This window comes from Dendropsophus ebraccatus, chromosome 8, assembly GCF_027789765.1.
Source record: "Dendropsophus ebraccatus isolate aDenEbr1 chromosome 8, aDenEbr1.pat, whole genome shotgun sequence".
Taxonomy (NCBI): Eukaryota; Metazoa; Chordata; class Amphibia; order Anura; family Hylidae; genus Dendropsophus; species Dendropsophus ebraccatus.
The window spans coordinates 20,076,324-20,144,806 of NC_091461.1; the positions used below are offsets into that span (position 1 = coordinate 20,076,324).

General features: G+C 43.7%; 1 protein-coding gene across 2 annotated transcripts; it reads left to right on the forward strand.

Moving 5' to 3' along the window:
* The first annotated feature begins 3,393 nt into the window (after nucleotides 1-3,393).
* Nucleotides 3,394-49,741, forward strand: UBTD1 (ubiquitin domain containing 1). 2 transcript variants are annotated; one of them, XM_069978896.1, is made up of 3 exons: nucleotides 3,394-3,895; nucleotides 43,355-43,582; nucleotides 47,742-49,741. In XM_069978896.1, the coding sequence occupies exons 1-3, from the start codon at nucleotides 3,814-3,816 to the stop codon at nucleotides 48,125-48,127; spliced, it is 696 nt and encodes a 231-aa protein (XP_069834997.1). In that variant the 5' UTR covers nucleotides 3,394-3,813; the 3' UTR covers nucleotides 48,128-49,741. The 2 variants fall into 2 exon arrangements, with proteins under 2 accessions (XP_069834997.1, XP_069834998.1); XM_069978897.1 differs by lacking the exon at nucleotides 3,394-3,895 and adding an exon at nucleotides 30,701-30,785.
* Nucleotides 49,742-68,483: the final 18,742 nt, after the last annotated feature.

Sequence of the window (68,483 nt, forward strand, 5' to 3'; positions counted from 1 at the left end):
TAAGAATCTGCTGCCTGAGGCGGAATCCTCATTCTGCCTCATAGCAGAAGCGGCCCTGTACATAACTACATACAAAGGTATAAAGGTAACATTTCTATGACACAACTAAAGTGCTGGGGGATACAAGCTGTGAAGCTTTTAGAAATGTAAATGCAGCTCCGCAGTTTATTTTTGGTTGTTAATCAGGATCAATGCCAGGATATGCCCTAGTACTTTTTGGCAATCAGGGAACAGAGCCATAGATTGTTTGTTTCCACTATCGGTGCCCACAGGCCTCCTCTAAAGGCTGCCCAAGTCAATTGCAATGGAGACTTTTACAAATATCGCAGTCATATGACCACCCATGCTATAGAGTAGTAGTCATTGATGTTCTTGGTCAGTCACATGACCACAATGCAAACAGAGGTGCATATACGCAAATTATATCATAGTCATTTATACTACCTTTTGACCTGTGCTTTACCTATGGCCGCTGTCAATGTGCGGCCTTATCGAACAGCGGCCGTTGTTCCCATAGAAAAACGCAGTGCATTATTTTAAAGGTAACAACGGCTGTTCTTGTCTTAAAAAAATACACCGTGTATTTTTTAAGTCAAGAACGTTCGTTGTTGGAGATTAAAAGAACGGACATTCCTGCCCTAAAATAATGCACTGCATTGGACTCTATGGGGACAATGGCCATTGTTCACAAAATGAATTGAACAGCGGTGGTACAAATAATTGACTTGGCAGTTATTTGCGCCCGCTAATGCAGGAACAGCGGCCGTTGTTTCCTCTGTTAACACAATGTACAGCCGTTCTGATTGCATAAATTTCATAATCCTGCGGCCATTGTTTATACATAATGGTCCAAGGCTTGTCGTATACCCTTGGGTTTCCATTCATGCTCTGGGTAGCACCAACCATGTCCTTATAGATGTCTGTTCTGGGGTCTGTATTTCTTTTTATTGCTATAGAGGCCCTGGGCCATGGATGTGTCGGCAGCAGGAGAAGACTGAGCTGGGTGGAGAAGAAAAGGAAGAAGACGTCACCCATGAGTCACTATTAATGGAGGATCTGTCACCTTTCCGGATATGTTTGTTATAGCAAATCCTTGTATTAGCCATGAGGTGACAATGCTGGAGCATTTCCTCTGTAAATGTATGAATAAAGCCGTCATGGAGGAAAAGTTTTTCAAGGCCACTAGCCATTGATCTACAGCCGCAATAGAAAGTCATGCAATGTGTAGTAGTTCCATACAGTTCCATACAATGACCGCAGCTGTCAATCAATTGTTGAATCAATCAGTAGTGTTACAGAAAGGCTTGCCCAGCCGCAGCCACTGATTGGCCGGGCGGGAGAGCAGTGCGCCGGGACCCTGTGCAGCGAGGACAGGTAATGTATACAGAGCGGGAGCCAGGCGGCAGCAGAATTGGTTAAGGGGGCGGCAGAATTACATACACGCAGCGGTCGTTCAGACCGCTGCGAGTATGTAGTGACGTGTGAACTGAACCTTAATGCGAATGTACCATTAGGTACATTCGCTTTAACACAACCAACGGATAGATCGGCGCCATTCTGTCTACAGGTACTGGGCCAGGGCTGAAGCATTGGAGGTGAGCCGGCCCGCCCCCAGGAGCCGCCTCCAGTGCTTCAGTATCGGGCCAGTACCCGAGGATAGAACGGCGCCATACACAGGAATCGGGCCGCGATTCAAAAAATAGACCACGGCACCGGCGCCAATCTATCCGTGGGTCGTGTTAAAGTGAATGTACCTAATGGTACATTCGCTTTAAGGATATGCTAGACAGACAAGTTGGGGACAATGAATACAGACAATTCAATATGAAACTATCGTTAGGGCCGTATTAGATGGCCCGATGCCTCCTGTAAGCGAGCGCCGATCTGCTACATCAGCACTCGCTTACCGAGCCTATTACACAGCTCGACAATCGTTTAGCAAGGGGTGCATATATATCATTAGTGATGTCTGTGCATCCCTTAAACTGTATACATACCTCTCCACGTTCAGCACGATCAGCCGATGATTGTTGTCTCTATTACATCGGCCTGATTCAGCAGATTATCGGTCTGTGTAATAGGGCCCGGATGGTGCCTTTATCTGACAGATTTTTGAAGCCAACGCCAGGAACAGATTATAAACAGGTTTTAAAGGAAACACTAAATTTTAAGCCATTCCTGGCTTTGGCTTCAAAAATCTGTCAGAAAAATCTTTCTGTGTAAACGCACCATTACGGTAACTTCACACGTACCATATCGCAGTGGATCCGCAGCAGATTTGATCTAAATACGTAAATACTCTATGTGTGGGCTACACACGACAGCAAATCCCATTTAATTTGATCAAAAGACTTGAGCAATTTCACTACAATTTACTATCACGCAACTTTATTACTCTTGGGATTTGAAAAGATAAAAAAAAAATAGTCCAACCCCAGACATATCACAATCAGGTTGCCGTCCCATGCGACTTGCGGCTTTGAGCTCAATGCAGTCGTATTGTGTCGTGTTTTTTTTTATTATTACAAATAATAACTAATACAAATAATTTAAACCGTGTGAATCTCTGTACAGCGCTGCGTCATATGTTAGCGCTATATATATATAGGAATTATTATATGCTTGGGGAAATCTACAGAGTTTCGCTTGAGATGATAAAAATGTTTTTTTTTTTTTTTTCAGGAGCGGCAGGTCTAACTAAAAATACCTCCTGGGTAAAGGCGGCGGTGGCGGCATTGGGTGAGGCCAGTTACACCACAAAACCAATATAAAACGACCTCACGCTCCATGGGCACGCACTGATAACAACCCAATGAAACCTTCATAGTCAGCGGCAGGCTACCTCTGCAGATGCTTATCCTGAAAATAACTTTTTTTTTTTTTAGTTAACAGTCAGCCCCGTCCAAGATTACAATCTGCTAAAACCACAATACAAAGTCGCCCTGTGTTCTCGCCCAGGGAGGATACATGAGCTTTCTTTTTAATCTTATTAAAACACAAGACTTCCCCAGCAGGACCCTGTGCCCCTTTTGCCCCCCTCCCTGGTATTATGTGTCTAAGGGGGGGGATCACTGACCCCAGATTACTGAAGAAGATTCCTTAGCCAGAGGATTAGATGAATAGAAGTAAAGCACAGCAGGAGGAAAAGAGGAAGAAGGGAGGGGGGGGGGGGAGGAGGTTGCTGCAGGGAGATATCATAAAAATTCCCAGAGCACAGCAGGGAGATGGGATCAGGCAGCAGCAGGAGGTCAGGGCTGCAAGGGTTAAAGCTGAATGCATGGGAGGAGAGAGCAGGAAAAGCTGAGTGGCTGTGTCACATGCTCACCTGAATGGGGAGGAGTGAGAGGTGGATCTTTCTCTCTTCTTCTGTTTTTTTTTTTTTTTTGCAAGGGAAAAAATATTTCCCAACAAACAAATAACACAAGCTCTTTATTTGCAAACAAGCAGTAGGCTGTGTTATGCAGGAAGGGACTGGCCTGTGCTGAGCTGGACTGGCTGGTCAGCCCTCCCTTATGACTAGTGGAGCCAGGAAGCTGCAAGCCACTTTTTCCAGGACATGTTTGCAAGCTTATAAGAGGACTTTTACTCAATGCCCAGTGCTGCTGCCAGGCTCTGCCCAAGGTGCTGCACTTCCTGCATGCTGGCAGAGGGGAAAGCAGGACATTGCATGCAGCCCAAGTGACATGAAGAAGGGAAAAGTTTGGATACATTGTGTGTGCTGGAAGTAGGAGCTGTCTTGTCTGGAGCCACTGAGCAGGATATAAAGAGATTGGATTAAGCTGTGCATGGGGATCTGCTGAGCACACTCCGGCTATGGGAGGCTGCATGGGAAGACCTAGGACTGAGAACCAGAGAGCACAGTCCAGGGCCTCTGCAAATACTCGCAAGAGAGCAGGTAGGTACAACCATGTGCCTGCAACTCATAGCAACAACCACTGGGTGGCGACGTGATAGGGAGAGGTTGCATTTGCCCCTTGTTTGTTACTTTGTATCAGGAACTTCTGGTTTATGAAACAATGGACAGGAATTGCAACATTGGTTTCAGCTGAACTTCTTCTTATGCCTGTTATATTACAGTTCCTCTTATTTTCTAGCAGTAGTTATAATGTATATAGTTATAACTCTGTGTACTGTGCAGGGGATAGGAGCTATTTGTCTCTGTTATCAGCCACTTTGCTTTGAACATCTCCTGTATTCTCTACTTACTAACATTTGTAAAGCTACATACACACAGTGCTAAGGTTTTGCAATATACTTAGATGTGCTCTTCAAGACCATAAGGCCATTAACCTCATTGTAAAAATGCTATTTTTTTCCTTAATGTGAACATGCCCTATGTGACCGATAGCAGAAACTTCCTGGAAACTTTGTACTTTCGGTTAATTGTCCCTTTAAGGTGTATCGGTTATATACCATGTAGGCAATGGAAGTTACAGGAGCCAGATTTCCAATAATCGGTATATGTATATGACATGCTGTATAGATTGAGGAAGAACCTGCATTTAGGGTACAGCCTCCCTTGAGCTGGGTTCACACTTATGTCGGAGATCAGGGCCTCTATGGCAAGTTCTGCTCTGGAGGGGGGAAAAAAAATGGAGCCAAACTGTCTGCTGCATGATGGACACCAATGGTTCTCAAGAGACTCCATTCACCTTAATGGGGGTCCATTGGGTTTTTGTCTAGTGTCCGATATTTTACAGAAGCCAAATGTGACAAATAAAAACTGCTTGCAAATTTTTTTTTCCATCCCATTATCTAAATGGAACCTGCGACAGAGCTCCAGCCTAAGTGTAAACTCAGAATTGGGACCCTATAACACAGGGTTGCTATTGGCCAAGGTAATGTAAGTAAGGACAAGGTAACGGCATGTGACAGTCAAAACTTGTAAGCCCTACTCATTGCAGCTGGGACCTGGGAAACATTGTGTAATAGGGGATGTGTGGTCGATTGCAGCAAAAAGCTGAACAATTACCGAGCCGTGTAATAGGTGCAGTAAACGAGATCAGCAATGGTTTACTCGTCAGCTCTGGCTGTGTGACACAGCCCATAAGATTAATAGGGTCTCCCATGTGTTTAGATGAAGCCACTGAATTCCACCAAGCCGACCAAACGAGACCTGTGGACTACTCTGCGGCTGATTCAGTGACAGCTGCCGCCACCACATCGCGTACGCCTCAGTATATCGCCTTGGATTGCAGCTGTCGCTCAATAGTTAAAACCATGTAGTAGAAGTTGTATAACATGCCTCAGTGTAGCCCAGGCCTAAGGCTTTGTTCCCATTTTATCCATTAGATGGCCATCAAATGGACAAAAAAAGACAGTGCGGAAACATAAGTTTAAAGGAGAAGTCCGGATACATTTTTTATTAAAGTATTGTATTGCCCCCCAACAGTTGCCCCCCCATATTACCAATATACACTTATTATGGAAAATGTTCATAAAATGCTTTTTCCCTGCACTTACTACTGCATCAAGGCTTCACTTCCTGGATAACATGGTGATGTCACGACCCGACTCCCAGAGCTGTGCGGGCTGTGGCTGCTGGAAAGGATGATGGCAGAGGGGACACTGAGCATCCCTATGCCATCATCCTCTCCAGCAGCTACAGCCCGCACAGCTCTGAACCTGCAAGGTTTACACAGACATAGACTATCTGCCAAAGATTTGAAGCCAAAGCCAGGAATGGATTTGACAAGAGGAGAAATCTCAGTCTTTCCTTTATGACCTGATCTCTGTTAATAGTCTGTTCCTGGCTTTGGTTTCAAACCTGTGGCAGATAATCTTTCTGTGTAGATGGAACCTTAGGGCAACCTTGGTGCTTTTATATAGGATAGATGTAGTTATATAGGGATCCTGGGATGAGGTTACCTAAGAGCTTTTATATACTTTTATCTGGCCTTGCATTTAAATCACAGTGGACCCCACATCCCCCGCATTGAGAGATGTGCAGACCATTTATGATGACCGCAGTCGGACAATAACTTGTCTATGTTAATGGCCTTTTAGTGTCTGTTGGCCTCCTTGTATATATTGACTATCCCTAGAATGTGATGTAAATTTGCCTGTAGACTCCTATGGAGTCCTGGCCCAACTGCAGGTCTGATGGCCTGAAGGGATATCATCATGAGGTGTACGGCGGCTATTGTGTATGTACAACGTGAAGTGTAAATATGAGATGTATGGCAGCTCTTTTGCGTGTGTTATAAAAAATATATATACTGTGTGTGTGTGTGTGTGTGTGTATGTATATGTATATGTGTATATATAATATTTATGAGGTGTATGGTTGCTCGTGTGTATGTTCACCATGACATGTGAGGTGTATGGCTGGGTGTGTGTATACATATACTCTTGTGTATGTCAGCTCTTGTGTGTGTGTGTGTATAATAAATATATATATTTATTTATTATATGTGTATGGGTCCTTTAACAAACAGATTTATCTGACAGATTTTTGAAGCCAAATCCAGGAACAGGTTATAAACAGAGATCGGGTAATAAAGGAAAGACTGAGATTTCTCCTCTTTTCAAATCCATTCCTGGCTTTGGATTCAAAAATCTGTCAGATAATCTCGTTGTAGAAGGACCCTATAGCGGCTCTTGTGTAATATGACATCCACGTGTTGACTTACAGCTCTGACAGCAGTATCGGTCTGGATTAGCGTACTATATCACCTACGTGTGCAGGACTGTTTACATACCATTCCTCAAAGACCTTTCAACCAGAATGTAACACTAGATTGTGTGCTCAAGGTGACGATACGTTCCTATGCTACTATTATATAACTGCTTCACAATATGACCTCCGGCCAGCGTATTGTCAGTTTACTTTCTAGAGAGCCTTTCTTGTTCACGTCATGTGATTCCACTTTTTTTCTGATACTTCTCCCCCCATTTATTCCATACCTGCTGTCACTACCTCTGGCGTTGTGGACCGGGTCACTTAGCAACCAGTTGCCGGCTTCGTTGTGTCAGACAAATCTCAATGGGAGAGATTTATCAAACATGGTGTAAAGTGAAACTGGCTCAGTTGCCCATAGCAACCAATCAGATTCAACCTTTAATTTTCTAAAGAGTCTGTGAGGAATGAAAAGTAGATTTGTCTTAGTTGCCCCTAGCAACCAATAAGATTCCACCTTTCATTCCTCACAGATTCTTTGAAAAATAAAAGGTGGAATCTGATTGGTTGCTAGGGGCAACTAAGACAACTCTACTTTGCACCAGTTTGATAAATCTTCCACTATATAGTTTCTTTCTTTTGAAACGGTGCCACCCCTGTCCTCAGCTTGTATGTGGTATTACAACTGAGCTCCATTTGCTACAACAGAACGGAGCTGCAATACCACGCCCAAACTGAGGACAGGAGAGGCACTGTTTCTGGAAAAGAAAAGTAGCCATGTTTTTCTAAGCCTGTATAACCAGGGTTGTCTTGTATTGCAGCTCGGCTTTATTGAAGTGAATAGGGGTTGTGCTGCATTACCACACACAGCACAGTTGCTTCTTTATGGGAAGCTGCAACCACCGCAAAATCCAGCTAAACCATTTAGTTTATTAGATTTGTGCTAATGCTTAGTATGCATCTGGCCTCCAGGCCTAGTCACGGTCCTGTCATAGTATTGGGATTTTCTGAACGTTCGATTACTAAAAGCAAGCAATTGGCATATATTATTGTACAATGCAAACTATAGAAATGATATGCCCACCGCCATACCGTGAGTCTTCGTCTGTCAGGACATGATGGGAGTTGTAGTTTTGCAATGGCTGTAAAGTTTTGGATAAACTGTATTAGATGGTTGGTTGAACCCGCAGAAAATGGCTTGTTCGGCCATCTATAATGTAATCTATAACAGGCATACACATTCTATAGCGGTCAGCTACTTTATCCAGCTTCCCATAAACGTACCGCTCAATGGGGAAAATAAAATACTTCACTGCTAGTTGTATGGCCCATAGGCAGTAGGACACGGCGTGTTGACATCCTGCGTGGACGGTACTGCCAGGTTTGATCTGCATTGTGGCACTCTTAAAGGGGTTATCCAGCTCTACAAAAACTGGCCACTTTTCCCCCTACTGTTGTCTCCAGATTGGGTGGGATTTTGAAACTCTGTTCCATTGAAGTAAATGGAGCTTAATTGCAAACCACACCTGAACTGGAGACAACAGTAGGGGGAAAGTGGCCATGGTTTTTGTAGCGCTGGATAACTCCTTTAAGGCCCTTAAAATGATTATCGGCTGTATTTTGTCGATTATCAGCCATTATGACCAGTAATCGCTTCATGTATTAAAAGGCAACGATCAGCCGACATGAACATGTTGAAAGACAACGATGGCAACGATCTGCTACTGTCGCTCCGTGCAATAGGAGTGGCAGCAGATCGCCGCTATCTCCTATGGGCTTCCCAGGCAATCGGGTAGCCCCCCTGCACTTGCCCACTTGTTGTCGGCACGTGTAATAGCACCGGCAGCGAGAAGGAACGAGAAGTAAGCGAGCGTCGACTTATCAGGTCAGAGCTCGCTTGCTCCTCGTTTCCCCCTATTACACGCACCAACAGCTGGCGGGTAAGGGTCCTATTACAGTGAGCGATTTTTAACGACTAACGATAAACGATGTTTAGCGTTAACCTAAAAACGTTCACCATATTACACAGAACGATAATCGTTAGTTACTATTGTTACTACGATCGTTTATTCCTTCTGATCCCATTAAAACAATGAACAATGTGCAATTACACTAAACGATTAGTGAAAAAAAATGCGGAACTTGAGCAAACGTGGAATTACAGCGAACGATTAACGATAATTTTAGGTTCAGATATCAACAATCAACGACATAAAAAAGATTTTTCGATCATTGCTTACAATTACACAGAACAACTATAGTTTAAATTTGAATGATTTAATGATTTTTCGCACGATAATCGTCTTGTGTAATAGGGCCCTAAGTGCAGGGGGTGGCTGCCCAGGCAATAGTGAGATCATCCCGCCAGCTCATTGGTGATAGGAACGGCGGCAGCAGACCGCTGCTATTACACAGAGTGACAGCAGCAGATTGTTGCTAGGCTAATCGTTTGTGTTTCAGCCTGTTGAAAGACAATGATAAGCCGACATCGTGCACAAATCGATTATCGCCGCAACAGCCAATATCAGCCCAATACGGACGATAGTCGCTTCGTGTAATAGGGCCTATAGAATGAGGTAACACACAGCAAATTTGATGCAGATAATTTTAATGTTTGGCAGACTTGGACAACTGCAAACATTTCTTCAAAAAATAAAAATAAAAACCTGCTGAGTGTGAATTCACCCTTCGCATTTTCAGAAGCCATGGCTACTTGAGCCTTGTGGGTTTTTCTAACCCTTATCTAAGACCTGTATCTTATTCTCCTGGGGAAGGTTGATCAGCATTAGATCTTTTTTACTAAGTATATGAAATACACTTTTCATCTATAATGAATGTACATTTGGTGGTATGACCGGTCTTGGGGTTTTTCCACTAGGCAGGAATATTTCTGGTTGAGTCATTAGGTTTAATGTGTTATGTAAAAGAAGCCGTCATAGAGATAGGACTATCTGCTGATCTGGGGATGGAACAAAGATTGCAGCAAATTCCTACATAAATTCCTGTCCATAGACAGCACCACTCTTGTTTCCAGTTTGGGTGTTCGTTTTGTAACTCAGTTCCATTGAATTGAATGCAGCTTAATTGCAAACCTCACCTGAACTGGAGACTAGAGTGGTGCTGTCCTCTGGGAGAAAGTGACCGTGTTTTTGTAGCGCTGGATAATCCATTTAAAGCGAATTTACTACCAGGTACATTGCATTTTTTAATTTTTTTTTTACGTTAACAGACAGGCGCTGGGATGCCATTGCTGTGTTTTTTTTGTTTTTTAATTATCTCCCGGTTCCTGAGCACAGCGCCAGTCTATTCCTGAGCACCAGCATGGAGCTGAGTGGTTGTTCAAAAATGACCGCGACATTGGCGTCCCAGTGCTGGTCTGTTGTAAAAAATAAATAAATAAAGTGATTTACCTGGTGGTACATTCATTTTAAGTAGGCAGTAGAGCTAGAAATTAAGACAGCCCAGAAATAATACTCTTATTTCGCAGGTCATATGACCAACACCTGTAACCAGCGCTCCTATACGTTCCTTTACATCTTGGCTCTTGGATCAAATATGCATAGGTGGCTATGTTTCACAGCTGTGAACAGAGCTGAATGGTCTGCTGCACAAGAGACGTCAACAGATGCCATTAACCTTAATGGAATTCTTTGGGTTTCTGGTTTAGATGGAGGCCTCCAACGCAGACTAAAGGCCCTATTCCACCAACAGATCTGACGGCAGATTATCTGCCAAATATTTGAAGCCAAACCCAGGAACAGACTATAAACAGAGAACAGGTCATGAAGGAAAGACTGGTTTCTCCTTTTACAAGTCCACTCCTGGGTTTGGCTTCAAATTTTGGCAAATAATCTGTCGTCAGATCTGTTGGTGGAATAGGACCTTAAGCTGAGGACCGTAGGAGCAGGTTGATGCCAGCTGTATCCCAACCAGCTATCATGCCATTTAAACCTATGTGATTGATGGAGGCCGCTGAGTATGGTCTCTGGTCCCATAGACACTGAAGGGAGCCGCAGCAATGGTCTGTTATGGGGGCCCTTCATTTCTAGAGATGGGGGAACCATATTGGATAAGTGTTATAATTTGTGGATGTGCCCTTTATCGTGCTATACTGCTCGGCATCAGTGTTCATAGAAACTGCTGAGTAAGCGATCTCCAAGCTACCAGATATCAATCTAACGGGATTTTATGGTGCCTGTTTGTCGGAAAACATTTTATGTCGGAACTGCAAATAACATCAGTGATGCCAGAAAACACACGTAACAATGTCAGCCATAGCAAGTACCTGCAGCATCACAAGCAGCCTGGTCTGTACAGTTTCTCTGAGAGGAAGGGAGTATGTGCATGCTTATGCCCCTATTCCACAGGTCGTTTAGAGGAGCAAACGAGCGCTCTCAGCGCTCGTTTGCTCCTCGTTCCCCACTCGCTGCCGTCTCTATTCAACGCGGCTGCAGCGAGCGGGTGAGTGCGGGAGGGGGCGGCGGCGAGCTGCGGGGGGGCTGCCCGGGGGATCGCTGATCGTCCGGGCAGCCCATAGGATACAGCAGCGTCTGCTGCCGATGCTCCTATTCAACGGAGCGACGGCAGCAGATCGCTGCTATATCAGTCGCTTGTTTTTCAACATGTTCCTATTCCACCGGACGATTACCGTCCGTAGCGGCCGATATCGAACGATAATCGTTCCGTGGAATAGGGCCTTTAGGGTGGAATTTACCAAGCCCCATTTTTCCGAGCCCTTGTTCAGTGTGAGATTCTGATCCTAATAAATTCCTCATCATATCCTATGTATACCTAGCTGAGTTTGCATGTGTTCTAAACACTGAAGTGGAGAAAAACTCTGTCAGACTCTGGACAGTGATTTGTCTCCTCGAGAACGAAAGGGACGGCACTTGAAATCTAATATTCCTGATCCTTCTCTCTTTCTCTACCTTGCTGAAATTTTTTGTTTATTTTTTGGAGGGGGGCATATTCCACTACAGGCCTTCCATGTCTGTGTCATCCGCAAAATGCGGAACGTGTGAATAAGGCCTTACCCAGTCTTTTCCCAGGTGCCCACTTCCATCCTCGGGGTGGGCATCGATCATGGTCATCTAATGCAGGAAAAACCACGCCCACAAGCAACGTTCAGTAGCTGCATGATCTTGCAGTGACATCAGATGGAGGTGTTTCTCCTGCACGTTATCATTGTGACATACACCCGCCCCCTTTCAACCTGGAAGGTGTAGATCAAGGAGAAGAACAGGTAAGACAACCATCAAAACCCTTAGGGTTCTTTTATACACACAGACTTATCTAACAGATATTTGAAGAAAAAAACAGGAATGGATTTGAAAAGAGGAGAAATGTCATTTTTTCCTTTACGACCTGTTCTCTGTGTATGTGTGTGTGTGTATGTATATATATATATATATATATATATATATATATATATATATATATATATAATATATATATATATCTCTCTCTCATTAGCGATGGCTTTTAGTGTAAAAATTTCATACATACCTGACCATGCTCCCCGATACCTTCCTGGCTTCTGCCTTCTCCTGCAGCTGCCGCCACGAGAGTTGCGGGGCCGGCCTCTGAAGTAACCAGCCGATTGGCCGTGATTTTAGGTCGGGACCAAAAGACATGATCATTGTCATCGCCTGATCGTTGTCCTTTTTACAGAGAGCGATAATCTGCCGAATCAGCCTGATTCGGCAGATTATCTCTCCGTGTATTTGGGGCCTTACTGTAGGAATAGATATAACTTCCGGCCTACAACTTACAACTTCTTTGTTATGATATCTGTATTATTGTATCTGCAAGGCTGGGTCCAAATTGTGTTAACGCAGCGTATCCCAGCTGTACGCTGGATCCTGGCAAAACATGAATGCAGACGTACACTGTGAGGAATTTCAGTAGGCCCCATTTACTGCAATGGCCCAAATGTAAGTGGCTGGACTCTATGTAGTGGGACGCTGTGCTATGGAGTCTAGACCTGCTGTAATGCGCCAAAGTATAACACGGAACCGCGTTCCTTCCACCGTGTCTCGCAGTATACTTCTACAACTGCGACACACTTCATCAGCCTTATGTGTTTGATATCATCAATGTACGCCTGGCACCTTGTACAGGTCTATTATGGCACGTTGGCTTCCGAAGCCCTAGGGAAGGGCAGTCTTTTAGTGATGATTCCCTATAGATCTCCTCCATAGGGCATATGGCCTCTCCTGTGTGTTGTATGATGACTGTTCTTGAGTCAGGTGTTTGCCCTGTTTAGCCTCTCATATAGCTTGAGCCTGAACATCATCCATAGTTACACATCTATGTTCACTGCCCCTCACCTTTAATAATGGAGATGCCCCCTTTCCTTCTAGGCCCTAAAGCATCTGCTTCTTCACTGATGGCTTCATCTGGACAGGCCTGTTCCCTTCTGTTTCTGGCAGATGATGGATGACACAAATCACGCTCTTCTCCCCTGTTAATCCTTTTCTAAAGGATCAGCAGAGCAGTAAGTCGGTGCAGCCGTGTAGCCTGTTGTCATCCTGTATAGATTCTACATACAATGTACACACTCATCAATAGTTCATGGAGCACAAGCAACATAAATGTGCTCCCAATCGATAGTGCACCGAGCAGAAAGATCATAAAGTGATTTATTCATAGCTAGGTATCTGTACTATGTGGCTTCCAGAGATTAGTCGTAAAGAAGAAGGATAATAGAAATGCTACTTGTATCTAGAGGATAATGCCCAAAAACCATCAAGTAAGCCATTGTTGTACCCTACAAACCTCTCATGTAGCCTGGACTGGGTATTGTGCACCTAATCCTTCTGACATATCATAATAGGATTGGCGGTGGTCCGGGTCATGGGACCCCCACTGATTGCTAGAGGCAGAAGCGCTCTGCCTATTTATTTCCACTTGGCTCTTCCCGGTTGTAGTCAGTGGAAGTCTGAGACTTTGCGAACAGAACCAAAGGGGCACAGTGATAAGCCAATTGCTTCTGCCTCTTCCTTCTACCGATCAGTGGGGGTTCCAGTGCCCATTGCAGCCACAAAGATGCAAACCCAATCTGGCCACCCATGCCATCACCACCATATGTGTAAAAGAAAATCCCGGCACTTCACCAATTCAAGTATTGCTAATTTATTCTGTGCAAAACACCATACAGTACAGAAGGACGCGTTTCGGCGTATAGCCTTCATCAGCTCATGGCTATATGCCGAAACGCCTCCTCCTGTACTGTATGATGTTTTGCACAGAATAAATTAGCAATACTTGAATCGGTGAAGTGCCGGGATTTTCCTCTACACTACGTCTGGGATGCTATCCCACCACGAGCACCACCACCGCAGCAGTGCCGTCTCCACCACTAGTACAGAATCTCCACCATATGGACTTTTATCCAATATCTCAGAGAATCATCAGCCAGCGGTAGCCATATTGTGGAGGTTATATGAATGACTAAGAAAAAAAAAGTGCTTCCTTAAGGCCCTCCTTAATAGGGATGAGCGGATCGCGAGCATGCTGGAGTCCGATCGTTCGGCCTTTGAGTAGGGGTGGCTTATAAAGTTACATGCAGCCCTAGGGAGTCCAAGAAAACATGAATACGGACTATAGCCTATGGCTGTATCCATGTTTTCCTAGACTCCCTAGGGCTGCATCTGAATTCTTCAGCCACCAGTATTCAAATGCTGAATGATCAGACTCAAGCATGCTTGCGTTACGCTCATCTCTGCTCCTTAGGGTCCTATTGAAGCCCAAGTCAGAAACAAGAATATACATGTGCTACAAAAGGTAAGAGCATATTGAGTAAAATTAATTAGCAGGAAAGCGATTATAGGCAATGTACTGTTACAGCATGGCATGAAAGAATGCCGCTGGTGTTGTAATCCCTAAATCATCTGGTGCCAACCTCACCAGGGACCAGGCCTGCAGGAAATTCCGGGAGACCAGGAACAGAATATAACACCTTCCTGACATTATGGGTAACGCACTGTTATTCAGGGAGTGCAGACCAACCTATACAAAGGGTGCGGTCAAACTTGTGTGGCGGTGGTGAAGTAGGGTTGTAGGTGTATCACTTATTGTGTGAGTACTCAGATATAAGGCACTTTACTACATGACAGGCGGAGGGTACAACATCTTATGGCTCTATAATTTACCCACGGTATAGACATCCAAAGCTCGGCTCTCATTCATTCCATTGGGAGCTAAGCTGCAGTAACCTAGCTTCACCACTATACAATGTACGGAGCTGTTTGCTTTGTTTCACTGGGCATCCCTGTGCCATATATCAGACACGGCTGATCGGCAGTTGGCTGGTGCTGGTTGTTGGCAATGCACAGGCCTGATACTGCTGACTTATCTTGAGGGTGTGTTTCATCTACTGAATCGGGGTGGAATTTCAAGCGGAGTCCACTTTTTTTTTACATTTTTACCATGTCAATTCTTGGGCAGCTGGTCGAGTCCACGTGAGACATCCCATTGAATCAATGTGACAGGCGGAACTTCAAGCGGAGTCCTCCTGAAATTCTGTGCTCATTCCGTAGTCTGAACATACTCTGAGGATAGATCTCTTTAGAAAAGTTCATCAAACAACCAAAATGACAGACACCTCGGCAGAACCTGATAGACCCCATTGATTTACGTTTGGGTCTGTTAGGTACTGGATTTGGCAGAGGTGTATACTTTTACAGTATTGTGCTATTTGGAGAGTTTTTATCACACTGTAGGGGGTGTTGGAAGAGCCTCCGGCTCTGTGACCGATGCTTGGTGGTAGCCATATATGTGGCTCTATTTAGCGGGATAAGATAAGATAATCCTTCAATAGTCCCACCATGGGGAAATTTAATCTGGTCCACCACATGGCCTCAAAGTTTGTAAGTATGTTTTAAAGGGGTTGTCAAAAGTTATTTAAAAAAAAAAAGTTGCTTTTTAAAAAATAAAAATCACCATTGCTGTGCACAGGTTTTGCATTGTATTACAGACCAGTTTAATTAGACTGATATGCAATGGAGAAGACTGTTGCGGCCATGCATTTCCTATCCCTGTAGGGAGTTTATTATTACAGTGGTACCTTGGTTTAAAAGTTACTTGGATTGAGAGCATTTTGCAAGAAGAGTTAGTTTTTCAAAGTTATAACTTGGTTTAAGAGCTCCCTGTACTGGGTGGGAGGGGGGAGCGGGAGAGGGGCATGGTCTGCATAGCTGGGTCTACAGCCCTGTACTCTAACCCCGGAAGTCTTCCTCCCCTTCTAAATCATAGCAGATCAACTTCAGGCTTGAACTTGCATTAGGGGACACTGTGGACACTTCATAGTTGTAACCCCTCTATGTGCCCACATCTGCCCTGCTCATTCCTTCCTTCCTGCAGTCTCTATCAGCCCTTGTGTTTGCCATCCTCTCAATTCCTGCTATACTGTGCCTGCACTCACACTCAGCTATACACACTGCTGGATAGAGAGGTTTCTGTCACTGTCTTCCTGCACAGCTCTGTGATTCTCACTTCCTGATTGGTCCATGCTGAGCACACACCCCCTCCCCATTGCTGTCATGTGACCACACAGACCTCTGACAGCAGCTCTGCTTCTCTATTCTAGCCTGTTGTACTACACTACTGCATTATGAGGATCTGCAGTTCCATCCTATATCTACAAACTGCTGCTATGTTATCAGGTTTATGCACCTACTATACATTATACTCCACATGCTGATTGCTATATTGTACAGTAACTTATAACATCACATATTCAGATGTTTTGAAATGTTTGTTTAATTTGTTTTTTCATGTTCAGAATAAAAAATTAATCCAAGGCACTACTGTATATTTGTGCATTCCCCCCCCTTTGATGTGCGTTCAGCGGCCGGCTTGCAGATGGTTGTCACAGACCCATTAATATAAGTACATTTTTGTAACCTGCCATAAGTATGACTGCCGATGTTAACACTGTGTGTTCACAAAATATTAAAAAAAACAGAAATGGGATATTTTGAACGTGGTGTAAAAACTGTTAGATTAGTCTGTGAACTTCTGGAAAGTGACAATAATTGGCCGAGACAAGTAGTTTTGCAGCTGTCTTGTTACATTCCACGTAACAGGCAATAACCTGTTTCCTCTACATCTGTAGTGAGTGTCGCAGCTGCTGGCAGAATGTACAGAGCGTTCCCTCCCCATCGCCCCTGGATAACAGCATCTCGCATGGAGCCGAAAAAATCTCTGCGTCCCAAAACTCCTATTTCGCAATGCACAAAATAGTCTAGAATTTTCCCGATCTGTAGAAATGATGTATTTTCTATTAGTTCCAGACATGAAAGCAAAACCCCTTATTGTCTGGAGGAAATCCGATACAGTGGTGGCCGCCTTGGCAATGGTCGTTTGTAGAAGTCGAGCAGATGAACTCCATCCGTTCATTCCAAGTATCTTTTTTTTCCCCAGTTTCTGTTTATAGAACTTTGATCAACTTTCTTTATACTTTTGTTTCAATCTCTGTCATTGTCCTATCTGCAGAGGGAGCTTAGCCTGGGTTCACATTGGGTTTTTGGTGTTTGAGTCAAAGTTAAAAAAAAGCAATGCGTTTTTGATCCGTGTTTTTTTTTTTTTTTACAATTGAAGTCAATGGAAAAACGGATCATAATGGAAGCACCCATTCTATTAGTTTTTTTGTTTTGTTTTGCAAAAAACGGATTGCAAAAAGTAGTGTGAACACAGCCTAAGAGTTTAGCAGAATTCCGCGGTGGAGCGTTCCGTCACTTTTACTCCGTGTCAACTGGCCCTAACCCTTGCATAGAGTCCTAGTCTCAGCTGATATGTCAGAGAGATGACTTGAGCGGTGGTCAAACCTGCCTAATATTGTTCCATTCTAGTAAGTCCATAGTAGTAAAACACCTTTGCTAAAAAAAATTTTGATTGACGTAAAAAAAATCTGAGCAAATCTGCATGTACAGACCCCAACGGAGGGCAAAAATCGTGTATGTGTGTGGGGGGGAAGGGGGAGAGAGAATCAGGCATGTTGAATTTGTATGCCTGATCCTTGTGTTCTCAGAGAAATAAGCCATTCCCAGAGGAGTCTGTCAGAAACGTCACCCTCCTCTGTTGACATGTGAACACCAAGCATTAATGTGTATAGGGAGACATGAGGCATGGTGGATTTCAACATGCTCTATTCTTTGTGTCTGTGGGACAAGTTAAGGCCGTATTACACAATATGATTTCTCGGGGATAGCAAGAGCCAATCTGTAAGCTCTGCGCTCGCTTCGCTGCGTCTAATAGCACAGGCAGCGAGTGTAGAACAAGGAAGAAGCGAGCAGAGGGGCAGCGGGAGGGGCTGCCAGTACGATCCTCAGATCCTTCGGGCTGCCCATTGAAGTCACCGGCGGTCTGCTGCCACTCCTCTTATTACACGTATGACAACCAGCAAACAGTCACTGACAAGACCACGATCAGCCGACATTGTGCATGTTGGGTGATTGTTGCCTTTCAACGTGTGCTATTACCCTAAACTATCGGCCAAGTGAGGTCGTTAATTGTTTAGTGTAATGAGGCCTTTACTGTCAGGAAGGTCTAGTAGTCACCTGATCTTTTCTTCCCATTAGAATGAGCATACACATCCGTCTGAGCCAACCACGCATGGGAGGGGAACGGGTGTGGGTCAAAGATTTGGCAAGTTATCTCTTTGGAGCAGCTTGCAGAATGGGCAGCCTGCCTCTGCCTTGTGTCTGTAGTGGAAAACAAACCCCACTCGTTTAGATCCCAAAAGAGTAGTCGTGTAGCTTTCCATGGCTTCTGAAGAGTACATTTGACTAAGGGTCCTATTACACGGATCGATTTTTTTTTTTTTTTTTTTTTGACTAATGATTAACGATCGCAAACGAGATTGTTTATCATTACCCTGAAATCGTTCGCCATATTACACAGAACGATGGTCGTTATTGCTATCGTTTATTCCTTCTTCACCTAAGGAAAACAATGGGCAATGTGCTATTACACTGAACGATTACTGAAAAAATGTGGAACTACAGCGAACGATTAACGCTAATTTTAGGTTCAGATCTAAATCAACAATCCACGACATACAAAGGTTTTTCGATCGTTGCCTGCAATTACACAGAACGATTATCGTTTAAATTCGAACGATATAACGGTTTTTCAGACGTACCGTGTACATGGGGCCCTTAGGCTATCTTCACGCAATGTATCATTAATGGAAAACAACGCCCATTCTTTTCAAAGTCAATTGACTTTCTTTTCATATTGCAGTGAAATCCATTGATATCAATAGAACAACGGCCGTTTTTACACAATGCATTGAGCAATGGCCTTTGGAACCCAACAGCCATTTTTGCATTGACTTCAATGCACTTCATTGCAGTATGAAAAGAAAGGCTATTGTTTTAATCGAAATCAACGTCCGTTCTTTTTAAAAAAAAATACTACGTTGTGTGAACATAGCCTTATAGTGCTCCCATATGGGTACCCACAGTATCCCGCGGGTTTTACCATTCTGGAGTCTCTGATAGTTTGGGGACCACCTCCGCCGTATCTTAGAATTTGGCAGATCTATGTTTAAGGTTGCGATGGGCTGATATTAAGCTGTTACCTGTCCGGATACACGAGGTAAAGCCAGACTGCACCGACATGGAGCTGAGGGTTGTGTTTAATTCATAGAAATCCTGCTATTAAAGGTGTCCTCTTTCTCCGTTGGAGGGGGCTGGGATGGGGCTGGATGCACTTGTTAAAGTAACTCTGGTAATAAGCACTTCTCAATTTCAATTGTTCGCGAGCAGACGGCTTGAAGGAGCTGACGCCTCTGGATAGGGACTAAGCGCACCGCAGCCGCGTCGCCCGTAATTGCAGAGATAAGGGAGGATCTGTATAAAAGCACGGCTGGCTCTTCTCTTCATCTATCCTCATTTTTGGGGCTAGGTTTCACCACTGCTGATCTAGTCCTATACTTAATAGAATAGAGAATTTATGGATCGCTTTCCATTACTGGACTCCTAAGAATATTCTATAAGTGGCATATGCCAACCAGATACCGCTCACATAGGGGGTTTGGAGTAACTTTGTAAGTGCATTGCATTATTTATCTTGTTCTGATCCTGAGTTACAGTCTGTGTTATAGTGTAAGGCGGCAGTCACAGTTCCCAGCATCCCTTGCAGCCTGGATGTATGCACAGTGTGTATCCAGGGAAGTGGCATCTGTGCACCATGTACAGTCATCTATAAAACTACAAGTCCCAGTGGGTTTTAAAGCCTTGCTGTATAGAGATGAGCGCAACTCGTGAATGCTGGGGTCCGTCTGAACCTGAGCGTGTGACATTTACCATTGACTGCAGAAGTTTGATGCAGCCATTGGGAGTCCTGGAAAACATGAATATGGCCTACGGCTGTATCCATGTTTTTCAGGACTTCCTAGGGCTGCATCCAACTTCTTTAGCCACCGGTAACCAAATGCCACATGCTCAAATTTTCCCCCGTGTAATAGATGATGTGCAGGGCTCCATGGTCGAGTCCTATGTAGTGAGTCTTGTGAGGCTATGTTCACACATGGCATTTTTCATAAACTTTTTTTGGTGTAACTTTCCTGCATTTTGTCATAAAATGGAGCCAAAATCGTAGCAATTGTAATTGTGCAGGTTAGGGCAAAATAGCATGAAAATTGCAACGAAAAACAAGTATGAGCATAACCTGTGTATACCATAACGTGTGTATAAATACGCTCGGAAAACAAGTGCTGGTCTGTAAGATTGGCCCTCGTTCACAAAGTGCAACGGTCTTTGTAATAGGACCTTTGCTGTGTATCTGACTACAAGGCTCCTTGGCTACAAGAAGAATTTTGAATGCAGCTCTGAAGTATAGAGCAGGCGGTAACTTTGGATCAGGCTATGTTCACACAACATACTATTTTTGAAAAAAATGGCCACTGGTTTCCATTAAAACAAAGGCCGTTCTTTTCATATTGCAATGATATGCATTGAAGTCAATGGAAGAACAGCCGTTATTTTCATACAATGCATTAAACAACGGCCGCTGTTTTGCACTAAAACGGACTTTCAATACATTGTGTGAAAAAATGGCCATTGTTACATTGACTTTAATGCATGTCATTACAGTATAAAAAGAACGGCTGTTGTGCAGGGGTGGATTAACTTTACCATGGGCCCCGGGTTGTTCACCAAGCTTGGGCCCAAGCAAAGAACTTGGTGACTCTTTGGGCAATAAGGGTCCTATTACGCGGATCGATTTTTTTTCTTTTTAACGATGATAATGATTGTTTATCGTTAACCTGAAATCCTTCACCATATTACACACCGATAGTCGTTATTGCAATTGTTACTATGATCGTTTATTCCTTCTGATACCAGCTAAACAATGAACAATGTGCAATTACACTGAACGATTAGTGAACAAATGCGGAACTTGAGCGAACGAATGTGGAATTACAGCGAACAATAAACGATAATTTTAGGTTCATACCTAAATCAACGACACGGGAACTATTTTTTTTTTATCGTTGCCTGCAATTACACAGAACGATTATCGTTTTAATACGAACAATAACGATTTTTTTGCACGATAATTGTCCCTTAGTCTTCCCACTCTACCCCTTATACAGATGAATTTTTGTACAATACAAAAGGAAATGGTTATCTGTTATTCAGTTCAGGGTGAAAAACGCAATGGAAATAGTTTCTGTCATTGTACTGCTTTCAGTTTTCCCCCTCATTGTTTTCTGATAACATGGTGATCCTGTGGCCTTCAGCAGACAGGTACGCACAGGTACGCACTGCTCTTACCATCTGTAGTACATTAAACACAGCAAGAACAGAGTCCAGATAGGGCTAGATTATGTGCTGCACACGGTCTCCTGACTGAACCGGACCAGAACAGATAACCACCGCCACCCTGATCACTGTTTATTTTCATTGTGTACTTTACATTGGTTTGATGTTGAGCTGTTTAATACGGCTCATACAGGTTTGTATTATTGTTACCTCAGTGTTGTAGGAGCAGCAATGGCTACAGAAATTCATGAGGGCTTGCTGTATACTTTGCACCTCTCTGATTTTTATACATGACACGCTAAAGTCATTCTCTCCCAAATGTGTGTGTGTGTGTGTGTGTATATATGTATATATGTGTGTGTATATATATATATATATATATATATATATTACACACACACACACACACACACACAGTGGTGCCTTGGATTAGGAGCATAATTTGTTCCAGGACTGTGCTTGTAATTCAAATTGCTCTTAAAAACCAAGCAAATTTTTCGATAAGAAATCATTGAAATTTAAAAAATTAGTTTCACACCCCAAAATAATTGTTTTATTTGTCTTACCTTTTATTCAGAATATAAAACCAACATTTATAAACAGCTGAATATGTGATATTATAAGTTGCGGTATAGTATAGCAATCAGCATGTGGAGTATAATGTATAGTAACTGCATAAACAGCAGCAGTTTTTAGATACAGAATGGAGCTGCAGATCCCTATAATGCAGTAGTGTAGTACAACAGGCTAGAATAGAGAAGCAGGGCTGCTGTCAGAGGGCTGTGTGGTCACATGACAGCAATGGGGAAGGGGGTGTGTGTTCAGCGTGGACCAATCAGGAAGTGAGAATCACAGAGCTGTGCAGGAGTACAGTGACAAACTTTTCTATACAGCAGTGTGAATGGCTGAGTGTAAGTGCAGACACATTATAGCAGGAATGGAGAGGATGGGAAACACAAGGGATGACAGACTGCAGGGAGCATGAAGGAATGAGCAGGGCTCTCTGTTCAGGGAGAGACTGGTTACAGCTATGAAGAGATTAACCCCCCCCCCCACAGTACTGCTCCTATATACAAGAATATAACTACTATAATACTGCTCCTATATACAAGAATATAACTACTATAATACTGCTCCTATATATAAAATATAACTACTATAATACTGCTCCCTATATACAAGAATATAACTACTATAATACTGCTCCTATATACAAGAATATAACTACTATAATACTGCTCCTATATACAAGAATATAACTACTATAATACTGCCCCCTATATACAAGAATATAACTACTATAATACTGCTCCTATATACAAGTCTCTTGACAACATGAGAGCTGGATCTGTAAGAAGCCTGTGCATGGCCAATATTAAAGCGTAGTGAGTACTAAATAAACAACATTACTATTCTATTTTAATGCGGTATAAATGACACATCATCTCCTCTATATCACACTGTCTAGTTCAGCATTTGCTAGGTTTTCCAAGTCGATGCCCAGGTGACTAATTTAGCGATCCTATAATTGTGTATAATTATATTGTTTTGTTGTGAACGCAGCTACAATACTCACACGTCGGCTATGAATTATACCCCTATCTGGTTGAAAAAGCAGCTTTTAAAATAGTGCAATGAACCCGGTGAGACCTTCTGTCTGCCAGGACTGAATACCAAGAGAGATTTTATCTTATATAAAAATAAATGGGAATCTAACACTATAGGGAGAGAGAGAAAGGAGATAAATGTGTTACAGTATATGAAATAAGCATGTGTGTTACTATGGAAGATGACTGTACAAGCCATGGGCCGTATACTGAAGCCGTATCCTACTGTATCAGGGCTATGTATGGAGACGATAGGGCCCTTTAGCACAGATCACTGTGGTGCACCCTACACGTGTTGGCTCATATTTTTAGAATGTCTTTCTAGAACAAAGATTATTGAATTGCCTCGTATTTTAGACAGGTTGCAGAGCATGCCCATGACAGCTATTATAAAAAGTCACTGAGCAATTTGCGGACTGTTTATGGTCCATGCGGCTGCTTTAGAACCACTCTCTCTAGATCCTGCTAACAGAGCAGAACTACTTATTGGGTAGATGACTACCCCCATAATCAAGACCACCCTTATAGTTTTTGGCAGCTGTCTTTTTGTGTGTGTATGTGCACAGTGCTGCCTCCTGAATATAACATTATCTTTCTGTCTCCGCTTTTAGTTCAGTGCTTGGTGTATCTCCTTCCTTGCTGTTATGCTTCCATTTCTGCTCACATAGCCCTTACGACTGTTGGGTTCTTTGTGGATGATTTCTGCCTAACAGACACTATTTTCCCCACCCTAACACTCTCCCTGACAGACAGCAGCTCTCTCCCTAAGCTCATCCAGCCTGCGTCTGAAGCGAGCATCGCGGGATCTGGATCTTTATATGCCCAGGTCATCTGATCTGGCCAGCCAATCGCTGCTATCGACATGTAGGGTTTCCACGTGATGCTACAAGCTCCCAAAGACTCTCCTGCATGATGATTGGCTGAGAAAAAACCTCCAAACATGCAGGAAGAGTAAGATGCCATTGTCTCGAGTATCTCGAGATTCTCGTCCGAGTAACACGTACCATCGAGTACACTAATCGAACGAGTGCAGGGCAGTATCCTAGGACAGAAGAACTGACCCAGATAGAGCAAAGCAACCGTAACGAAGATCTACATACTCTATCTTGCAGCGCGGATGATACCGGATAATTTTGGACACTTGGCTACACCTAGGTAACCAAGACTGGGACTTGTGTCACCTTAATAGGACGGGTACCCCATCACTGTAGGGCAGAAGGTGGTCAGACATAGCCTAAACACAGGCACAAGTTTCTCTCGAGTATCCCCTCTAATGTTCTGGCAGAGCACACTACTACCCTGGGTTGAGACCCCTTCGACAAACTCCTCTCCTCTTCACTGCTCAAGTCTAAGCTACACCAGTACCGCTATATCTACCTATATTATCTCAGTACTTTCAAGTATCTCCCAGCACAGTTTCAGTGAACACAAGTCTGTATCAGGATAAGTTATTTGCTGTCAAAGTTCTGTATCCTAAGAGACTGTTCAGTAAAGCCATTATATTTATTTTACTGGGACTCAGTCATCATTACACCAGCACCTACATATATCCCTACACTACACTTCTTGGGTCATTCTCCCCTTTCAGTTGGTGGAAGTACCAATAGTCCAGGTGGGTCATTTTCCACTTGGGAGTACTGTGACAGGAGCCAAAGGGACCCATCACAACCTGACAGGTCACCGACCATTGAGGGACAGTACAAATCGGCCATATCTAAAACCGGTATCAACATCACACCTGTGTGCTGGACTAGCACTGGCGTCACAACAGCCACCCTCTCTGACCGAGTACTCCACAAGAGCACTAAATATGTAATGCAAAAACACCTATAGATTCATGGATCCTTAAGTATAGGGCTGGATATTTCTGTTACATGGCTCAATTATCCCCCCCCCCAATGTATTGGCCAATAACATAAGTATCAGGGCATAGACACCAGGCATCTCTGTAGAGTATAACTATGCCTGTTTAGTGAGGAACTATTCTATAGAACCACGAACTGGAGAGAATGGAACGGCTGCACATCCCATCTATGGCTGATACTAATGCCGCTAGGCCTATATTAAAAATCAACACCAGAGTATCTGTATATGAATTGTATATGAATTGATCTATTGTATTCTAGAGAACTACTCATCACTATACTACCTGCTGTAAGATTTCATGTTTTGCCGCTCTTTTCTTGAACTGTAGAAACCTAATAAAAGAATCTTGCACGTTTTAATACCTGACATAACTTAGATGCCATAGACGTTAGACAGCTGTCACTTAAACCTATAATCGTCCACCTCTGCCGTGCAGGATTCCTCCAGCATTACCTGTATTTTTATTTTTTTTTATTGACGTCACCTATCTCTTGAAAAGACAATAGGGTCTGACTGTGAAAATCCAACCAGGCCCATTCATGATTGAGTAGGAGAGAGACTTGCTGGGTCCTGTACGTATTAGATCCTGCATTAAAGGAAATGAAGGCAGTGGTGGTTAGTAGAGATTGGTTGGCATAAAAAAATTATTATTATTATTATTATTATTATTATTTATTATTATTATTACAATTATAATAATAATTATAATAATAATTATAATAATAATAATTATAATAAAGATTATAATTACAATTCTATTTCCCCATGCTCCATTGCTGGTGGCTGTATACAGCCGCTCTGGTCCCTGGCCGCTTCCTGGTTGGAGGGGAGACCTGGTTCGTTACGTGTCAGCCCCACTCAGCCAGTCAACGGTAAAGGTGGGACCCCCGCTAAGGCTGCTGAGTGGCTGAGCAACCCGCAAATGTCGCGACCTGGCCCCCTCTCCGACCAGGAAGCGTCCGGGGACCGGAGCAGCGGTATGCGGCCACCAGTGCCGGAGCAGGGGAGGTAAGAGAAGGTTATTACTTTTATCCTCTCCAGCACTTTGTCTGGACTTGGATTTGAATAGTAGTATGTATAACTACACTTCCCCTACCATTGACCTGTCCTCATTGGATAGGTATCACATTATCAAGATACCCCCTCCCTAAAAGCAGAAGGGCAAGTAATAGAGTAATGCACCAGATGTCAGACGCAATTTAAAATGTGCCTCCTGTACACAGTAGATGGGATCCTTATATCTTAGTGGCACTCAAAAGCAGCAGCATCATGGAGGACGTTATAGAGACATTTTAAGTAGTGTAAGCTGGGCAGTCTCTCTCTTCTCCCCTCTCCATAGATTTTACTACAGGGATGAGGAACATTAATGTTAAAGCTTTGGCTGTCCAGGTGTGATGGATACTGTTCTGCAACAGCTGGAGGGCCAAAGGTTTCCCGTCCCTGCTTTAGTGGGTAGCAGAACTTTCTCAGGATGAACTTACAGTTACAGAGGGAGGGGGGAAGGAAAGGAGCCCAATAGGGAAGAAACACCAACTAATTCAGTCTATGGAGAGCCTATTTCTATGATAGAAAAGATAGAGCCTGGGATGATTTGTTTGGCATATATACTGAGGCAAATAAGGTTTTATGGGTGGGCTGGAAAATCTGCTTCAATAACCCAGGTTTTCCAAGGTCAACCACATGCAGTATAATCTGTTGTGCAAGAATGGAGCCCAATGGCACAATAAGGTACATCCATAAATATATTTCATACTGAGCAATATACACTCCCCGGCCATTGTCATCTTCAGCTCTCCTAGACTGGGAGGTCCGGGCTGCAGGTGCTCCTGATACAGTGGGAGTTAATACAGCTCCTGGCATGGCGGCCCCCTTGCTATAAATAATGCATGTGAGTGCAAGGTAATGTGATCTCCGCTGTTTGAGAAGAATGACTCTGATCAGATAATATTTCTGCCTTTCTCTATAGACAACGCAGCACCTTATCTCACAGCTGCCGCTTCTGGGCTTTTTTAGAGCTCAGCTTTTCATTTCTCTTTTGTTTTTTGAGATTTTTTTTTTTTTTTACTTTTTATTTTGTTTACTTTTTCACCTAGTCTATAGACCCAGACTTTTATTTGATTTTGGCTTTTGTTAGTGAATTTCTAGAGCCGTTCTTTGTTACCTCTACCTCTATTTTACCCTTTTTTGAGGCATTGCAGATGTAAAATGTTAGTATTTAGTGTAAACATTACACATTAGTATTTATTGTATTTTTAATCCCATAATATGTCTATGTACAGTTCACAGATTTCACATTATTATGCAGAGACCAGCTCTTTCCTGTACTCTTCCGTTGCGTGTTGGCTTATGCACCTTGTACGGCCTGCCAAGTGAAATGGAGAAGTGACTACTACACCAAGCCCGTTACTGGCGCAGTAAACTTATTTTGACACCCATCTAGGCATTGTCCTGACAAAATTTAAATAACCGTCTAATGTCCCTCCATGCATAATTTTTCTACTGAAATACTGACTCTTGTACAAGAATATAACTACTATAATACTGATCCCTATATACAAGAATATAAGTACTATAATACTGCTCCTATATACAGGAATATAACTACTATCATACTGCCCCTATATACAAGAATATAACTACTATAATACTGCTCCTATATACAAGAATATAGCTACTATAATACTGCCCCTATATACAAAAGTATAACTACTATAATACTGCCTCCTATATACAAGAATATAATACTATATTAATGCTTCCTATGGATTACCAAGAAAAATAACATATTTAAAAGTGTGGAAAAAGAAAAATCACATTGGTAACCCAACATATTAAAAAGTTAAAACTGTTAACAAACACATTTAAATCTGCTAAATGATTTTTGATCCAAAAGGTCTGAAATAACTGACTGATTGCACATTGTCATGTAAAGCTTAAAGGGGCTGCTCACTTTTAGCATTTCTTTTTGTCTTATAAAGATCCCTTGATGATACACTGATCACTAGGCGCCCGTTTTGCTGGTGGCTTCACCAGTGATAAGCTGTAACCTGTGGATAAACTCTGCAGTAAGTGCTCCATTTCATACAGCGCCACCACAGGAGAAACAGGGTATTACATAGCTTCTATTATATGTAGTGTTTTTAGTAAATGCGCTGGCCACCAGGGGGGGGAGGGAACCCCACTATTCGCCCATAATTCCCTGAAGGGGTGTTTAATATTAGCCTATTTGTACCGTTTCTTACGTCCGTTCTCTTGTGAATCTTAGTTTGGAATTAATATTTAGAAGACATTTTCTGTTTGTAATTGAATTCAGTGAATTGTTTGACATTAATCCTCCTGTCTAGACAGTTTCTGTCGATACATAACATGTCATTGATCGACTGGCGTCAGAATTCTGCAAATCCTGCACTTACTCTAAGTGGTGGAAACTTTTTTTTTTCTTTAGCATTTAGAATATAGACTTGGGGGTCCATATTATAACTATAGATCAGAAATGGTTAACTCTCTTCTTATCCGGTAAACGTTCTTCTGTTATCTAGGGTCATCCCGAAACATCTTGGATCCTCGGTGGGCCCAGGTAATGACACAGTAATACAACCCTAATAATACAACCCCGTTTAGTGGTGACATCAGAGCCAATCACTTGCCACCTGGAAGTATTTCTTATGGGATGATCACAAGTAACCTATTAGATCTTGGCTCATGGTCCCTGAGTCATTGGGGAAGGTAGTATCGTGTGGAGCTGTAGAGTTTGTCTTGGAGACAGTAGTTAACCCAGTATAAAGCTGCTCCTTGCTTAGTAGATATTTCCCACATTGGGACATTGAAGGATTGGACTGAAAGGATTTGAGGTGTTAAAATCCTTTTCTTTTATTCTAATTTTGGAGAGGGGGAAGTCACTTCATCTGCGCAAGTATCTAAAAATCAAATAAGCCGTAAAGTAGGTGGGGGATGTAGCTTCAGGAAGCTAAGGACAACGAAACCCCACCGGTTTCACACCACTCTGCTAATGCAGGGGACAATTCATATAGAAGGTATCCTTCATATAAGAGGCTAAATTACACTTCATCAGGTCAATGGCTATATTGTATTAGCTTCTCTTCTTCTTGACCATTTCCTTTTTACGACTTCGTTCAGACAAACATAATACAGCTAAATTTTACCATGTGTATTAAGGCTGCAAGACCCAGGCCTCAATGGGTCAAGGGTCAAAGTGAGTCAAGTAAAGTGGATGGTACTGAAGTTGGGTTTGCCGGAATTTTTGTGACCACAATATGGATACTAAAAGGCACCACTATTACTTAGTCTATGGAATTCTCTCAGAGAAATCCATAGACTAAGGCAGCTATTTGGCTTTAAGTGAGGCTTGGAAGCTAGTGGATGACCCGGAGTGACTACTAGCATGGATAGGAGGAGCTAACCCTGGAGTAGCAATGGCGATAGTGACCCCTTTTGTGTGTGACAACCTATTGTCCAAAGGACTGCACATGGGAAAATGGTTGTGACGTAGCCGGAGGGGAGCTAAGAAGACAGCCAGCTGGGGTCCAGGAGCGTGATATGCGGGTGCCAGGATAGGTGAATATGACCACCTTCCTTTTTTATTAATAATAATATAATAATATTTTTGCCCCGTGCCAGACTTCTCCTTTTAAATCAAATTTTTTTTTATTAATTTCCCGAAAAGCTATCTTTTGTTGCTACCTTCCTCCAATCTCCCAAATATGGGTTTTCCCTCCCCAGAATGACCTCCAGATTCTGACTTGATCAAAGGACCAAATGTGATTTATATATTTTTTACTAATTTATTCAAAATGAGCAGCAAAATGTCATCTGCTGAATTGACTAGCCCCCCCCCCCCCCACGCCACGACCCGCGGATGCCGCTTTGCCATGTGGAGTGGTCACTTGATTTGAAGGTGTTGTCATTGATGATTTCCAGTCTCGGGAACTAAAATAGACTGTCACATTTTAATTGCCTGTTCCCCGTTCTCATTACCGACATGTCATTCCTGATGACAGAGATGTCAGCCAGTTGTATTTCAAAGAAATTTCTTTTTTTAATATGTGACATAACCTTAAGAGTATTCTCTCTGTGCCCTTTCCTGTCTGAACCGCTATGATGGCTCCGTACACTCTGTCAGATTTGAGTTTCTCATCTGTATTGATTTGTTTTCATTAATCTGCTTCGGGGTACAGTTTTGGTGGATCCTGGTACCTTTGGGGTTAGGTAGACATGACCATGGAAAAGCTATATACATATGGGATAGATATGGCTGTCCTTGGTGGAGGCCCTTTAGGAGCCCATAGTGGTGGCAGCTCTGCATATGCCTCTTGTGTGTTCCCTATAACCCACCCCTGCTTTTTATATACTGTATATTAGGCTTCAACTGAATGTGCATTTGTGGACATTTTATTCTCTGCCCCAAATGCAATTAGGAATAACCACTAAAACTTTCTGGGGACATACATGGGGGTGAGGTCTGTGCCATTGTACCCCAATAGGAGTCCAACATTTCAGAGGGGAAAATGATACCAAGTAGTGAAACCATACCAAATTGGTCAGCCAGGAAGACTTAAGCTTAAAAGTCTTCAGAATTATGTATCTGGATATATCGACATCTTGTGGACTTTTAACCCTACAACCCAATAATATATATTAGTTGTCATGCAGTCCAATCCCTGCTGTGTGACCATATTGCAGCTAAAGTCACTGTGTGGCCCCATGTCTTATAGTCCATTACAGACAATGGGGTCTGAAGACACAAGACATTAGAGGTAGACTTGTTGCTAGTAGGAAGTGACCCAGACAGTGGTTGCTAGGAAGTTCCTCCATAGCAACCAGCTTCTTTTAAAGCTCTACTGAAGCTGTCCTGACAGAACAGGATGGGGAATGCAGCTGTCATGTCTTCCTCTTCCCGTGGTATTTATCAGATTCTTTTTTTACTAAAAATGTATTGGGAATGTACAGCAGGAGGCCTGCCAGGTTTTGTCCAGTTAAAGAACTCCTCCGCTTACCCTATAACAGGTGGCTTACATTAAAGTCTTAGTCAGTTTGTCTTTCAGTTTAAAGGGGTTATCCAGGATGGGAATAAACACAGCTAATTCCTTGCCCCCCCAAAAAAAACAGCACCACCCCTGTCCTCAGAATATGTGTCGTAAGAGATACAGATCGCTGATCTCAGGGAGACCAGCCAAACGACAACACTGCCGGCTGCTAGTGAAAGCGCTCAATGCAGTGAAGTCCTAGGTGCATTGCCCCCTGGGAAACATGAATATGCAAAAGAATAGCCCGTGGAGCCTCATCAAAGTCTCAAAACACAGGACTAGCCAGATATCCCTACGGGAAGGACCCAGTAAGGAAACCACCAAAATCACCATATTAAGTGGCCCTCGGCTGGGTCCTTCCCGGAGGGATATCTGGCTAGTCCTGTGTTTCGAGACTCTTTGGTGAGGCTCCATGGGCTCTTCTTTTGCATACTCAGAATATGTGTGGTATTGCAGTTCGGCTTCATTCACTTCAGTGGAATTGAGCTGCATAACCACAAGGACTAGAGCAAGGATGGGGAGCCTTCGGCCCTCCAGCTATTGCAAAACTACAATTTCCATCATGGCTGGACAGCCAAAGCTTTGCTTTGGCTGTCCAGGCATGATGGGAATTGTAGTTTTGCAACAGCTGGAGGGCTGAAGGTTCCCCTTTCCTGGACTAGAGTGATGCTGCTTTTTGAACACAGTGGTTATGGTTGTTCTAAGCCTGGATATTCCCTCAAACTACGTGTGGTAGCTCTGCGACCAGTTACCTGTAAGTTGTTCCAGGTGGCGCCACTTCTGTAGTGGTTGGTTGGTAGAATATAGCTCAGCCGGTTATAGTTCTGTTTTGAGGCCAGTGCTAGTTCAGCACACAGGTGGGATGGTATACCTGCTTAAGTGTGTGGCTGGCTATATTGGTGACCTGCCGGGTCGTGATGGGTCCCTTGGGCTCTTATCAGGGTGGTCCAGAGAGGAGATTTGACCCACCAGAACTGTCGGTACCGCCACCCACATAAAGGGGAAAATGACCCAAGGATAGTGTAGTTTGTGTATATAGGTGCTGGTGCAATTATTCCTGAATCCCAGTTGAATAAATAAACTTATCTTTACTGACAAGACTCTGGTAATACAGGGCAATAGTAAATACATGACTGACACAGACTTTCTTTCACTGGATCTGTACTTAGAGATGCCGAAGTGCTGAGCTAGAACAGCAGTGCTAGTTTGGTTGCGTGCTGAGTAGAGTAGAGAGTTCAGAGTTGTGGAGAGGAGTTTGTCGGTAGAGCCCCAACCCAGTTTAGTAGTGTGTTCTGCCGGAACTTTAGTAGAAGAGCTACTTAAAGAAGGAATACTTAAAAGAATAAGAATACTTGTTTCAGTGTTTCGACCTTTGTCGCTATAACCACCTTATGCCCCGCAGTGTCGGGGTACCTGTCCTACGAGGATGACACAAGCCACAGTTCTGGTTATCTAAGTTGAGCAAAGTGTCCGAAGTTTTCCGGTGTCACCTGCGCTGTGAGAGAGAGTACGTAGGCCCTTGGCTACTTTGCTCTATTCGGATCACTTCCTGTGCCCTAGGATACTGTCCTGCACTTTTAGACATGTTCACGGCGTGGGTTGAGGTGATCCCTGGCTTGTCCTACTCAAGATGCAGTGCTAAACACTAAAAAGAGAGAAGTGTTTTAAGAAGGAAAGTCTGTGTTTTCCATACGTCTGTCCTAACACCAAAGCTGGTCTGTTCCTGGCTAGGTTCAGCAGGAATGCCTGATCTGTGTGTCTTGCTCCACCGATAATCAGAAAAGAACTGACTAAAAAGGACTTACACTTCCTCTCCCCATGTGACTATTTCCTACAGGGTGTGTGTAACAGCTCCTGTGAGTGGTTGAAAAGAGTGCATAGAAGAAAAGGGAGTAGAGAGAGAGAACATCTCTCATTGGTGTACAGAATCCCAAAATACAGTAATAACCCTTGACTGTGCAATATACATAGGTATATACAGTGACATCTTGTGGTAAAACTTGAGAATGCACCTTCATTACCACTTTACTTTGTAGTACAGGACTTTTACAACAGATGCCCTTACTAGAAACACTTGTGGTTGGTCACCACACTACATCTTCCTGTATTAGGTCACATTCCCACATGCAATAATTGGTGTGTTGTTATACATCAAGGTGCCCTTCCTGAAATGCCATGGTCGGAGAAAACACACTTTTTTTTTTTTTTTTATATCAACAACACTTATTTGGGCAGGAGCGTGTCATGAAGGTGGGGCCTAAGGTACTCCATGCCCTAGGTCCGCTATGGCTATGTGTTGTAATGAACGCCTCATGGAGGGCCTCTGTCTCTCACTAACTCCTGGCAGGCATGAGGAGACGCAGCCTCCGTTGTCAAGATCACTCCAATACCATAAACTGCCTATGGTCAAAGTAGCGCTGTAATGTGCAATTGCCACTCATGTTCTTAATGCAGGCACCTATTAGGCTTTATAGAGCATAGTAGGCCTTTATGTCCTGCCTAATAAAAGTAAAATATAAAGCTATCGGAGATCTGTTATCTCCCCAAACGGCCTAATTTCATCAGCCTCATTGCCATAGGACTGCGCTCCGCAGGGACACAGGTGAATGCTTTTATGTCCATTTGCAAATTGAATTATCCAGATGAAATCTCCTCCGCAATGAAGCCGCTTTTTAAGGAATTTGCTTTTACTGCCAGACGGATATCAAGATCCCATAAAACAAGACTATTGATTTTTTTTTTTTTTTCCTCCGCTGCTCAGATTTACTAAAGCCTTTTCCATTCACTTGGAACACTCCACTAATCTAATGTAAATGTCGATAATCTGAATACGGACAGATCGGAGGGCTTTAGACTGATGTCATGTCTGGTATAGGAGGGGAGCAGGTAACATGTGACAGCCTCATTGATGCGAAGCCCTTTGTATCCCACATTGACAAGGAGTGGCAGATTAAGGCTGCATTCACACACAGCATTCCCATGGGAAAAAAAAAATTAAACTTAACAGCCATGAAATTTTGCTGAGGCCATATTTATGCATATGAAATTAGGCCATTTTGGTATAAAAATGGGTTTTTATGGTAAAAAGAAAAACTATGTACACAATTGTCTGTCTGTATTCCTTTTAAAGGGGTACTTTGGTGTTAGAAAGTTATACAGGTTTGTAATTTACTTTTATTTAAAAAAAAAAAAAAAAAAAATCAGCTGCTGTATGTCCAGCAAGAAGTGTTTTTTTTTTTTTTTTTTTCTTACCAGTCAGACACAGTGCTCTCTGCTGCCACCTCTGTCCATGTCAGGAACTGTTCAGAGCAGCAGCAAATCCCCACAGAAAATCTCTCCTACTCTTGACAGAGATTGCAGCAGAGAGCACTGTTAGGGTGCGTGCACACTATGGAATTCCCGCGTATGACCTGCGACGTATTCCATCGCTCGTACCTGCACGCGGCTGCGCGCATCTCCGCCCGTGCCTTAGACACTATTCTATGCACGGGCGGGTTCAGCATTTCTCCGAAAGAAGTGACGTGTCAATTCTTTCAGCGGAATGCGGAATCTGCCCGGGCATAGAATAGTGTCTATGGCACGGGCAGAGATGCGCGTCTCCGCGTGTGGGTAAGAGCGACTGAATACGCCGCGGGTCATACGCAGGAATTCCAATGTGTGCACACACTTATACTGGAAAGAATACACCACTTCCTGCAGAACATACCCCAGCAGATAAGACTTTAGAATTTTAAATAGAAGTAAATTACAAATTGATATAACTTTCTGACATCAGTTGATATCATTTTTTTTTTTCTCCATAGTGCCCCTTTTAGTAATAATTTTTTTACGGCTGTATTCCCACAGTTGGCTTCGGCTGTCAGTGGATGATGGGAGTTGTAGTTGTGCAGCAGGATGGGGAACTCTGTTGTGGATGATCTCAGTGCCTTTGTATAAGTGCCAGAACCTTCTGTCTATCTGCAGTCACATTGCTCGGTGCAGCTGTAACCATTTTCTATGAAACCCTTCGGAGTCCTTCCCCTTTCTATGAAGTTGCTGACACTTGAAGTAGCCCTTTTTCTTGTCAGAGGGCAACCGGCCAACATGGGGGCACCGAACAAGCCTCAGAGTTGTTGCTGCCGTTGTGTGACAAGGCGTGATATATATCAGGTTATTTTTATATACTTAGAAAGCCATTAATTTTATAGCTGGAAGCGTCGGCGGCGCCCGGGCCTTGTTTACTCAGACTGGCAATTCCTTGGCATTGGTTTTCAGCCCATGTATATCCAACATACGCTGTCAGATGAAGTCCGGACGGGAAAAACCCCATGTAGTGTCCCCGCAGAGTATTGGCAGCTGGAATTAGCTGGTCATAGGACACCAAAGGTGACCCACTGGCACGAAGCATGCTGTTCCCGGGTAATAAACATGGTGGTGTTGGTTTTATATTTATGGCAAAACATTGAGTGTGGTAATCAGATTGCACTTATCTTTTATATATAGTGGTGGCCAAAATAACTTAAAGGGGTATTCCATCTAAGGCCCTGTCCACGCTGCCATTGGAGCCTTAGTAGACGCATTCATCACTGTCAGACAACTGTCAGAAGACAGACGTAGCCATGTACTCCATTTGTATGTCAAGGCATTAGGAGTCCAGTGGCATCTGTCAAACTCCTCCTCTAGAACATTCTGTAACATTATGATCCGTAGGGGACTGACACATAGAACTCTTTTAGTCCCAGTCCCTTCAGCTTTCTCAGTACCTTATGACACTCCCGGCCACAGGCCTAGTGTACAGAGAATGGCAATGCTGCTCCATTCTAGTTCAAACTTAAAGGAGAAGTCCGGCAAATTTCTTTATTACAGTATTGCCCCCCAAAAGTTATACAAATCACCAATATACACTTATTATGGGAAATGCTTATAAAGTGCTTTTTTCCCGGCACTTACTACTGCATCAAGGCTTCACTTCCTAAATAACATGGTGATGTCACTTCCTGGATAAAATGGTGATGTCACTTCCTGGATAAAATGGTGATGTCACTTCCTCAATAACATGAGGATGTCACTTCCTGGATAACATGGTGATGTCCCGACCCGACTCCCAGAGCTGTGCGGGCCGTGGCTGCTGGAGAGGATGATGGTAGAGGGACACTGAGGGACACAGGGCACTGGAGAGACACTGAGCATCCCCCTGCCATTATCCTCTCCAGCAGCCACAGCCCGCACAGCTCTAGGAGTCGGGTTGTGGCATCACCATGTTATCCAGGAAGTGACATCACCATGTTAGCCAGGAAGTGAAGCCTTGATGTAGTAAGTTCAGGGAAAAAAGCACTTTATAAGCATTTCCCTTAATAAATATATATTGGTAATTTGTTTAACTTTTGGGGGGCAATACAATACTTTAATAAAAATTTTCGACGGGCTTCTCCTTTAAAGGGATACTCTGAAAAAGAAGGGGAATAAATTTATTTCCCCCCACCCCTCCTTTTCTAGGACAGGTTCCCCGCTATGTGCTTCACCACCTGGCACACTTCTCTTACTATCCTATTACAGGAGATGGAGCCCATCTTCAAGGAAAAGCAAGACAAGGAAGTGAAGCGCTCATTCGCCCTTCTCCCGGTGCTATCTAGCAAACGGCGAGAGTGAAAACCTTTGAAAACCTTTGACATATGTGTGACCTATCAAAAGAATTTTTTAAAAAAAGTGATAGTAAAACCTCAAAGGATCATCTCTGAATAACCTTCTGTGAGAGCAGTCATGGAAGCTAGATGGTTTGTTACTCAATTTTCCCAAAAACTAATGAGAAACAGCTGAATAGTATTTCTAAAAAGTACCAAAATAGGATGACTCAGACTTCTGTCCTCTGTTTGGATGCAAACATGGAAACACCCTCGAAAGAACATTCCTGATTTTACATCATCTTGCTCTGATTATCTACAGCAAACTTTCAACTGTCCAGCTAGGGCAAGACTACTATTCCCATCATGCCTGGACAGCTAATGATAATGTATATGGCTGCCTTTAGAAACACTGTTATCTTGTGGGGTAATACAAGGATTTATCAAATTATTAAGGAAGACCGGTCTGCTTTCTTAACCGATAGCCATTGGTTTTAAAAGGGGTTATCTGCTTTGAACAGTCTCTGTGGTGTTGGGACTAGGGGTGTTACTATTGTATACACCCTTCGCAAAAGTCTGTACTTTTTGTGGTCTTATTATGGTGAAAGTAGTATTAAGAGTTGACCACTAGATGTCGCTGTATTATGTATTGGGGTATGGAAGCTGCACAGCTGAAGGATCACAAAGGGTTATTGTGTTTGCGTGTCACCAGAATCTGTAGACCAGTAGGATTTCTGCTTTCTTCTTTCCTATCACCTTTCCTCTCTGTTCTTCTATTGCACTCTGTCCACCCAATCATAGCGCACCCTACACACTGTAGAGGAAGTTAGTCCCATGGGTGGGTGAGGAGCAAGAGCTTTCCGTTTGGGACAGTGTGGAGAAAGGACGCAAGCTAGATAGCTCTCCACAGCAGTCTTGTCCAGGCCCTGGCCCTCTGCCAGGTCCCCGAAAGTCAGTCTTAGCCAGTACCCCGCATGGGTAGGACGCAAGACAGCCCACTGTTACCAACCTTTTTACCAGTACCCACACAAAGCACTATGCAGTGTTAATCCTCTCAGGAGAGGACTAGCCAAAAGATAACCTTAACCCACGCCGTGGACAAGGAGCAGTCACAGTGCAGGACAGTATCCACTATAGAGCCAAAGAGCTAGGAACGGATCTGGGTGGAGCAAAGTTGCAGTAAATGTATGAACTCCATCTCGCAGGGCGGGTGTCAGCAGGGAACCCTCAGCATTCCGCTCAACCAAGGTAACAAGGTCTGGGGCCTGTGTCACCCATTAGTACGGTTAACCAACGCTAGTGGCGTTCTTTTCCTTCTACAAGTACTCTATTGTATCCTTCAACATACCGGCAGAGCACATTACTACATGGGTTGAGACACTCACGGCATTCTCTTCTCTGCCACTCTACCTCAGCACAACTCTACCGACACAACTATCTCTTACACTGCAGGTATCCTACAGATCTGGTCGTTGTATGTTCAAGTCTTTATTGGAACTTTGTCAAGTGTATATCAAAGATTTTCTGTATTACCTGCTCCACATTTACAAGTAGTAAATTGACTCAACGTTCTCAGAGTCTGTGATCATTCATCACCACCTACACAGCATCTACACTGCAACCTTGGGACACTTCCCCTTTCTGTGGGTGGCGGGTCCTACTATCCAGAAGGGTCATTACACCGCTCTGGCCACCTGTGACTACATCATCTGTGACATTTACCCCAAAGGACCCAGTAACAGCCCGGCAGGACACTGACCAAAGGGGAAAAGGGTACAACCGGCCTTACCCACTAAAAGCAGGCGTGCCATCACACCTGTGTGTCCACCAGGCACTGGCGTCATGTGATCTCTGCCATCCACCACCGGAGTGGTGTCACACTACAACACCTAGCAAGTGACCGGCCGTCCCTCCGATATAACACCTCCGGGGGTGCACCACATCTCTACTAGATTTCCCCATGGGCACCACCCCAGGGTAAAGGAAGTATTACAGTGTCCATGGGTTTGTCTGTGTAATGTAGGACAGAACAGGTCCTCCAGAAGGAGAGACACTCTTTGTAACTATCCTTCACATTGACAAACAGATGAAGATTCTGAACAGGGAAAACCCCTCTATTAATCTGGCGAAAATATTTTCCTTTCAAATCAACTGGTTTGAGAAAGCAATACAGATTTTGAAATTGCTTCTATTTATAAACCTCTATCTTTCCCATACTTATCAGCTGCTGTATTTCTTGCAGATAGTGGTGTATTCTTTCCAGTCTAACACAGTGCTCTCTGCTGCCACCTCTGTCCATGTCCGTAACTGTCCACAGCTGTAGCCTCTTCTGCTCTGGACAGTTCCTGACATGGACAGCGGTGGCAGCAGAGAGCACTGTGTCAGGCTGGAAAGAATACACCACTTCCTGCAGGACATACAGCAGCTGATAGGTATGGAAAGACTTGAGATTTTTAAATAGAAGTAAATTACAAATCTATATAACTTTCTGATATCAGTTGATCTGAAAGAATAAGATTTTCACCGGCGTACCCCTCTACTTTTATTAGAGAGTAAGTTAAAGTAGTTATTTGAAAGTGGAAGACCCCTTTAAGTAATACAAGTATAGTCTAAAAAGTACTTTTTGAAGTCGTGGTATAAAGAAATTTTTGCAGAGAAAGTGATTGCAGAAGCCAACCCTTTACAGCTAATGTGAGATGAATCGTAGTTGCTGAATTATAATTTTCGCTTTTCCCCCATGCGGTAGATCAGCCTGGGTCTATTGTAATAATGTGTATATAATGTGTATTGGCGTTCTCATTCAGCGTCCGCTATAGGCTGAGTTACACAACGTCTTGCCCCAGGTAAGGAATGCGATAAGACGACCTTGGAATGCTTTGGTTTCCCCTGAATCAGCAGTAAATTCATGCTGTGCGCAGCTGGAAATAAAACCGTCACTTCTCCTCCCCTATAAAGTGCTTTTACCCCAAAAATGCATTAAAAAGCTAATTTCCTTCTGTACTAGAGAAGACCTTGTGGCGGAGTTCATTGATGTGAGTTAACAAAGCCTCGGTGGGAATAGTCTGTCCTGTCAGATATTCCGCATAGTTAATAAATTCTATTCTATTGCATAAATGATGGATGAGGTTTACCTGCTAAGCATGGAACACACTATATTATGTAACATTTCTGCTGCTTGTGCTCCAGACTTTACCTGCCCAGATGTTGGAATATCAGCATGGTCAGCCATATTGGCACTCGTGTACACTAGGTGGTCATTGTTCCTGACAAGTCAGTTCTAGAGGTGTGGCTGGGGGTTTAGCCTAGGGGTGTGTGGGTGAGAATAAGTGGACCCCTAACCCAGGTAACTAAAAGGGAACTCCAGCAAAAAAAACCCTTTTTTTCTTTCAAATTAACTGGTCTTCCCATTTTTATCAGCTGCTGTTTGTTCTGCAGGAAGTGGTGTATTCTTTTCAGTCTGACACAGTGCTCTCTGCTGCTACCTCTGTCCACGTCAGGAACTGTCCAGAGTAGTATTAAATCACCATAGAAAACCTTTCCTGCTCAAGACATGTGGCAGCAGAGAGCACTGTGTCAGACTGAAAACAATACACCACTTCCTGCAGGATATACAGCAGCTGATATGTACTGGAAAGACTGGAGATTTTTAAATCGAAGTAAATTACAAATCTATATAACTTTCTGAAACTAGTTGATTTGAGGGGAAAAAAAAAAAAGATTTTTCACTGGGGTACCCCTTAATGATGGGATACAAGCAGAATGCACATTGATTTCAGTGACACACAGGTGGTTCTTCGTCTGGTCCAGTCCGCCATTATATGGCACCCTCTGTGCTCCCATATAGTTTAGGCCCTCTCTTTGTTCCCATTTACTATGAGGCCACACACTGTGCAGCTCCCACATATAGTATTAGGCCCCCTCTGTGCAGCACCCATATAGTAATAGTCCCCCTTTGTGCCCCCAATGAAAATGGAGTAACATATTATCTGTTTTTCTACCACGGCTCTTCTTCCTACACGTGGTCTCCCCTCTTCTATTGCATACAGTGTATTCTAGAGATGTGCTGACGACATGGCTCATTCTAGATTTTAGCACAGATATGAGCCTAGCCCAAGACATTGGCATTTTAGGCCCCACTGTAGCATTTTTGTACATGATACAGAGTTGTTGTTCTCTGAAAAAGTATCTTACGGTGACATATAAAATGTTTATGACAAGCTTCATTGCCCTGCAGACATGTAAGCTGAATACCAGGCACGAGGTAGCACCATGTAAAATGTAGATGTTAGGTGCATCTTGTGATATAATTGAGAACGTTCTTGCATTCCTTGTTGTAGTTGTCCTGGACTGGCTCTGCTATATTCACGGTCAGCCTATAGACAATAGGTGCTGGTTTGGTTACTGTAGAGCCTTTGTTTTAATCCTGAACAAATATCATTAAACTACGCGTTTTGTTAAAGGGGTATTCCACCCAAAGATAACTTTTGACATGTTGCTGCCCATGGTGAGACTAACAATTCCTTCCATACTTGTTATCTATTCAGTCTCCTTTCCCCAGTTCTGAACTGCTGCTTTCTGCTGAAGATGCAAAAATCTGCATGTGAGCCTTTCTCTCTGTCCCCCCCCCCCCTTCTGAGACAGCTGATGTAAACAAGTCCCTGATCGGCTGTATCTGCAACATTTGTAGCTTCTTTGATCCTGATTCTCCCTAGACTTGGAAATGAGCGCAACTCAAGCATGCTTGAATCTGTTTGCCATGTGATTACTGGTGGATGCAGCCCTACGGAGCCCGGGAAGACATGGATACAGATTATGGCCTATGGATTAACCCATGTTTTCCAGCACTTCCTAGGGCGGCATCCAACTTTGTTCAGGATTTGAGTACCCATGGCTGAAGATTGCATGCTCAAGTTGTGCTCTTCTCTACTGATGATGTCTGGGGAGGGAACGATTATACAAATTTGTATTTCAGACACCCAGTCCTTCTGCCTTGTGCTCTTGGGGGCATAAGGCACATGGCATTAGGTTTCTCCCCCTCCCATTCAGAACACATGTAGGTTCTACTAAGCTGAACACACTCAATTACCTAACAGATCTGATAACCTATATCCTTATGCCCTCTTTGGCATATGAAATTGATAAAGTATAGGACACCCTTGTATCAGGATAACGGTAACTCCAGCTCTAATGGCTAAGGCCCATGCATGTATTATTATGTAATCATTTTGCTTTATGGCTGATCAAAACTTTCCCGATTCATAGCTGATCCCTGGGTTTGGGTCTTTAGAAATGGAGTTTTCTTCAGGTGACAAAAACTTTATGGGGTTTTAAATGCTCACTGTAAAACGTGCTTCGAACTATGAAGTGGAGATGCTGCGGAGGCGGCCTGGTGTGACACTTGTTAAAGCGACCTGTGGTATTCAAGTCCGTAGGCATAGGACCTATGAATTGGCAATTGGCGATCCCCTAGGCATCACAGGAGGAGCTGCGTATTGATCGACCTGTTGGGTGAAGCTCTAGACTCCATAGTTACCAGATAAGCAAATGCATATACAAATACATAACAATATAATGCATATACAAATACATAGCCATATAATGCATATACAAATACATAGCCATATAATGCATATACAAATACATAACCATATAATTCATATACAAATACATAACCATATAATGCATATACAAATACATAACCATATAATGCATATACAAATACATGACTATTATGCATATACAGATACATAACCATATAAAGCATATACAAATACATGACTATATTATGCATATACAGATACAGAACTATATATATTACATATACAAATTCATAACTATGTATTGCATATACAGATACGTAACCATATAACGCATATAGAAATAAATAACCATATACAAGTACACATTGGGGAAGATTTATAAAACTGGTGTAAAGTAGAATTGGCTCAGTTGCCCCTAGCAACCAATCAGATTCCACTTTTCTTTCCTCACAGACTCTTTGGAAAATGAAAGGTGGAATCTGGTTGCTAGGGGCAACTGAGCCAGTTTCACTTTACACCAGTTTATAAATCTCCCCCATTGTGTTTAACTGCATATATTATATCTATATGATTTATAGATTTTAAAATCCTAGCTATATAGTAAGTGGCATATCATTTCAGATAGATATCAGAGGTCATGCTGCATATGGTGACTCCTGTAGGGATCCTGATGATGTCCGCCTATTTAACACTATTTTACATTCAGTCTAACCTGTTTGTCCGTACATTCATACAGTATATTATCCATCCACGCCTTATCTGTTAGTAAAACCCAACCATTCATACAAGAACCATCTTATCCTAGATGCATCTCCGCACAGTCAACAATTAGATGTAATTGGTTTATTAGAGAATGGTGCGGACTTCCATCACTATAATCCGGGCACTGTCAGATCCTGCACCTAATCCCAGATTGTTCTCGGATGCTGTAGATTACTCGCTGCTTCATTCACTGAGCTATAAATACTTTGTTTTATGGAGTGACCTTTAGGCGTCCGGCAACTCCTATTCATGTTTGGTAGCAGCCCGCAGAGCCGGCCTAAGTCCGTGTGATTAGATGGTGCATTCCCTTATGAGCTGACGACATCGTCACTGACTTATAAAATAAGGACATAAAACCCATAGGCTGTAACAGAACACGGGAAATAAAAAGTAGGAAAAAAATTGTGTAAAGGTGCATGGTATAATCGAGTATCAAAAAAAATTATATATATATATATATATATATATATATATATATATATATATATATATATATATATAATTTTATAACTTTATTGTTAATTTCCTCTATTTTTGATCAGGTCGTAATGAGCCCTTGAAAAAAGAACGTCCAAGATGGAAGAGTGACTACCCCATGACGGACGGCCAGCTGCGTAGTAAGCGGGATGAGTTCTGGGACACCGCACCAGCATTCGAGGGACGTAAGGAAATCTGGGACGCGCTGAAAGCCGCAGCCTATGCGGTGGAAGCCAACGATCACGAATTGGCGCAGGCTATTGTAGATGGAGCCAGTATTACTTTACCTCATGGTAAGTAAAAAAAAGTACAAAATATCACTGTCTCATAGAAAATAAATCTGTTATAGCAGGGATAAGGAACCTGCTGCTCTCCAGCTGTTGCAAAACTACAATGTCCATCATGACTAGACAACCAAAGCTTTAGCTAGTATTGCAGTTAACCCCCCCCCCCCCAATGGTGCTCCTAGTATTGCAGTTAATAAGCCTCTCCCGGGTACCCCTTGTATTATAGTTTCCCCCCCATAGTCCATACCTAAGAATAAAAAATTCCACTCCCCTTGCCCCCATGCCAGCGCTGGCCAGGTCCTCTTCAGCGGTCTGCTTTTTGTGCCAGAGCACCGCCAGTCTTCTCCTACAGGTGGCACACCTTGCGCGCAGCCCACCGGAGAAGATACGCGCCACTCTGGAGTACAGGAGCAGGGATCTACCTCCGGACTCCTTTTTCCTGTACAGTAGTGAGCGGTGATACATAATTGCTTTACATTCGTTAATAATTATACGCTTGTGCTGTGGACGGGCACTAAACTTCGAACCCCTGATCTACAAGACTGGGTACCACATCATGTACAGGGGTCATCATATGTGTGGTCAGAGCAATCCTTTAGCTTTGCAAAATAATTCAAAATCTATAGTATAATACAGTCAGTCTATGCGTGGTATTGTATACTTTTTCAGTCTTTTTTTTTTTTTTTTTTTTTGGTTGTACGCACAGAGTTTGCATGTGTCTTTACAACCCCTAAAATTCCAATTTATGACCTAATATCATTGGCATGTTGTTTCTCAATCCCAAACTACTCCACCCATTGGAACTATTTGTCATGTAGCTGTGTTTTAGCAGTGGAATTAACTATTGCAGCTACGGCTAAAATTGTTCTCTGTGGGGTAATCTCAACCTGAGGGTGTAAAAAGCCTGCTGAATTATGTAGTCCCACCACAGGACTAGGGTATAGTAAGGGGCACTGGGCACTTTACCACCTTCTATGCTTGGTTTACTTTTTACAGCCCCATACCTCTACTTATATGGTTGGTATATGGACTGTTTACCTCTGGGGCTCCCACCTTGCTGAAAAACAGAGGCCCCTGATGGCTTCTTGGCAATGGTATCCAGCAGAGTAGGGATAGTAGAGACAGTGGACACAGGAATTGGCTATCTCTTCTTTATAACTTCCATAGGCTTCAGTATTATGATCATGCACACTTCTCTTTCCTACACCTGAATCCTAAGGTTGGACCCTTAATCTGTCCCTGGCTAAAGATTTCCCTGCACTTACTACTGCATCAAGGCTTCACTTCCTGGATAACATGGTGATGTCACTTCCTGAATAACATGGTGATGTCACTTCCTGGATAACATGGTGATGTCCCGACCCGACTCCCAGAGCTGTGCGGGCTGTGGCTGCTGGAGAGGATGATGGCAGAGGGATGCTCAGTGTCCCTCCAGTGACCCCGACCCCGCTATGAACCGCCGCGGTCCTGGGTGCCCGGGACCGCGGGTATTAGCGGGCACGGTCCGATCGCCGTGCCCGCTAATACAGTAATCAGATGCAGCTGTCAAACAAGACAGCTACATCTGATTACCGGATGCAGCTTATCCCTGGTGTCTAGTGGGTGAGATCGCTCCACCGTCATCGGCTCGGGACTCGCTGCAGCAGCCTAAAGCAAACTAGTGCCGATCTCATTGATCTTTGCTGTATAACTATTCAGCAAAGATCTTAATGAGAGATCAAAGTGTATATACTAGAAGTCCCCCAGGGGGCATAACCCTAACCCCAGGGGGAATAACCCTAACCCCAGGGTAACAAAAAAAGTATTGTTATTAGTAAAAATCCCCCTCCCCTAATAAAAGTCTGAATCACCCCCCTTTTCCCAGGTTTTAAATAAATAAATAAACACGTTTGGTATCGTCGCGTGCGTAATCGCCCGAACTATTAATTAATCACATTCCTGATCTCGCATGGTAAACGGCGTCAGCGCAAAAAAATCCCAAAGTGCTAAATTGCGCATTTTTGGTCGCATCAAATCCAGAAAAAATGTAATAAAAAGCGTTCATAAAGTCGTATATACGCAATCAAGGTACCGATAGAAAGAACACATCATGGCGCAAAAAATGACACCTGACACAGCCCCATAGACCAAAGGATAAAAGCGCTATAAGCCTGGGAATGGAGCGATTTTAAGGAACGTATATTTGTTAACAATGGTTTGAATTTTTTATCGGCCATCAGATACCAGAAAAGTTATACATGTTATATATCGTTTTAATCGTAACGACTTGAGGAACATGCATAACAAGTCAGTTTTACCCCAGGGCGAATGGCGTAAAAACACAATCCCCCCCAAATAAAAGAAATGCGTTTTTTTTTTTTTCCCAATTTCACCACACTTTGAATTTTTTTCTGGTTTCGCAGTGTACTATATGCAAAAATTCAGCCTGTCATTGCAAAGTACAATTAGTGATGCAAAAAATAAGGGCTCATGTGGGTTTCTAGGTGGAAAAATGCAAGTGCTATGGCCTTTTAAACACAAGGAGGAAAAAACGAAAACGCAAAAACGAAAAGTGGCCCCGTCCTTAAAGGGTTAATACTGTTGCTTTCGTTGCATGTATGTAAATAGGCCTCCTTATAACTTATCCCCCCCCCCCCCCCCGTAGCGCAATCATGAAATGGTTAAACTCAGATGTCTATAGGGGGCCCCATTGTGCCTGTAGGGGACACACAGGCCTCTTTGTCACAGAAGCTCAAATTCCACATCAAAACCTGTTTGTTCTGTTTTTGCCCAGTTTGCATAAAAACCCACTAGCAGACTTTCCTGATGTGAAAATAAGTAAGTGTGGGAATTTCCCAGTAAATTTGCCCTAAAACTCTTATGACTTATCGGCGTGTTTAGTCATGACGGACTCGTTCTTCATTCAGTGCAAACAGTAACCCTTCTCGTAGATCTCTTCTGATCACGTGACTCTTCTGAAGAAATCTGCTCCTGTTTCTGGCAAGAAATGTGTGCACAGAGCGAGACTCTATGTAGAAAATACACCGATCCCTGGGATTCCTCACATTGACATGTACCTCTTCATATTACTGCTAGAGATTTGGGAAATATAACTTAGTATTTGTTCCAGGAGCCGTTCACCTCTGATGAGAGTTTCTTCTATTTTTAAGGACAAGTTCACACTGAAATTAGGTGACGAGAACAAAAATAATTTTTTTTTAGACTCCACATGAGCGCAAAACCTGGCAAACCCTATTAAAGTCAATGGGGGTCTGTTGAGTAGTTTTGTTCTCTATTGGTGTAATGGGCCATCTGGCTCCATTTTTGTTAGTACCAAATGGTAACTGAGATGGTGGAGACTCTAAGAGGGCCTTCATGTGTTCTGTGTACAGACTGTATAAATGGATGATGTGCTATGGAATGGGGTACGGAATTCCCGGAACACTTTCGTCAGTATAGTAGCCTACTGGGAGGGGAGCAGACTTTAAAGCCTGCAGCCTAATGAGGCTAGGTTCACACTGCGTTTTCAGCATCCGTTTAACGGATCCATTTTTTGCAAAAAATGGATGCATTTGTGTGCATCCGTTTTGGACCTGTTTTTCCATTGACTTTCATTATAAAAAAAATGGATCAAGACGGATGCGTTTTTTTGACGCACAAAAAAGTACTGTTGACACTACTTTTTTGACCGTTAAAAGAAAAACGGATCCGTTAAACAGATGCTGAAAACGCAGTGTGAACCTAGCCTGAGCAGAACGTCAATAGGAACTAAGCGAGTTGCTTCGCTCCTACTGTAAATTCGCTCATCTCTAGTAAAAAATTGTAGTATTTCAGTGAAACGCACCACCCCCTGTCCTCAGGCTGTGTGTGGTATTACAATTCAGCTCCATTCACGTCAATAGAACACAGTAGCAAAACTGCATCCTAAGTGAGGACAGGGAGTGGTGGTGTTTCTGGATAACCCCTATAAGCACCGCTAAAGGTTGTAATCTTAAAATTTCATACTAAAACAAGAGCTGAGAGGCCCAAAAACTACAAAGTTTGTGAACTTATGATTTTTTTTTTTTTTTTTTAATTTCTGAATAAGTTTGACCCAAAACTTATCCTTTTAAAGTAGAAAAAGAAAACTGACCCAATGTCCTATACTTTACCTAATATCTAACTATAAACCTCCCGCTCTTCTCAGGTTCCCTTACGGAGTGCTATGATGAACTTGGAACACGGTACCAGCTCCCGGTATATTGCCTGGCTCCTCCCATTAACCTCATCACGGAAAGAAGCGATGAGGACGGCACGGATGCCCCCGACCCAGCCCCCAACAACAGACGGGAATTCCAGCTCAAGGTCCGGCTTTCTACTGGAAAGGACGTTAAACTCAATGCAAGCATGACGGACACTATTGGCCAATTGAAGAAGCAACTACATTCCGTGGAGGGTCTTGAACCTTGTTGGCAGCGATGGTTCTTCTCTGGAAAACTTCTCACGGACAGGATGAAACTGCAAGAGACTAAGATTCAAAAAGACTTTGTCATACAAGTTATTGTTAACCAACCAGCGGAGATCCAGAACTGAACCAATCCATTAAAACCCACAAAATCTGAATGTCTAATGAAATGCTGAGACTCTCGAAAGGCAATGAAAGGCTGGCTGCTAGGTCCTCCTCTCCTCTCTCGTCTTCCCTTTCTCCTCAAGACACAATGGGGAATAAGAGGGAGAGGGGACCCCCCCCCCCCAATACCAAAATGCTGCACTATTTCTGTTGTTTTGATTGTACACGAGATCCTCCCCCATGCAAGATAATGTTCTGAGCATGCTTGTAACCATTGACCTAATCTGTGGCACAGGGCAGTGGGGGTGGGGATTCTGGTGTGTCGTCCTTTGGATGGTCAGTACGTCAGCAATACTGCAACATAGAATATAGGTTAGGTTGTTGATTTTATTTTAATTTTTAAGAATCTCTCTCGCATTTTCACCACAAATCTAAAAGGAAAAAAATCACTAGTAAACCTAGTCCAAGAGTTGTTCTAGCCCGTGAAGGTGTTACGGTCATAGGTGGTCATCTAGCCATCCTAGACTCCTGAAAGGCTGTTCATTTAGTTTGGAAAAGATGGCTGATGGTTGTTTTGGTTGTCTCTTAACCGCTCCCCCGAACCTGTACACATAGCATGAAATTAGAAAGGGTACTTGTCATAAAAAAGGTGGTCATAGGTGGTCATCTAGCTATCCTAGACTCCTGAAAGGCAGTTCATTTCCTTGGAAAAGATGGCCGACAAACACTGCTATGGTTGTTTTGGTTGTCTCTCAACCGCCCCCTCCGAACCTGTACACATAGCAAGACATTATAAAGGGTACTTTTCATTAAAAAATAAATAAATAAATAAATAAAAAACACTTTGGATATGTCATAAAGAACACTCAGGCCCCGATCTATGAGAATGCGTCGGGAAAAGTGCACACTTGGCTCATTCTTTCCTGGCTCTGTGTCACATGACCAGGATGCACTAATTTAAGTCTATGGGGTTTCCTGGTCTTAGAGTGTTTCTCAAGCTGCTCTTTCTTGTGGTCAGTCAGGGTCTGAGTATTCAGACCCTGACCACAACAATGAGCAGCTAGATAAAAACTTACGGACATATCATTTTTTGGCAGGTACGCTGTTATTCCAAGATAGAAAATCATGGCTGCTTTCTTTAAAGAAAAAAAAATATAGATTGTCCTTCCTGCTGCAATACCAGACATAACCTGTGAACAGGTGTGGCGCTGCTTTTTGAAGACTATAGTCATGTTTATCTAATCCTGTAACATATCCCAACTGAACAGGACGGGTAGAGGTCTTCTTTTTACTGGTGTTTTTTTTTTTTTTAATTTTTTTTTGGGTGAAGTGCATGTCAAAAACTTTGGGCGTCTTTTTGGGCATACTTTTATAATTGTAATTTTTTATTTTATTTAAATGATGGGACAAACCAAGTTATCTTGCCATGTGGACCCTACCCTATTGATACCACTCCTAACACAATTGTGTAACATCAGTTTACAATAATGTTAGGGTCCGGTCCATATTTAACAGTTTTCTTATCCTTTTTTTTTTTTTTTTTCTTCTTTTACTATCATCCGGAGAATTTGCCCATAGACAACGAATGTTTCAATGAACATGTGGTGCCTAATAAATACCTGACTGTTTGTATTTAATGGAACTTGTTTTACTTGACACTTTCTCCCTTCAAAAAAATTACATCTCTATGAATGTACACAGTGACTTCACCAGCAGAATAGTAAGTGCAGCTCTGGAGTAAAATTGATGTGAGGTGCGACGACTGAGATGACACTCTAAACAACTTTAGTGTTAAACAACGCTCATCTTGTCCAGTGAAAATGTATTACTTTCCATTCAATTGGTCTCAAAGTTATATAGATTTGTAATTTACTTTTATTGAAAAATCTCAAGTCTTCCCATACTTATTAGCTGCTGTATGTCCTGCAGAAAGTGGTGTATTATTTACATTCAGAAACTGTGTTCTCTGCTGACATCTCTGGCCAAAACAGGAACTGTCCAGAGCAGGAGGTTCCTGACGAAGGGCTCATGCACACCAAGCAGAAATTCCTACAGTAGTCTTTTGCTCGAAGATTTCTGCTCCGAGCAGAATAGAAGTGGAATGCAAGCGGAATTTTAAGCAGAATTCAAGCCCCATTGACTTCTATAGGATTCCTCTAGCAGATTCTGCCAAAAGAAGTGACATGTTACTACTTTGGGCGGAAAGCAGATCTGCGGCAGAAAATTCTGCTTGGAACAACAGAGAGGAAATCCCATTGAACACAACAAGACATTGCTCTGTTCATTCTTTTACGGGAGGAATTTCAAGCAGAATTTAAGAGCGGATTCCTCTTCAATTCCTCGCCTTTTGCTCAGTGTGCATGAGCCCATAGACAGAAATGTCAGCAGAGAGCACTGTTTCTGAAAGTAAATAAATGAACACTTCCTGCAGGACATACAGTAGTTGATAAGTATGGGAAAACTTGAGATTTTAAAATAAAAGTAAATTACAAATCTATATAACTTATGACCAGTTGATTTGAAAGAATTTTTTTTCTTTTCGCTGGACAACCCCCTTTTAAATTTGCATTAAAAGAATACAATAGTGGGAGATGCAGCTGACCTATAATAAGGTCCTATCGCTCAGGTAGCCTTACAATGATATATGTATATAACTTTCTGACTCCAGCTGATTTGAAAGAAATTTTATTTGCTGAAGTTTAATATATCTTTTATAGTCCCTAATTTCTTATATAGGCATATTTGCCAAGATCTCTGCCTGCGTTCAATCACCGCCTTATGATGCGTTTACACAGGCAGATTTATCTGACAGATTTTTTAAGCCAAAGCCAGGAACAGACCATAAACAGGGAACGGGTCATAAAAGAAAGACTGAGCGTTCTCCTTTTTTCAAATCCATTCCTGGCTTTGGCTTACAAAATCTGTCAGATAAATCTGCCTGTGTAAACGCACCATTACATACATGGTTATAGGCTCCTAAGCTATGTCTTAGTACAGCTCTGTATAACACAGAAATAAGGCTGCATTCACACGTTAAGTGATTTTCCCGGTCCGTGATTGTGGTCCGGCAGCTACCTCCGTGATCCGCGCAAAACAGTCCGTTTTGTATCAGTGTCCGTTTTTTTCACTGATCTGTCTTACATCATTTTAAATGACATTGATTACATCACATCCGTGTTTTTCACGGATAAACACGGATGTCACATCTGTGAAAAACACTGATCTCATTGATTTCTATGGGGAATCCTTTCCGTGCATCCGTTCCGAGTAATGACATGTCCTATTTTTCAACGGAACGGATCACGGATCCGTGAAATCACGGAACATCTGAATAGCCCCATAGAAAGCAATGGGCTGTAAAATTGTCCGTGCGCACGGATCCGTGAGCACGGACAACTTCCCGGAACGTGTGAATGCAGCCTAAGGCTTTTGTGGAGTTAGGGCCCTGTTGCTCGGGGCGATTATTGTTCGCATAATCGTTAACGATAAACGATCCAAACGACCGCTATTACGAAAGTCCTGAAATCGTTCACCCATTTACATGGAAAGATAATTGTTACTTATGATCGTTCTTGCGGTCGTCTTGTCTTCGCTATTTGCGTTCGTCACTACCGCGAACGACCGAACGATGTCTTATTCAATCGGAACGATTTGCGAACGAGCAACGATAAAAATAGGTCCAGGTCTTATTGCTATTCAAATGAACGATTATTGTTTAGATTCGAACGCTTTAACGATAATCTGAACGATAATCGTTGGGTGGAATAGAGTCCTAACATGGGTCCGATTCAACTGTACCATTATATGCTTATTATCTCTTATATAACAGGCCCTGAGAGTTTGCACCATCTGATCCAGATTCTGCCAACGTATTAGAAGAAATAAATCCGTACCCATGACACCCGGTGGAGTCTGTACGGCAGTATACAATGGCGCGGAGGTATATGTAAACTTCTATGGGTATTATAAGCGCATACACCAGGTTTCCCTGCAGTGTTGTATAATATTACCCATTGGGATGGCTGGAACCACGTAAGAGGAGGAGTACCAGAGGACATACTCAGCTCTGCTATATGTATCATCTTCTCACAGCTGGAGGGTACTGGGTCTTACATTTCTTTTTTAGGGCTGTGAACTTGCTCACAAAATTGCGACAGAAGTTTTCCTTGGAAAATGATTTCCTCCTGAACACAAAAACAGGATACCGATCACACTGGGCCAAGTGGATTTCTGGAATGGGACCTGTGCCCTCTCTACGCCCAGGGAGGAGGTCCGGCTACTGTGACCCTCAAATTAGCAGTTATATCATGGTAATCTTTTACGTTTTCCCTGTCAGATATACAGCACTTATTGAAATCCAGGATTAAAAACAGCGCCTCCCCTCACAACAGGCTCTATATAGTATTGCAACTTTAGAAATCTTAGGACATGTGGAGATATATGGAGCACAGTGCTGTATGGGAGAAGAGCATGCAAAGTAGTTTACGATAAGAAAAACAGGCTTGCTCTCTGCTGCCACCTATGGGAGGTGACGTCTCTTTAATACTTGATAGATAAGAACCCCAAAAGGGTTGTCTACCTGGTTGGCTAATTCCCTAATCTTGTCATGCTTCAAGGCTCCAAGTAAAACATCTATAGGTGGCAGCTGATGAAGAGCTACTTAGTAACGCTTTGAGAAGTTTGCTGTTTTAGGCTCTGTTTACACACAATGTTTTGGACCCTTTTTTGAGACTTATAGGGGTTATCCTTTTCATACATAGCTGCAGTTATATAGAAAATAATTAAGAGCCTATGCTTGCCTCTCCACACTCCTGCGGAGTCCCACTGCAGTCACTGCCAAACTTGTCTTAGCAGTTACAGCCTGCTCAGCCAATCACTGGCCACTGTGCTATTCTGTTTCACAGTGATTGGCTGAGCGGGCTGTCACTGCAGAGGTTGGTTTGTCTCAGAAGTTGGCAGTGGCTACAGTGAGTGGCAGACCCAGAAACACTGGAGGAGTGCAGGGCCTTTCTTATTATTACATCCTATATATGAAAAGTTTTCTCCCACAGGATAACACCTTTTTATAGGGGTTATCCAGTGCCACAAAAACATGGCCACTTTTCCCCCTCTCTTGTCTCCAGATTGGGTGGGGTTTAAAACTCCGTTCCATTGAAGTAAATGGAGCTTCATTGCAAACCACACCTGAACTGGAGACAAGAGTGGGGCAAAAGTGGCCATGTTTTTGTGGCACTGGATAACCCCTTTAAAGCAGACCTAAAGGGAACCTGTCACGCGGTGTGCCAGGGCAGAGCCCGTCCTGCCGCGCAAAAGAATCAGCAATTGTAGATCTACAGGTAATCCACCGAGTATCCTACAGGGCAATTATTGGGGATTTTGACTTTTCCATTGAAGTCAATAGAGAAGATCCACAACAATTCTGCAATATACAGGGGCATGTTGTGGGTGTACAATTGATAATGTCTCATCCTCTTTGCTACTCCTGTAATATGCTGCCCACAGATCTGAAACCCATTGGAGAAACCTTAAGTTTGCAATTAATTTTATTGCAAGAAAATGACGCCACATAGTCTTCAGTCTTATCAGCACTGTTCTCACCTTGTGTCTGTACAAATGTTGCAAAACTACAATTCCCATCGTGCTTGGACAGTTGTTTTGCAACAGCTGGAGAGAGACAAGATGGAGAACACTGAAGTACAGAGTGGAATAGTAAGCGGCAGGCCGGGTATAATGGGAGTTGTAGTTTTGCAGCAGCTGGAGAGCCTTCAGTTGGAGAACACTGACCCAACTCTAACAATGAATGCGGCTTCACAGGAAGAAGCTAGCTAGTCTACATGGGGTTGACCACTAGGTGGCGTAGGCATTCCCAACTATTGTTACCATCCTCTCCCAAGAGCCTTTTTTTCCCAAACTTTTTTAGACCTCAATATAACAAGATATGCAATGTGCAGGGTTAGGAAGTCCTCCTTACAGCCTGGTTTCCTCTGCTATTGTCTTTTAAGTTATGATTTTGTGGCAAAGTGACATCATTATGCGGGTCAGGTGCAGCCTACATTTCATTCCCCATCTAACCCCTTTGTATTGCTCGGCCACAGTGTTTTCTGAGATCGTGGAGGGGGAATTGCAGGATTCCATTTAGAAACTAGAAGAACCGTGTATCCACAATGATTTATAGGGGAGATTTATCAAACATGGTGTAAAGTGAAACTGGCCCAGTTGCCCCTAGCAACCAATCAGATTCCACCTCACATTCCTCACAGACTCTTTGGAAAATGAAAGGTGGAATCTGATTGGTTGCTAGGGGCAACTGAGCCAGTTTCACTTTACACCATGTCTGATAAATCTCCCCCTATGTTTCTAAGTGGAGCAATATAATGCACCAAATAATATTACATAGCGCTGTACAGTTAGTGGGGTGTATAGGCTTATATATAGAAATCACAATCCCGGTCTGTGCCTTTTTGGAAGGAAATGTCACCTTTTTCTTATTTTGCAAGCACCAGCATTAGGCTGTGTTCACACTACGTATATTTCAGTCAGTATATTTCAGTCAGTATTGCAACCAAAACCAGGAGTGGATTAAAAATACAGAAAGGATCTGTTCACACAATGGTGAAACTGAGTGGATGGCCGCCATATAACAGTAAATAACGGCCATTATTTCAATATAACAGCCGTTGTTTTAAAATAACAGCAAATATTTGCCATTAAATGGCGGCCATCCACTCAATTTCAACATTGTGTGAACAAATCCTTTCTGTGTTTTTAATCCACTCCTGGTTTTGGTTGCAATACTGACTGAAATATACTGACTGAAATATACATATACTGACTGAAATATACGTAGTGTGAACGCAGCCTTAAAGTGCATTGAGCTTCTCCTGGGTTACGTAGGTGGAACCATAGAAGTGAGACGGAACGAGTGGTTGTTGCTTCTAATGGAAGTTTTCACATCTCACCGCAACCAGATCAATCAGTCAGAGCGGCGGATAGAGCAAGAGCAGAGACAGACTTGTCTTGAAAGGAGATGTAGGGTATTCATATATAGTACAGTACAGGACTACAAAGTTATATGCCAGACCACTGTTTTTAGAGCAGAGTGGTGGTTGACAAAGAACTGTCAACAATAGGAGGGAAATACCGGACATGTATTTGCAACGGTATTTAACCTGACAAGCCCTACAAGTTTAAATATATTAAAGTGACTCTGTACCCACAATCTGACCCCCCAAACCACTTCGGATAGCTGCTTTTACTCCAAGATCTGTCCTGGGGACCGTTCGGCAGGTGATGCAGTTATTGTCCTAAAAGCAGCTTTTAATCCTACAGCGCTGTGTCTAACGGCCGGGGCTTACATTAGTATATGCATTAGGCTGGCACACCCTCTCCGTCCTTCCTCCCCACCCTCCTCATTATTAGGAATGATCCAGGAACATTTACTGCTGTTTGAGCTTTGCACAGGTGTATTAACGATCCAGCCCATGTTCATTATACACACAGGTGGGGAATAGGAAGCAATCTGCCTGGAGCATTCCTAATGATGAGGAGGGACAGAGAGGGTGTGCCAGCCTAATGCATATACTAATGTAAGCCCCGGCCGTTAGACACAGCGCTGCAAGTTTAAAAGTTGTTTTTAAAACAATAACTGCATTACCTGCCGAATGGACCCCAGGACAGATCTTGGATTAAAAACAGCTATCTGACGTTACAAGTGGTTTGGGGGGGTCAGATTGTGGGTACAGAGTCACTTTAAAGGGGTTGTTCACCAAACATTTTTTCTTTCAAATCAACTGGTGCCAGAGATTTGTAATTTACTTCTAATAATAAAAGGCAAGTCTTCCAGTACTTATCAGCTGCTGTATGCCCTGGAGGAAGTCTTGTATTCTTTCTAGTAGTGTGACACAGTGCTCTCTGCTGCCACCTCTGTCCATGTCAGGAACTTTCCAGAACAAGAGAGGTTTTCTGTGTGGATTTGCTGCTGCTTTGGACAGTTCCTGACATGGACAGAGGTGGCAGCAGAGAGCACTGTGTCAGACTGGAAAGAAAACACCCATTTTTTTGCAGGACATACAGCAGCTGATAAGTACTGGAAGACTGGAGATTTTTAACTAGAAGTAAATTACAAATCTCTGGCACCAGTTGATTTGAAATACATATATTATATTTTATGTGAACAATCCCTTTAAGATAGGAATAACAATTTAACTTAGTGTAAGGCTGTAATCCCACAGTTCAGGTCATCAGGGGCATGGTCAGGCAAAACTTGCATCCATGTTCTCCTCCATATTACGGGTGTGTGAATGCAGTACAACAGTAATTCTTCGGAATTTCAACGCTTTATATGATTAGTGCCGATCCAAGTCTTTTACCAGGCTAAAAAAGAGTAAAATCGTGCCTCGAAAAGTTTTATAAAAAAAAAAAAATGTATTTGGTACCACAGCAAATCCACAAAAATGGCTGTTGATTTACAGTTTACAGAGGATAAAGGACAAGTAAAAGATTGCGGGGGTCAAACCTTCGTACCCCCGCCAATCTCCAGATTGGCCTCCGCCTCCTTTGTTATGAATACAGCCATGGATCGGCCTGTGACCTGCGGCTCTATTCATTTTCCATGGAGCCGCTAGAGAGAGCCGAGTCCAGCACTTGGCTCTTTCTGGCGGCTCCACAGGAATGAATAGAGGCTGTATTCATAACGAAGGAGCCTGAAACAGTCTGGAGATTGGTGGGGGGTACTGAGGTTGGATCCCCCAGGCATCTCTTACTTGTCCTCTATCGTGCGGATAGGGGTCAAGTTAGTTTAAGGTGGACAACCTTTTTAAGGCCCAAACAGGCCGGTCGTTAAGGGGTTAATCCTACATGGCTGTTAAGATCTGGAAATTAATGCAACAAGCAAGAGAGGCAAAAACCAGCATCAGATATCTGATGAAAAGTTCACCCGCCATGTTGGATTTTAAGGTGCATTCATTATGCTGTAAAAATTTTAAACCCCATCAAGAGAAGCCAGGATCAGGCCACAGAGCGAGGCATTGATTTAATGGCGATCTATAGTTTTAGCTTATGGTGGTGATGTTGTGAGCGACGATTTCAAGAGAACAAACGTTAAAAAAAAAAAATCCTTGTTATGCCTTACGTATGACCAGCTTAACTGCAGAAGACAATCTATACTATGAAAAATGGCGGCCATCTTTCTCTGTTCAATATCCAGAAGAGAGGGCGTAGGTCGTGTAGATACTTTTATTGGTAGTAAAAATCCAACACATGTTTCAAGGCAGCAGCCTCTTCATCATAAGACACCTTTATTTTTTGTCAGAAGATCGTTCATGTATATTGGCCGTCTCTTTTTGGAGCGCCATCCCTCTTAATCTGTCAGTTCACGTAGCTGTAGGTCACGTTTCACACTGTTTACACTCTTAGATAGCTTTTGAGTCAAGGAGACACATGGTACCTGTCATATATTGGTCTGTGTTTCAGGATGTAAACAAAAAATGGTGGCCAAGTGTCAAAGAGGCTCTTAAAGTGTCAAAGTCTGTAACGCCTCCTCGCTCTCTCCCATCCCAATCTATGCATGATTGACAGCTGGAAGCTGAGCCCTGTTTCTATATCTCAGACCTGTGCACAATTTCTATCCACAGAGCTGGAATAGGATTTGGAAACAGGGCTTGGCTTCTATCAATCAATCAAGCAAGGACAGGGAAATCCCATGGAGAATGAGAATAGGGGAGGATTCTTAATCTTAGGATTAAGGAATAACAAAAACATGGCTGCTTTTCCCCCCTAAAAACATTGCCATACCTGATTATAAATTGTGTCTGATATAAAAGCTCCGTCCCATTACAAATAACTGGGGATGTGCTGCAATACCAGACACAAGCTGCCATGTTTTTGTAGTCGCGAACGGCCTCTTTAAAACTTACTATGCTGTGAGAAGAATAAAATCTACCTGGCTATACTCTCCATGAATTTCATGCCCTCTGATCTTGGCATTGATGGCACTTTTCTTATGGTGTTAGAAGTTGAGGTGGCACATCATCATCACTAGTTCCTCTACCATCTCAGAGGACTGGTGGGTTATAATGCCAACCAGATCAGCTTTGGGTCCTCCAATGTTGTCATTGCCTTTGTCCCTGTACTCTCTGGTAGGTCCACTCATACTCTGGTTGGTGTTCGGCCTATAGAGAAAGCGGTAATGAAATTTTATGTGTTTTGCTTGATGAGTTTGGACCTTAAGAGGTTGAAAACAATAGCTATGGTAAACTATATCTGTATTTTATGTGGCTCTCTTGACTGACACTGGATCTGGGTGGTTGGACTGGACGGGTAGTATTAATTGTACGTCTCAATGGATTATGGTTGCTTAGTTGTCGCTTATATAAGCAGTTTTCGCTTTTGCAGGTCACGAAGGTTCATGTTCAACATGGCGCACGGTCTACTAGCTTACTGTCTTTTTAAGAGGAATTCCAAACTTCAAAGACCGCAAACTAATATTTATTACCACCTCTATGGGCTGTTGTATCGGCTTACTGGACATACCAGGGACAATCCACCTGCTGTGGGCATCAACCAGTCATGCGGGTAGCACCGGGAGCTATCACCACATTCTTTAGCAATGAAGGACCCACTATGGGTAGGGCGGGTAGCACTATACAGAATGATTACAGACAGTAGGGTTCTTTTGCTTAGACAAGTAGACAACCTACTCTATAAGATATCCAAGATCTTTTTGTAAACTTTTTGCCCTTAAAATCAAAAGTTTTGTTTTTTTTACAGTAGGACCATGAAATTTGATGGACGTTGTGATGTTGATTCTTCAGGTTCTTCTAAAGATGTTGTCTCGTGACAAAACCTTTAACAAAAGAGATGCTATGCAAAGCACAAGAGCAAGAATCTTTGGCTCTCCTCTTACTTGACCTTAACCATGTAGTCTACAAAGTGACCGCCGGTGGGAACCTAAATAGAAAGCGAATGGCCCCACATAGAATGAAGTCTATGTACACAGTCCCCATACTCTGACACATCCATGTAAGTTCTAACAGCTGCCGGGACACCCCCCACCCTTGGCGTGTAGACACTGTAAGTTTCATTGATAGGAACAGGTCCTTGACTTATTTGACCAAAAGCCTGAGCCTTCTCTGCTGGGTTCCCAGGACGGCAGAAACTGATAGCTGATCTTCGATGGCAGATGAGCCAGAGATCGGATGACAGCTTGGGTGGGCTTACTCCTCTCGGGTTCCATCATTATATATTTCTTCTTTCATTTCTGCTTACTCGTGATCATTGGGGTCTGGAGGCTTCAAATGCCCAAAAGGTTTATGAGTAAACCTGTTTTACAATTGTCTATGACTATGTATGTAAAGGGATAGAAGGTCCGATCCTTATAGAGGAGGTACATTAAACCTAATGTGCCAAACAGCTGCTTATATCATCCATATATATATATATATATATATATAAATCTAAATATATAAAGACGGGATCATTATAGACAACCCACCGGAGAAACCCCTTCCAATGAAGAACTCTAGATACGTGTACTCTTCACGGCCCGGAAAAACTTGGACATACGATAGACTTCAGAAATTGTGTCCGAGAATGACTTCTTGAGTAACCATGGTTTAATCTTTACCCCTACAGGTCGATTACTTCTGCCGTCTCATTGCCAACACATTTAATAATTTCTATGAAGAAAGGAGAAGAAAGATTTCTTTCCTCGATAAGCTTCTTAAAGGGAATGTGTTGTCAAAATTACCTATTGGTTAAATTAAAGGGGTACTCCAGCGATTTTTTTTTTCTTCCAAATCAACTGGTGTCAGAAAGTTTTATTGATTTAAAATTACTTCTATTAAAAAAAAAAAATCTTCAGTCTTCCAGTACTTATCAGCTGCTGAATGTCCTAAGGAAGTAGATTCTTTCCAGTCTCTGCTGCCACCTCTGTCCATGTCAGTAACTGTCCAGAGCAGTAACAAATCTTCATAGAAAACCTCTCCTGCTCTGGACAGTTCCTGACATGGACAGAGGTGGCAGCGAAGAGCACTGTGTCACATTGGAAAAAAACTCACCACATCCTGCAGGACATACAGTAGCTGATAAGTACTGGAAGGCTTGACATTTTTAAATAAAAGTAAAATACAAACTATATAACTGGAGTGCCTCTTTAAATTGGTATGTTAAACAATATTTCTACGAATTGTTGATGTTTTTTTCATATTTTCTATTTTACCATATAATTATTAAATTAAGGCTGAAATCTTTAAGATTTCCACAGTCTCGTGTCCCCTCCAGTCTATTTTGTCTATCTTCGTACGAACCCGAACCCTTGGTAATGATTCCAGCTGTCTGCCCGCTCCGGGCAGCGGGCGGATCCAGCGGGAGGACCGCCTGGAAAACTGGGATACAGCCATAGCCATAGGCTGTATCCCAGTTTTCCAGGCGTTACTCCCGCTGTATCCGCCCGCTCCACGGAGCGGCCAGACAGCGGGAATCTCCTGCCGAGCGTTCGGGTTCATACGAACCCTAACCTCGGCAGGTTCGGACCATCCCTACTTGGAGGGCCATTGATTTCCTATCCCTGCACTAGACAAGGTCCACTACTAGACACTCTAGAAATTTCTTTCCTTCATGTCTTTTGCTAGAGAATCATCCGCCGGCCTAGCAGAAAGGATAATACATATCGCTGTCTCCATAGAAGAACATCAGTATTTCCCCAGTAAAGTGCACACAAAGCTATTATAGTAAGAGACCTGATGCTGGGTCCCCTTTAAGAATACATATTGGATACAAGAACAATACAGGACAAGAGATCCCATAATGGAGACACGGTGATACGGTAAACATGCTGCGGCTTGTATTTTATTTTTGAAAGTGAAACATGAGGTGAAAAACAGAGGCGGCAAATTACAGAGGAGGATTTACAACCTGATCCGAAAATAACACAAACCCCCCGAGCAGGATAAGGATGTCTGCAGATTCTGCCTTCCTCTTCCTTCTCCTGATTGTGTCATTTAAAGGGATTGTCCAGTTTCTTAAGTAATATGAACACTAAAAGTTAGTTCTGTATTGACTAGACACTGTCTCCTGCCCTGCACACTATAACACCACCACTAGACACACCTGCCCTGTACACTGTAACACCACCACCACTAGACACACCTGCCCTGTACACTGTAACACCACCACCACTAGACACACCTGCCCTGTACACTGTAACACCACCACCACTAGACACACCTGCCCTGTACACTGTAACACCACCACCACTAGACACACCTGCCCTGTACACTGTAACACCACCACCACTAGACACACCTGCCCTGTACACTGTAACACCACCACCACTAGACACACCTGCCCTGTACACTAACACCACCACTAGACACACCTGCCCTGTACACTGTAACACCACCACCACTAGACACACCTGCCCTGTACACTGTAACACCACCACCACTAGACACTCCTGCCCTGTACACTGTAAAACCACCACCACTAGACACACCTGCCCTGTACACTGTAACACCACCACCACTAGACACACCTGCCCTGTACACTGTAACACCACCACCACTAGACACACCTGCCATGTACACTGTAACACCATCACCACTAGACACACCTGCCCTGTACACTGTAACACATCCACCACTAGACACACCTGCCCTGTACACTGTAACACATCCACCACTAGACACACCTGCCATGTACACTGTAACACCATCACCACTAGACACACCTGTCCTGTACACTGTAACACCACCACCACTAGACACACCTGCCCTGTACACTGTAACACCACCACCACTAGACACACCTGCCCTGTACACTGTAAAACCACCACTAGACACACCTGCCCTGTACACTGTAACACATCCACTACTAGACACACCTGCCCTGTACACTGTAACACCACCACCACTAGACACACCTGTCCTGTACACTGTAACACCACCACCACTAGACACAGCTGCCCTGTACACTGTAACACCACCACCACTAGACACACCTGCCCTGTACACTGTAACACCACCACCACTAGACACACCTGCCCTGTACACTGTAACACCACCACCACTAGACACACCTGCCCTGTACACTGTAACACCACCACCACTAGACACACCTGCCCTGTACACTGTAACACCACCACCACTAGACACACCTGCCCTGTACACTGTAACACCACCACCACTAGACACACCTGCCCTGTACACTGTAACACCACCACCACTAGACACACCTGCCCTGTACACTGTAACACCACCACCACTAGACACACCTGCCCTGTACACTGTAACACCACCACTAGACACACCTGCCCTGTACACTGTAACACCACCACCACTAGACACACCTGCCCTGTACACTGTAACACCACCACCACTAGACACACCTGCCCTGTACACTGTAACACCACCACCACTAGACACACCTGCCCTGTACACTGTAACACCACCACTAGACACACCTGCCCTGTACACTGTAACACCACCACCACTAGACACACCTGCCCTGTACACTGTAACACCACCACTAGACACACCTGCCCTGTACACTGTAACACCACCACCACTAGACACTCCTGCCCTGTACACTGTAAAACCACCACCACTAGACACACCTGCCCTGTACACTGTAACACCACCACCACTAGACACACCTGCCCTGTACACTGTAACACCACCACCACTAGCTACACCTGCCCTATACACTGTAACACATCCACCACTAGACACACCTGCCCTGTACACTGTAACACCACCACCACTAGACACACCTGCCCTGTACACTGTAACACCATCACCACTAGACACACCTGTCCTGTACACTGTAACACCACCACCACTAGACACACCTGCCCTGTACACTGTAACACCACCACCACTAGACACACCTGCCCTGTACACTGTAAAACCACCACTAGACACACCTGCCCTGTACACTGTAACACATCCACTACTAGACACACCTGCCCTGTACACTGTAACACCACCACCACTAGACACACCTGCCCTGCACACTATAATACATCCACCACTGACACTCCTGCCCTGTACACTTTAACACCACCACTAGACACACCTGCCCTGTACACTCTAACACCACCACTAGACACACCTGCCCTGTACACTGTAACACCACCACCACTAGACACACCTGCCCTGTAAACTGTAACACCACCACTACTAGACACACCTGCCCTGTACACTGTAACAGCACCACCACTAGACACACTTGCCCTGTACACTGTAACACCACCCCACTAGACACACCTGCCCTGTACACTGTAACAACCACCACTAGACACACCTGCCCTGTACACTATAATACATCCACCACTAGACACACCTGCCATGTACACTGTAACACCACCACCACTAGACACTCCCACCCTGTACACTGTAACACCACCACTAGACACACCTGCCCTGTACACTGTAACACCACCACCACTAGACACTCCCACCCTGTACACTGTAACACCACCACTAGACACTCCTGCCCTGTACACTGTAACAACCACCACTAGACACACCTGTCCTGTACACTGTAACACCACCACTAGACACACCTGCCCTGTACACTGTAACACCACCACTAGACACACCTGCCCTGTACACTGTAACACCACCACTAGACACACCACCACTAAAGGCAACAATGGCTGATGCATAGTGCTCCCCTTGACGTCTCTAACATTGTTGTTGGGAACTGCAGGGCTATCTAAGCTCCAATTCCCAGTCCCCTGCTCTGATCTAGCACAGCCACACAGCACTATACTAGGCAGGGTCCCGTACCCCCTGTAGTGTATATTCTTATAAACAGTACCCTGGGAGAGGTATAGCACAGCTCTGCAGCCTCTTCACAACAAGCGGAGACATCCATCATCACTGACTACTGGAGCTGAGTGAGCGGTGATAGATTGCTGCACAATGATCATGTTGGGCAGCCCTCCCCCGGGTACTGTATATAAGAATATATACATGGGGAACGGGACTCTACTCTGTATAGCTGTGTGGGCAGGGGCGTAGCTAGGATTCATGGGGCCCCATAGCAAAAAAAACTTTACGGGGGCCCCCCTTCCCTAGGCAATATATATATCGGTGATGTGGCCAAAAAATAAAATCTCTTGTGGCGAGGGACAGAATCAAGATTGACAGGCAGAGCAGAAAGCCAATGGCTGCTTGTTCTGTCAGTCCTCTGTATTTAAAAAGGATGTACCATCAGGTACATCCTCTTTAATATGAGTCAGGGATAGAACGGCACCGTCACGGGGAAGTCGATGCCGCGGTCCGTTTTTTGAACCGTGACCTGGTTCCCGTGTACGCCGCCGTTCTACTAACGGGTCCCAGGCCGGAGCTGAAGCACAGGAGGCGGGCCGGCCCGACCCCAGTGGGAGGGAATTCCCTCCCTTCTATGACGCAGTTTCATTAGAATTAATAGAGCCGCGTCATACAGGGGCGGGGTATTCCTCCCACTGGGGGTGGGCCAGCCCATCTCCTGTGCTTCAGCTCCGGCCCGGGACCCGTTGATAGAACGGGCCGTACAAAAAATGGGCCGCGGCACCGGCTTCCCCATGATGGTGCCGTTCTATTCCTGGGTCAGATTAAAGAGGTACATCCTCTTTAACTATAACAGCCCATTAGGAGCCTTATGGTTATATACATAGGTGCAGGAGCAGACTACCTTCTGCCTAACCCCTTTTCTACTGCAGTGTGTAAGTGACCCAGCGTTCTCTTACATGCTGCAACACAAATAAGGATTAATACAAAGAAGACAATTAGCTCTCTGCTTCACTACTTCTGCACTGATAACCCCTGACCTCTGCAGGAGCTCAGGAGTAAAGAGGTCAGAGGTTATCAGAGCAGTGAAGCAGAGAGCTAATTGTCTTTTAGTAGTAGGACAGAACAGCCTGGAGGAGTCTGATTTTAGCTCTATGAGGTACACAGGGAGCTGCTGTCAGTATATACAGTGATTACAGTTACTAATACTGCACACTGAACAATTTTACTATAAAGTGGCCAACCCCTTTAAGTTGATGAACCCTAAAAGTATAACCATATGGGAATAACAGGTGAAGGAGAAACAGTACCTCTTCAGTCCCACACAATCTAACACTGTTAGCACCAATTGGATGGCAGACAGTGCAAGGATGGGCCCCTTTGTGAAGGTGAAAGGTAACACCCAGTTGTCAATCTATCCAATTCACATATAGGGAATGTAAGAATGAACTAAAACAGAATGGAGAAGAGGGCTGACAGATCTCCTATAAAGGGTTTGTAGTGACATGGACACATCAATGGTCCCCACTTATAATGAGGTCGGTCGGGGTGTTATTGTTTTGACGGAAAGAACAGAGCTGGAGAATTGCGCTTCTCTGATGGAGCCTGTCTAGTCTAGTCTGCAGTGGAGCCCAAGACAGATGTGAGAATAGCCTCAGTCATCTGCTTTATTGCAGGACTGTACCAGACAGTGTACAAATGACTGACATGTTACTGGGAATGCTATTCCCCCCGAGCTATAGGCGGCTTTTAGACCTTTTATTGTCTTGGTGTATTTCGAGCCAGGCTTGTACCAAGTCCCATCTATAAAAACTTTATAGGGTTATTCCAGGGATACTTCAGATAGTTTCACGTCTGGACAATCAGACCTTGGGATTTAGCCCCTGTGTTGCATCACTTGCTTGTCGTCCGCTCTTCTTACAATAAATCAGACCTCTTGCACCATTTTATTACAATATCTAGAACCAATTGTGCCGGACATTGCAAAATGATGGGAGGAAACATGAGAAGCCAATGGTATCTGTCAACATGTTCCCAAAACTGAGCCCACCGATACAGAGCCAGATACCTCTAAATTTCAGACTTTTTGTATGTTTTTATTTTATTACATTATTGTTATTATTATTGTGATATTATGTTTTTAATATTTTCTATTTTTACATCACATATCTGTAGTCCATGGCCCATATAGAATCTGACCCAGGTGACAGATATCACCACTCAATCCCAACCTCACCAACTCTTCTTCAGATATCTTTTCACTCTTTTTGGACCCGTGTTGGCAAAGATTCTGGCTGGTGACAGGATCACAAAGCTTTATTTATAATTCCCATGTCCACACAAGAGTGTAAGCTCTTATAGGCAGGGTCCTCTCTCCTGTAGAGTGTAAGCTCTTATGGGTAGTGACCTCTCTCCTGTAGAGTGTAAGCTCTTATAGGCAGGGTCCTCTCTCCTGTAGAGTGTAAGCTCTTATGGGTAGTGACCTCTCTCCTGTAGAGTGTAAGCTCTTATGGACAGGGTCCTCTCTCCTGTAGAGTGTAAGCTCTTATGGGCAGGGCCCTCTCTCCTGTAGAGTGTAAGCTCTTATGGGCAGGGCCCTCTCTCCTGTAGAGTGTAAGCTCTTATAGGCAGGGTCCTCTCTCCTGTAGAGTGTAAGCTCTTATGGGCAGGGTCCTCTCTCCTGTAGAGTGTAAGCTCTTATGGGCAGGGTCCTCTCTCCTGTAGAGTGTAAGCTCTTATGGGCAGGGTCCTCTCTCCTGTAGAGTGTAAGCTCTTATGGACAGGGACCTCTCTCATGTAGAGTGTAAGCTTTTATGGGCAGGGTCCTCTCTTCTGTAGAGTGTAAGTTCTTATGGGCAGGGTCCTCTCTCCTGTAGAGTGTAAGCTCTTATGGGCAGGGACCTCTCTCCTGTAGAGTGTAAGCTCCTATGGACAGGGTCCTCCCTCCTGTAGAGTGTAAGTTCTTATGGGCAGGGACCTCTCTCCCGTAGAGTGTAAGCTCTTATGGGCAGAGTCCTCTCTCCTGTAGAGTGTAAGCTCTTATGGGCAGGGCCCTCTCTCCTGTAGAGTGTAAGCTCTTATGGGCAGGGTCCTCTCTCCTATAGAGTGTAAGCTCTTATGGGCAGGAACCTCTCTCCTGTAGAGTGTAAGCTTTTATGGGCAGGGTCCTCTCTCCTGTAGAGTGTAAGCTCTTATGGGCAGGGTCCTCTCTCCTGTAGAGTGTAAGCTCTTATGGGCAGGGCCCTCCCTCCTGTAGAGTGTAAGCTCTTATGGGCAGTGTCCTCCCTCCTGTAGAGTGTAAGCTCTTATGGGCAGGGTCCTCTCTCCTGTAGAGTGTAAGCTTTTATGGGCAGGGTCCTCTCTTCTGTAGAGTGTAAGCTCTTATGGGCAGGGTCCTCTCTCCTGTAGAGTGTAAGCTCTTATGGGCAGGGACCTCTCTCCTGTAGAGTGTAAGCTCCTATGGACAGGGTCCTCCCTCCTGTAGAGTGTAAGTTCTTATGGGCAGGGACCTCTCTCCCGTAGAGTGTAAGCTCTTATGGGCAGAGTCTTCCCTCCTGTAGAGTGTAAGCTCTTATGGGCAGGGTCCTCTCTCCTGTAGAGTGTAAGCTCTTATGGGCAGGGTCCTCTCTCCTGTAGAGTGTAAGCTCTTATGGGCAGGGTCCTCTCTCCTGTAGAGTGTAAGCTTTTATGGGCAGGGTCCTCTCTTCTGTAGAGTGTAAGCTCTTATGGGCAGGGTCCTCTCTTCTGTAGAGTGTAAGCTCTTATGGACAGGGCCCTCTCTCCTGTAGAGTGTAAGCTCTTATGGGCAGGGTCCTCTCTCCTGTAGAGTGTAAGCTTTTATGGGCAGGGTCCTCTCTTCTGTAGAGTGTAAGCTCTTATGGGCAGGGTCCTCTCTTCTGTAGAGTGTAAGTTCTTATGGACAGGGCCCTCTCTCCTGTAGAGTGTAAGCTCTTATGGGCAGGGTCCTCTCTCCTGTAGAGTGTAAGCTCTTATGGGCAGGGCCCTCTCTCCTGTAGAGTGTAAGCTCTTATGGGCAGGGTCCTCTCTCCTATAGAGTGTAAGCTCTTATGGGCAGGAACCTCTCTCCTGTAGAGTGTAAGCTTTTATGGGCAGGGTCCTCTCTCCTGTAGAGTGTAAGCTCTTATGGGCAGGGTCCTCTCTCCTGTAGAGTGTAAGCTCTTATGGGCAGGGCCCTCCCTCCTGTAGAGTGTAAGCTCTTATGGGCAGAGTCTTCCCTCCTGTAGAGTGTAAGCTCTTATGGGCAGGGTCCTCTCTCCTGTAGAGTGTAAGCTTTTATGGGCAGGGTCCTCTCTTCTGTAGAGTGTAAGCTCTTATGGGCAGGGTCCTCTCTCCTGTAGAGTGTAAGCTCTTATGGGCAGGGACCTCTCTCCTGTAGAGTGTAAGCTCCTATGGACAGGGTCCTCCCTCCTGTAGAGTGTAAGTTCTTATGGGCAGGGACCTCTCTCCCGTAGAGTGTAAGCTCTTATGGGCAGAGTCTTCCCTCCTGTAGAGTGTAAGCTCTTATGGGCAGGGTCCTCTCTCCTGTAGAGTGTAAGCTCTTATGGGCAGGGCCCTCTCTCCTGTAGAGTGTAAGCTCTTATGGGCA

Coding starts and splice junctions, on each gene's coding strand:
- UBTD1 (XM_069978896.1), top strand. CDS start 3,814: ATGGGAGGCTGCATGGGAAGACCTAGGACTGAGAACCAGAGAGCACAG. Junction 3,896..43,354: donor AAATACTCGCAAGAGAGCAG/GTAGGTACAACC, acceptor ATTTTTGATCAG/GTCGTAATGAGCCCTTGAAA. Junction 43,583..47,741: donor CAGTATTACTTTACCTCATG/GTAAGTAAAAAA, acceptor CGCTCTTCTCAG/GTTCCCTTACGGAGTGCTAT.